Genomic DNA, 69,771 nt, shown 5'->3' on the forward strand with positions numbered 1-69,771 from the left:
GTGCTCATTACACACATTCCCTTTCAAGTAATATGTCCACTGCTAGACATTTGCCCCCCAAAAACCCGTTTACGAGGCCACCCGAGACATTTTTATGAGAGAAGGCAGTGCTGTTTGCAGCAGCGACAGCGTGGGAACAACTTCCACACCCGTCGGCTGGTCAGTGTGAAGCACACCGTAGTACAAGCATTTGGTGGATTTCCACAGCGTTGGAATGAAGGTGTAGATGGACAAGTATGACAGAGAAGGGTGACCGAGTCCGAAAAGGAAGGGGTGTAACCGTGTTGACAGGATGCTTGCATTTGTGGGAAAAAACAAGAGGCAGCACTGTCTCCGAGTTGGATGTAGAAGAAAATAGAGGATTATGGCTCAGACGGTTGATGGTGACTTTCTCAGGGGTCAGGTAGCACCATAAGTAACGTAGTCCTATAACTAACTGGCCAACGTGGGTGCGGAGAGAGGTAAAGGGGTGCACGCCACCTGGAGCACCACCTCGGAGCAGTTCTCCATGACGGAGAGCACTCAGGACTCTCTGTTGCTGGAGACACAATTTAGGTCAAGCCCCCTGGGTTTGTGTTCCCTTCCTGGAGCCAGCCATTCACCGCAGCCGTGATGAAGTCAGGCCTGGATGAGGGAGGTGGGGATCTCTTCTTCCAGAAGCCCGAGGACAAGAGCTAATGTTTGGGGACACAGCCCTGCCCCGTGATCATCTGGGAGGAAAGGACCGTGGGGGCTGGGAAGGTGGAACCAGCAGGCTCCGTGGCAGTCTACATGCCTGTGGGTTGTTGGAAATCCAGCGGTAGATGGAAAAGCCTGGAAGAAAGAGTGCCTTCCGGAAAATCCCCGTGGGGGTTGCTGGAGGCCACTGGACCTCAGCAAAGCAGCTGGTGCTCTCGAGGAGAGCGGGAGGAAGGGAACGCTCGCTGGGTCTGGATCTCGAAAGGGTGCGTGTTTCCTCCCTGGCACTGCGGTGAGGGAGCAGGGCTTTGAGGCGCCGGCAACGCGCAGGCGCGCAAGAGTGTGGTGCTCCAAGAAGGAAAGTTTGTTTTTCCTGATGGGAAGCAGCTGTGGGCCTTGGACTCCGCAGAGAGGCAGAAAGTTTGGTATCTTGCTGGTGTTAGAGGTTCCTCCAGATGATTTCCTGCTGCCCGGGCCCTGCTGAATCGGAACTATTTTTCAACCACTCAGACATCTAAGACTTAGAGAGTTTCTGAGGAGGTCTCGGAGCATCCCTCTAAATCAATCTTGCAGGGTTTTCCCTTGGGAGCGCTCGAACGATCCAATTACTGCACGAGCCCCCAGCGCCCAGGCCGTGCAGAAGCGTTCACTGGCTTCCCCTCAGAGCGAGTCGGGTTGCTCGTGCGTCCAAGCAGAGAAACTACCCCTTCGAGATGCCCTCCCATGATCTAATTCTCAGGAGCTGCGGTATAAACGGGAGCCGAGAGCAGGGTCTGAGAAGTTGTAAGAATGGTGATCAGGTTAGGAGGCGGTGATTCGTAACCGCTCTAGACGATACCTTTGCCCATCCAACTGGGGCGATTAATAGTGCCTACAGTCAAGGGTTAGATTTTTGTAGCCAGTTCTCTAATTTAAGTAACTTTTTAATTTTAAAATTGTTTTAGACTTACAGAAAAGCTGCAGAGGGAGTACAAAAATTCCTGTAAACCTTCCACCCAGTTTCCCCGATTTTTAACATCTTACATTTCCACGACGCACCTAAGACAACACTGCCCATGCTGGTGCGTTACGAGTAACTAAACCACACGGTTCACTCCGCTCTTGGCACTTTTCTCTCAGTGTCCTTTGCAGGTCCCACAACCCAGGATGCCACTGGCCATCTGGTGGCCTTCCTAGGCTCCTCTGGTTCATGCCAGTTGGCTTTGATGAACTTGGCAGCTGGTGGAGGACCGGCCAGGGGTTTTGTGAAGGTTCCTCTGTTTGGGTTCATTCGATGTTTTCCTCGTGATTCGACTGCAGTGGTGGGTTTGAGGGAAGAAGACCACAGAGCTGAAGTGCCCTGCGCACCGTCATGTACCTCGGTCACCCAGGGTCATTCTGAGGATCCGATGATATGCCTGTGGGAAGCTGAGGAGAATCCCAGGCCATGGCAGGTGCACGACGACTAGACACATGGATGAACTGAGCGAGTAGCTATTTTCCCTTTGTCAGGATGTGTGTCTGTCTCACACAAAGGTAAATCAGCCCCTGGGCCCCAAGTCTGGGGTGTGGACAGGGGCCTCCACCTCCAATCCATAATGCTTTGTTCACTTTGGTTTGTTCCATGGCTTCCGAATTAGGGCTGTGGCTGCCGGCAGCTGGGGTCTGTGGGAAACCGGAGTATGAATCAGCACAGCCGTCTCTGGCCCAGGATGAAGAGCCCAACAGACAAAGGGACAGAGGCTCACAGAGCCACAGCTCAGCATGTAGTGGGACAGTGAGCCGTGGCGAGAAGGGGGAGATTCTTTCTGAAGAGCTCCCAGGAGAACCTCGTGGCCAAAAGGAACACTTGTGGTGGCTCTTCTACGAACTTCCCATGTAACCTCAGAATACTCCCTTCAAAGTGGCCCGCTGTTGGCCTCCTTGTACATGACAGGGGAATCGAAGCAGTTGGCTGGCCTTTCTCCTCAGGTTCACCCTGAGTTTAGCCGTTCGGCCTTGGGCACACGAAGATGAGAAAGTTCCAGTCCTCCAAAAGCCCCATCTGAGAACACTGTGAGACTCAAAGATACAAAACACATCACAGGTATTTTTAAATAGGAAATTCAACACAGATGTGAGGGTCTTAAATTATAGGCTGGAAGGACATCATCTGTCACTTTGCCCCACATGCTGGGGACACAGAGGCGGGGGTCATCTCTGGAAAGAAAGAAAACACGGCGCTGTGCAAGTTCCTTGCCTCTGAGCGGTCAGCCACACACAATGAGGGGCAGTCTCCATCTTTCACCAGAAAACAGGCAATTTTAAAAAGAGTTTTTAAGTTTTGGGTTGAGGAAGAAGCAGTGATGGGCTTGGGTGTGATTTGCCTTTTGTTCTTTGCAACTGTCAGAACACTTTAATCATATTAGCCTAATTGTTAAAGAACTCATGGCAATTTTGAGACCATGAGTGAAAAATGGATACTGAGGAAGACAAGTTCTATTGTTTTTTTGTTTTTTTCTGAGGGCGAGGGGGAGATCCTAGCTTAGCTCAAGCCTCAGCTTTGTCCCTTAGGATTTACAAATGCCCCAGAACTCACCAGATGCCCTCAGTATCTGTGCAGACAGACAAGGCTGCACAGAAAACATCTCGAGGGGGCGTTATGTTGCACAAGGCATGCGTGTAAGCTCCAGCTATGTGTAAATTACATTGATTTTTACCATTCTTTTCTAGGAAAGAGTCCAGACCCCCAGAGAGATGTCAACTAGTTCTATGGGAAGTCTGGAAGACAGCAGAAAATCAAAGGTCTGCGGGCTCCCTTCTCCTCCACCTCCACTGACGAGAAACAGAAGCTCCACCTGCGTCAGGCAGGTGCTTCGGAAGGATAAAGCAGGAGCAGAGACTGTGCCCCGATGTGTGGTTTGCAGGCGTGCTGGTCTGTCTGATCAGAGTTCGCACGAAGGCACCCGCTGCGCTCAGTCCAGGAAAGGTTCCAGCCGGAGACCGGAGTCACCAGAGCCTGTTCTGCCTGTTCTGTGTCTGAGCTGGGTTTTGCCTCTTACAATCTAAAGAGTCCTTAGATTTCTAAAGGCAGAACCTGGTGCGCAAAGGAATGCTCAGTGAGGGTCTGTCGTCCAACCCACCGAGAGCTTTCAAATGTGCGGTCTGCTGGGTCAAGGTTTCCCAGCCCTGGCGTGTTGGCTTCTTGGTAGGGGCTGCTCTGTGCCCTGGAGGATATCCCTGGGCTTCACTGACCCCATGCCGGTAGCCAACGTCCCTCCCCCACAAACCTGTGGCAATCAAAAGTCCGGACGCTGCCAGGTGTCCCCCAGGGAGGCAAATCTCTCCCAACTGAGAACCACCATGGCCGGCACACCTGGAATACCTCGTTCTGAAGAATTCTAGAAAAAGTACTCCATGGATCGAGCGAGAACACCAAGCGGTAAAATAAGATTAGGTGAAATGAAACGAAAAAACACGTTACTTAAGTGTTCAAAGAGGCTCGGAGTCTCCAAAGGCAGGTGCTGAAGCCCATCCAAGCCATTTACATTCCGGAAGGTTCTGGGAGATAAATCGGTGTCTCTCGCCCGAGGCAGCTTGTCACCACTGCTCACCCACTGGTCTGTTGGGGACTCATTTAATTTCTTGCTGAACACTCCCTGTCTTGCTCAAATTTACACCCTGTCTCTGTCTTTCTCTCTCTCCATAATGAAGGGGTTTCAAGTGGGTAGAAGTTTGCTTATCATCCTAATCACGATTATTTATTTACAATGTCAGATTCCCCTCGAGATGACAAATTTGCTTTCTGTCAAAGTTACACAGCTGAATGTTTATAGCGGAGCCTGTAATTAATCGGGTTCTGTCACTAGAATGGATGTTTCTTTTTCCTTTGGTTTGCAGGTGTGAAAAGTCTCCAGAATGGTCTTGTAAGGTGAGGCTTTGGCGCGCATCAGCCTGAGGGGACCGGGCCTGTGGGCAGGCCCCATGGCCTCCCAGCTGCTAACTTTGGGCTCCCTGATGATGCTGTCTTCTCCTCTGTTGAATCTGGACCGCTTTGAACATCTATTATACCACAGAATTGGTCCCAGCTTATTTCAGAATTATTCTTTTCCAAAGCTTATTTAGACAACCTCTGGCCTCCCGTTTGGTTTATGTAAAAGTATTTTCTCCAGAGACCCATCCATGGTCTGCTTCCTTGGGTGACTTGGGCTCCTTCTAATGGGCTCTTTCTAACCATGAAATCTCATTCACGACTCTATTGTGATGCAGAACAAAGGCCCAGAGTCTAGGAGACCTCATCAGAGGTAAGAGGCTGCCATCAGTGGGCCTCTCCCCGCAGTGTTTCCCAGAAAAAGTGTCAAACTTCCTAACTCTGTTGTGGAAATGCACCTACGGCAAAAACCAATTTAAGGAATCTTTTAAAAAGATTTTTTATTTATTCATTTGACAGACATCACAAGTAGGCAGAGAGGCAGGCAGAGAGAGGGGGTCGGGGGAGGGAAGCAGGCTCCCTGCTGAGCAGAGAGCCCAGGACCCTGAGATCATGAGCTGAGCAGAAGGCAGAGGCTTTAACCCACTGAACCACCTAGGCGCCCCCAGTTCAAGGAATCTTATAGCGGATGGCGATCTGCCTCGGTGTTGCCTTTAATTTCAGGACCCCTGCTTTGCTGATTGATTTTTTTCCCCCTTAATCCCCTGAAACAAGTTTCCAGGGATCCTCCCACTGCTCTCCGTCCCCAAACACACGGACTTTGGGGCAGGAGGGCAGCGGTGGTCTAGGTGGTCACTGTGTCAGGCAGTAAGAGGAGACAATTGTATAGTCCTCACTGACACAGAAGAAGGTTGAATTCAAATCAATTTAATTAGCCAATGCAGGAAAACAAAAAACCAAGCAAGACCAATTGTCCAATAAAATATGCTAGGTTTTTAAACTGATTTGATCAAATTGATGGATGATTCCGAGGTCCTGCCTGGATGAAGCCGTGTAAACACGGATCTGAAGACCGATTTTTTAAAGAAAATCTAAGAGACTGATACAGAATAAATATTGAAGGCAAACAAACAAACAAAAAAACCTTCGCAAGCAAATAATCTTGTTTCCTGTCACTGACAACCCTTGTAGGGCAATTTACTCTTTATTCTGTCTGAACATCACAGGAATCCTTTAATTTGAAATATTTTCCAAAATGTCATTAAATAATGCATTTCTTTCCAAACAAAGCCCAGGCTAAATGGAAGCCTTCATTTTTCTGACTATTGGGATCTGACATCAAAACTCCCCTCAGCAGGGAAACTGGTCCAAAACAGCCTGATCCTCTTCAAAGGCCAGGCGAGATCGCAGCTGTAGCTCGCGTGACCCCAGACACGAAGGGGAGAGTCTCCATCCCAAACTGGCGCAGACGCTTCTCTTCTCAAGGCTGGGGGGCAACGGAAGCGCTCCCTCGTCCCAGTGCGGAGAGACCCCCTCCTCCCAGGGAAGCAGCCTCCGAGCTTCACCCAGCCGTGATCCAGGCTTTCCATGCTCCGCCCAGAGGAAGGAAGAGTTTACGGAAAAACTGTGTCGTCCAGACTGTCTGGGCCTCCGACCCATTTCTGGAGCCCCGGTGCTAGCTGTCTGGTCCTGGATCCGAACGCAGCCTGTGCCTCCCTGGGGCTCAGGCCTGCCTATGACATTGTCGCCTGATGCCCTTCCCGGTTCTTTCTCCCGGGATTTGTTGTAAGGGATTCAGAGCATCTCTTTCCTGCAGAGCCTCCATTCTCTCGAAGCCCCTAACGCTGACCTCCATGAAGGGGCCTTGGAAGAACCTGCCGCCAGCCAGGCCCATCCATCATACAAGGGTTACGGTCCCCTTCCAAGTGTCGCACCCTGCGCTGGGCGCCTTGTGGCCAGATCACAGTGGCGGCGGGCCGTGGATCGCGTTTCGGAGCCCTCCCGGTCCCACACTGGGCTTCACTGCCCTTTCAGGGTGGGTGGGAGCAGGACTTTGAGTAGGTCACTGCAGACCGGCTAAGCTTTGTAGAGGGACTGGGAGAAGAGGAAATGATGGGCCTTAACTCCTTTGTTCAAAGACTCCCAGGAGTTCCTGCTTGGCCCTTCTGGTCTAGACTACAGGGTTCCCACACCGTACTCGGGCACTACTGACAGCAGACACTTGTTTTGGGGAAGGAAGGGAGCTTTTTTCCCCTCCTCTGTTAAAAAAAACAAAACAAAACAAAACAAAAACAAAAACAAAACCCTATTTCTTTAAACTGGTGAACGCGGCAGAACATAAACTCTATCATTTTTAAACATCCCGGTCGGTGGTATTAAGTACACGGACATCGCTGCGTGAGCATCCCAACCAGCCGTCTCTGGAACTGCTTCCTCCTGCAAAACTGAAGCTCTGTCCCTTTTAAACCCTAACTCGCCTCACCCCGGCATCCCGGGCCCCAACCCCCCCCCCCCACCAAGCACCCACCATTCCACTCTTGTCTCCAGGAGTTTGACGACTCCAAGGTATTCAGGAGAAGAGAATCGTATGGTGTTTGCTCTTATGTGAGCAGCTCGTTTCCCTCAGAGCAGTGTCCTCAGAGTTCATCCTGTTGCAAAGAGCTGAGGACCCCCGCCCCTGCTTCAGGATGAGAAATCTTCCTTTGTCTGTGTAGACCACATTTCGTTGATCCGTTCAGCCGTCCGTGAACGCTAGAGCTGCCTCCGTCGCTTGGCTCTCCTCTGGTGAAGAGTGTCGCGGTGAACGTGGGCGTGCAAATACCCGTGTGCTCCCGGCTTCCAATCCTCCTCCTCCTGGTTTTTCTGACAGTGACCATCCTGATGGGCGCGAGTCGATACTCCGTGAGTTTGGTTTGCGTTTCCCTAACGATTCATGACGCTGAGCGTCTCGGCACGCGCCCGTGGGCCGCGTCTAGGTTTTCTTTGCAGAAACGTCTCTCTGAGTCCTTTGCCTCTTTTTGACTCTGTGTGCCTTTTTGTTGTCAGGTTGAGGATTCTCTGCACAGTTTGGATATTTGTCTCGTATCAGAGACGCGAGACGTGTGGGTCCCTCCTCCCTTTTTTCTGTGTTGTGTGTTCTGTGTGTCGCCTTTGCACTCTGTTGGTGGTGTCTTCTGATGCACAAATGTTTTTTTTATTGTGATGAAGTCCAAATTGTCTGCTTTTTCTTTGTTGCCTGAGCCTTTGGTGTCATATCCAAGAGATCATTGCCAAACCCAATGCTATGGAGCTTTTCCCTCATATTTTCTTCTAAGAATTTTACGGTTTTAGCTCTTCCCTGTTTGGGTCTTCGGGCCATCTTGAGTTCGTTTTTGTATGTGGTGTTACATAAACATTCCAATTGTACTCCCTTGCATCCAGTTTTTCCAGCATTGTTGAAAACACTCTTTTTTGCCCATTATATGGTCTTTGCACCCTTGCCAAAAATCACTTGAGTATATGGTGGAGGTTATTTCCCCTGGGCTTGTCGTTAGTAACTTTTACCATATTTATGTATGACCTGAATTTGCCTTGTTTTCACAGCTTCTAAGTGATTTTGGTTCTTATTTAGCTTTTCCACTAGATTAGAAACTTCTCCAGAACAGTGCCCAGATCTTCTCACTGTTTTGTGTCTTGGTGTTGCCTGGTGGCCTCTTGTTTTGTTTATTAGGATTCTCCGACCTGTGTAGTCAGGTGTGGATATACCTGAGTGACGTGGTGGGTGGATCTACTTGATCCCTATTGAAACCAGCTGCTCTCGGTCATGTTGAAGGCCGGCTATGCAGTACCCTAATGGCCTGGTACAGCCAGCCTCCTTCTCCAGCCCGTAGGCTCCTTGGCGGTGCCCTGCCCACCGCTTGTGAGTGGTGCAGAGAATCCAAATGTTGAGCAGACAGGTGAGCCAGGGGATAAATGGTGTTGGGAATATGGGAGCGACCACTGGTCTCTGGACCCTCTCCCCCATTATCAGTGGGGGCTCTGTGGCCTGGTGGGGAATCACAGCTGGGCTCTGTTTTCAGTCCCTTCTTCTGAATCTCCTTCCTCTTTCCAGCTCTAAGCTCTGGATCACCTCACATCTCAGTCTCTAGGTGCCTTCTTGATCCACATTCATTTCCAAGGTGAGCTTATCCCCAAAGCTATAAATGCAGCTCCTCTGCGGACAGCTCCCAGGTTCAAATCCCCAGAACCAACCATCCCTCTTGCAAGACTGTGGTTAAGTCTCTGAGCCTTTTTGAGCCTCAGTTTGCTTATCTGTAAAATGGTGATAAAGTGACATTCTGTACTGCTATGAATTATAGATTCTGCATGTCAGTATTTGGCACCCAGTAGGTGTCCAAGAAGTGGGAAGTTTATCTTATGAAGGTTCTGCTTTTGGACACTCCTGAGATCACTTATACTATCAGACATCCCTAATAAGGAACCCTGGGGATGAGCATGGGGGAATGAAAGCGAGAACGAAACTGTGGCAGATCCCAGCATCTCCTGGCTGTTCTGCGTGCAGGGAAGGCAGCTCAGAGCCTCCCCTGGCCGCCTGGAAGTGTGAAGGATGGGTACTGTTTGTATTTTTTCTTGTTAATCTATTTTCCCAAAGGTTTTCTTCTGTCATTTTCATTTATCGTCAACCAGTTCAGAGCTGGGATGTGTTTTTGTTTTTACAGATTTTTATTTATTTATTTGACAGAGAGAGAGAGATCACAAGCAGGCAGAGAGGCAGGTAGAGAGAGAGGGGGCAGCAGGCTCTTTGCTGAGCAGAGAGCCCGACGCAGGGCTCGATCCCAGGACCCTGAGGTCATGACCTGAGCGGAAGGCAGAGGCTTAACCCACTGAGCCACGCAGGCGCCCCCAAAGCTGGGATGTTAACAGACTCCAGGATTGTTCTGAGCTGTTAACGACTGAGGTGTTGTTGAGAGACGGTGCTGGTGAGAACGAGGGGTCATGGAGGCAATGGCTGGGACCTGTGGGTGCGGGGCTTTCCGGAGGCGGCCTAGCGGACCAGCCATTGCAGCGCCTCCCCCCGAGGGTAGGAGCGGGCAGAGCTGGAGGGCGGCCCTCCCAGGACTTGGGGTGACCTCAGGCCTTCAAGAAGAACTTTTCTCTCTCTCATCCCCAGGACTCTTGTCTGGGAAACCTGAGTTTGAAGCCGAGTTGATGGGTGGAATGAGAGAGGACGTGGTTGAGCCACAAGAAAAGGCCTCCAGTCTGAGAGTCCGGGGCGGCCCACCCTCCAGGCCCCGCTGCAGACTGGGCGTGCGACGTCCCCTTCATTCAGACCAACCGCCCTGCGCCCCCAGCCCTCCCACCCCGTCCCCTCGGACTGAGCTTCAAGCCCCAATCCTGAAAGGTGTTTTGTGATCTCTCCACCGTGCTTCTGCCTCCCTCTCCAGTCCAGAGCGGCAGATTCCGTGTCCGAGGTCTCGCTTGTCATGGGGCCGATGACCCGTGGGCGACCCCCCATGTGGGGACAGGCTTGTGCTGTGTCACAGGCTCATCATGGAGGCAGGTCCTCCTCTCACATCCTCATAAGAAGAGGGGAAACAGCACAGGATCATGATGATGATGATGATGAGAAAGAGAGAGAGAGAGAGACGGAGGTCACACGTCCCTAACTGCCGTTCCCGTGTGGTGGTGTTATTGGTCCATTTCCTTACTGACGCCGTTCGTTTGTCTCTTACCATGCCTGGTTTATAAGCTACACTTCATCGGAGGTAAGTATGTATGGGGAAAAGCGTGGGTGGGATTCGGTGGCATCTGAGGTTTCAGGCATCCAGCAGGGGTGCTGGAACACATCCTCCACAGATGGGGAGGGTGTTCCCGTATCACAAAATCCAGTTGGCTCTGCCCCCAAAACATTTTCTGGATCTGATCGCCATTCTTTATTCCTGCACCATGATCCCCATTAAAGATCCGCATCCAAACGAGCCCCCCAACTGATCTGCCTGCTTGATCTTGTCCCTACATTCTCCACATGCTGCTAGAGGGCCCGGGGTTGGGGGTCAGAGCCCAGATCCCCAGAGGGTAACTTTTAGGCCTTGAAATCTAATGGTGTTGGCACTGCTGGGTTTCTGACCTGCACGGAGTCAGCAACCCCATCCTCCTCACCATCTCTCTCCCTTGTGAAGAGGCGATGTCCACGTCATTCCTGTCCCGCCATTATATTCAGGGAGTGGGTAGCCGGTTTCCTGGGGCGCCATCCACAGGAGGAAAGTAATTTTGCCCCAGGATGGATCACACCCAGTGGCTCACCCATCCCTGATTTAGATGATGTAGATCGTGAGATCGGGGACTTAATTTATGGGGTTTGAACATAGCGTTGATGCTGTCATGGGCTGAGACTTTGGGGGATTTGGGTTGGGGTGAGTGTGCTTTGCGTGTAGGGTGGATGTGCTTTTGGGGAGCCGGGGGTCAGACTGCAGTCGGTTCCATGGTGACCTTCCCCTAAACATAGGTCCACCTCAAACCTGTGGATGTGACCTTATCTGGAAAAAGGATCTTTGCAGATATAGTTGGGAAGGGAGGAGATCATTCTGGATTAGGATGGGCCCTAAATCCCCCACCGCGCGTCCCCCCGAGAGAAGGGCAGAGCGAGGGCCCAGCCAGTGGGAGCCGCACTGCCCCTCCCTGGAGCTGCCGGAATCTGGGGGGCAGCAGAAGGAGCCTCCCTCAGAGCCTTCCAGGCTCCGTGTCAGACTCCTGTGAGAGACTAGATTCCTGTTGTTTGATGCCACTAATTGTGTGGTAATTGGGTAGAGCAGCTCCGGAAAGCTAGTGTGCTCGCCTGCCTCCTGCTGTCCCTCCTTCTGCCAGCCAAACGCCAAGCTCAAGTCCACCCCTCTGGGAGCTTTGCGCTGGCTCCTTTCTTTCCTGGATCACCCTTCCCCCAGATCTGTAAATATCTGCCTCCCCCCGGCCCCCATCTCGGGGTCCACTCCAAAATCTGCTAGCTACCACGAGTGGCCTTTGCCAGCACCGATGTGAATGATCTCCCTAGCTACTCAGCATCGCCTTCCAGGCCCCCCCAGATTATTCCACGGTCCAGCTATGTTCTTCCGGCTGCTGGTCCCTTTGTTCCCTGTCTTCCCCCAACAGAACTGTAAGTGTCTTGAGGGCTGGGACTTTGTACCTTAGCACCAAAGACGGTCCCCATGTCCTGCATGGTCTGTAGTAGGTTTGTTGGATGGATGGATGGATGGATGGATGGATGGATAAAAGGCAGAGAAGGCCCCGGTCTTGTAGATATGATGTCATATTTTCTCACCTTGTGAAAAGAGGAGAAAATGGGGGGTCCAGGCCCCCAGCAAGCCTACGATAGTGCTCATAGTGCACCCCGTGAGACTCTGGGCCCTGGCAAGACCTCTGCCTTTCACTTTTCTGTTCTTTCTTCTTCTGCAAGAGACTCTTTTTCAGGGCTCTGGGGTTTCCGTCTTGCTTGGTCTCTGGCTGTCCCGTGCCTCCGTCACCCACTAGTGCCCGGATGCCAGTGGCTGGGCCCGGTGAGCTCACGCTCCTTCGGTCTGCTCCTTGCCCCATCCTGGCCTCTGCCCTTCCCTTTGCTGGTTTCCCTTCCTTCCAGGCCAGAGCATCGTGCTTCATAAGCCCACAGTGATCAGGGCGCATTCTCTCCCAGGCAGTGTAGCTCCAAAGTGCGTTTGCCACTGTTAGGCACCTGTGTTGAACAACACACATGAGTGTTAGATGAACCAACAGGCCCACTGTCCCCGGCAGAGACTAACATAGCTGTTTGCAAGGCACATGTGCATGCCTTTTCAGTTATCTGACGTTGTGACTCACGCACCTTCTATCTCCTGGAGAGACCCCAGTCCGGGGAAGTGGTTGAGGGACCCTCGGGCTTACCTAGAAACCAGGGGCATCTCAGTTTTCCCCCTTGGCTCCCGGCCTCGCAGCTGCCCCTGGACGGCCTCCCTCGCTTCTGAGCAAGTAAGGCAATTGAGGAAGACGTGGCAGGTGGAAACCCCGCAGCAGGTCTGGTGGCCTCGCCAGAGCGCCCTGTGGAACCCACCTGGCATGTTCCCAGCCTCTGCCCCTAAGACGGTGAACATGGCAAGTCAGCTCCTGACCTGCACGGGCACACAGGTCCCCACGGCCAGGGCATTGCTGCCTTCTCCTCTAGAGAGGGGGCTGGGTCCACTTCCCTTGAACATAAGCCCTCACTGTTAGAGCGCGTTCCCAAACTAGCCACCCCTGGCCCCCATGTCAGTGGGTGTCAGCTCAGTACAGCAATCTCATTTGAAGAGTTTTTGCCGGATGCCAGCACCAGCCAGGTGGTGAGAGAGGCTCGGGATATGAAGGTGATGATGACATGGACCCCACGGTCTCATCTTCAAGGCCCCCTCCCGTAGCAAGGACGTGCTACCACAGACAAGGAAGCATGGGAATGATGGGGAGCCTGGACGTGGTGTCAGACCTCAGTTCTGGCCCAGGACTTCCGTTCGTTTTGAGCTTTAGGCCCTAAGGCCGGTTACTTTATCTCTCTGTGCCTCAGTTTCCCAGATGGATCATAGGATATCTGCTCCATGGTTGACAGGACGATGAATGAGATGCGGAGGGAGCTCAGTGTGGTGCCTGCACACAGCAGACACAAGAAATGATAGCTTTTAATCGTAACAAATGATCTCTATAGAACTCTGTAGACACCATGCACCTGGGTTCGTATCTGGCCTGGTGGAGGTGAACTGTATCCCTCCCGTGTCTGCATCACAGGTGCTTTTGTGGTGGGGTGGAACGCTGCCCCAAATTGCATTGGGGGACCCAAAGTAGAAGTCTTGGTTTTGAGCTAGACTGTCTTCCCGAGTTGTCTCCAGACTGTCTCCTGCAGTGGCCCCAAGTGTCCTTGAAGCAGACACGATACATCAAAGTTTTTACATTATCAGTGATTCCTATACTTGGCAAAAGGAGTGACTCGGGGCTCATTTTATGGTCCGTGTCTGGGAGTCCCTGACCTCAGGTTCTGTTGCTTTGCGGCAGTGAGGAGCCCGTGTAGGGGAAGCAAGTTTTGCTGGGTGAACGGAACGGAAGGTGGAGGGAGCACCTCTCCCCGGCAGCCGCAGGGTGACACCCACGCAGCCCTTTGGAATGAACAGGCTGCAGACGGTCCGCCACACCCTCACCGATGACCCGCCTGCGCTGGGAGGCCCCCCGGCCTTTGCCCAGAGGGCGGCTGAATGGAAATCCCCAGAATTGAGGGCGGGACCTGGCTGGCAGGTGCCGCCGCTGCTCCCGCATGGGCTGCTCGGACCTGCTCATTTGCACGCATTCCCTCCTCCCTGCTCTCCCTCACCGGCACCAGGGACCTTCTCCGATTCCCAGGCATGGGTGGACAGCCCCGTCCCAACACCTTGAGCTCAGCCGTGCCGCCATTGTCACAGCGTCACCTTACTTTCATTGGGGCTCATGCTGTGTCCCCTGCTAAAGGATAAGCAAGCTGGGCCCCCTCCACTCGAGGGGCTCCAAGGTCACTGTTGTCATCGGCAACACTGTAGCAAAAATACCATCGGGGTAGAGCTGTGGAGTTAAGATGTGCGTATCACTGTGTATGTGGCTCACTTAGAATCCTCCCAGCAGCACTGTGAGCCAGCGGGGCGTCCCTGCTGTCACCGTTTTTCCAAGAAGGACAGAGGTTTGGAGAGCTGAGTGGGTGCCCACGACCAGTGCGCAAGCGGCACCTGAACCTGAGCTGGGAGGCGGGTAGCTTTGCGCACAGCTCCCCCGCGGGCGCACTCCAGGGCGGCACGGGAGACCATCCAGGTGGCACAGGGCCAGGAGCTGGGGCTGGGTCACTGACACTAATCCCATCAGGATAAGGCCATGCCCCAGTCCTGCCCGGATCCCGCTTGCCTCCAGGACAGTCTCTCTGCAGACCACATACCTTGAGCGCCTCCTTAATGATGACTCACTTTTTTTTTTTCTTTTGCATAAAGAGAGGGAAAGCCAAGAGCTGTGAGAGGCTTTGGCACACAATCTTTTCTGGTTAGATGTTTGATGAAGGTGTTTTGCACTTTCCTGTACTTAAATTTATAGTGACTTTCTCTTTACAGCATGTGAAACTGGTTTCCATTTGTGGAACTGACAGCATCTCTTTCTAAAGTAAGGATTTTGAGAAGTGGTATGGGGTAAAAGATACTAAGGGAGTAGTGGTGGAGGAGTGCAGGGCTCTGGCTGGAGGATGTGTGTGATGCGTCTGCTGCAGGGTCCGTGGGCCGCGCGCAGACATGGCCTCGCCCCTTGTGAATGCCCATTGCCCTATAGACCACAGGACAGCCCCAGCCCTTCATCGCTCCTCCCTGGCTTTGTGCTCCGGCGGTTCCCCGCCTCTTCCTTCGTCTCCTCGGCAAGTGTCAGGCTTCTAAAGGGCAAAGACTGTTGTTGTATTTCTGCATATCCCCGGGCACCCAGCACATGGCTCCCTGGTTGCTGGTGATGGATGGTCTCGATCTGTGGGCTTCACTACTCTAGCAGGACAGTACCTGGTTTGAGCATTTGGCATGAATTGAGCACTTCTCATACATTTGAGATAAAGGCCAACAAGGCCAACACAACTCAGAATTTTCCTATTATAAGCGTCTCTTGGCATCTCATTCCTTCTGGGGCTGTGGTGGCCACAGCAGGGAGTGAGTACAGCTGCTCTACCCTGGGGCACTTTGGGCTGCTAAGGTTCGGGAATATGGCACGGGATACAAGCAGTAGTGACCTTTCTAGAAAAAATGAAGCATAACCAGCTCTGGCCAAATGTGTACATATCTATGTCTTGGTTTCTTCTGTGAAACAATGACCCAGGAGTGATAGTGATGACCAATTAGAAAATGTTGATGTTGTTAGTGAAAGACACACTCTGGTGCTGCTTTGGAACATAAAGACTTGGCTGTCCACATGCAAGTCTCATTCAGGTGGGGCTTGATCCAGCACCTCAGATGATGTCACTGTGGACCCGATTCTCTCAGTCTCTCTCCATTCTGTCTTCCATGGCTTTGCCTTCAACCTTAGCCTCCACAGTGGGGAACGATGGCTTTTCTTTCCAGAAGCCAAGGCAAATGTTGCCAGGCACATCACTGGTTCCTTCCTGAACAAATGAGAGTCCAACAGGCTAGAATTAAAGTTCTGAACTTCCCCATCCCAGCTTTGTGACCTTTGGCAAGTCATTTCCCCTCCCTGGGTCTCACCTGTGCGATGGAGATAATGACGTAACCCGCTGGGTAGGGGTGTGGTGAGATTTAAATGAGGGAACGGAGGGAAGGCATGAGTATGCCCGTGGAGCGTCTACTAATTGTCAGGTACTGGGGCACAGCAGCAGGCAGGGAGACCTGGTCAGTGCCGTCCAGCAACGTCATGGTCGTGGGGGTCAGGCACTCACTGGATCATCCCAGATATAGGCATTTTGTCACAATTCTGAAGAACACCGTAAAGGATCAGTCCTCAGTCTTCCCAGCCCGAGAGGCCGGGTCTGGGGCCTAAGGGAGGTCAGAGGACTCTGGGAAGAGTAACCGATAGGCTGGCCTTGTCGCTATCCCGGGGCCGAGCCACCTTTATCCCGCTCGCGGTTCCCTCTGTCGGGGACACTCCATCATCTTTGCGGGGTTCGGCTTCCTCCAGCTCCCGGGGCCTCGGCTAGCCTCCCTCTGCACCCTGTTCAAAATGGGGCCCCTGCCCTGCCCTGTCACTCTCTAGCTCTCCCTGTGCGCTCTTCCTCATGGCGCTTGTCCCAACCCCCAGTCACACGAGTTAATTATTTGTGTCTTTCCTGCTTATTGTCTTGCCCGCCCGTGGTGTGTGGGCATCGCAGAGGCACGCCCCTTGCTCACGGTGCCAGCAGCAGCGTCTGGGGCGAGAGTCTGGTTCCTCCTGATGGGGCTCACCAGAAAGTGGTTGAGCCAATAAAGGAACAAGCCGAGAACCCTTTGAAACGGGCTCTCTCTGTGCTACCAGCTGACCTCCGAAACGAAGAGTTGAATCCTAAGGTTTACAAAAAGTGCCCTGACTTCCTCCTCCCCCGTCCATCGCGCACTGGGGCCGGGAGCGGGCTGCTCTCTAGCTCCGGGAAGGTCTCGGGTCAGACCCCGCCCTCCGTGCGTTCCTGAACTTGAGTTATGAATTCCAGACCCTCACAGCATCGCTCTTTTGTTTAACTGGTGTCCTGCGGAGGGGCTCCTCTTGTCTTTCAGAAAGAACTCTTGCCTCCACGGGAAAATGTGGAGCTCATTAAAAACCCGGATTATGAAATGTCTTTCAGAGGGAAATGCATCAGAGTTACAACCCAGGAGGCTTTTGAGGAATCCCTTTCTTGTTCTAACTTCTGGAAAGTTCTGGAATCGGGGAATCCCACACAGGATCCTGTCCTGCCCTTCCCTAGTCCCCGACCGTCACCCCTACTTCCCAACATGGGCTTTCACTTCTCTCGCGCCCTTGGTGTCGAGACCGGATGGTCCTCGGGTGTGAGGGAGACCAAGATGCGGAGGAAGGGGGAGGGGCGCGCCCCGGAAGGTGGGCAAAGCCCACAGACATTTTTTCTCCGACCCTGGGAACGAAAACTTAAGTATGTCCATGTAAGGGAACGAAGTGAGCTGCGTGAGGAAAACCCGTGCAAACCTCAGTGAGAATGGACCGCCTACACCCTGCAAATTCCCGTTTCCGAGGGCTGCGGATTCTGACATTTTGCCACTTAACTTTGGGGCCCCAGTTCCTGTTCAAGTCAGCCAAGGGTCATAGAATCTTCAGGGTCAAGGCGCCATTTCACGCATGTTGTAGGATTTCAACCCTGGCCCGGGGCGGGTTTTGACGGGCTCGGTTCTTTACCGCTCCCTGACATGCCCTCGGCGCTGTCACTTTGCTGCCCCCGCCCCCGCCCCCGCCCCACCAAGGCCCAAGAGCTTGACTGCTGGAGTTGCTTTGGCCAAGAGGGATGTTCTCAGATGCGGTGTGGACAGAGGCCTGAGAGCCGTCTGCGTGCTGGGTGCTCTCACCCCACTGGGCTGACCTGCTGCAGGACGAGAAACGGAGCAAAGCTGAGTCATTTCTTGGTCCCCAAAGTCAGCCTGGACGGCCAGCAAGCCCAGCCAGATCTCAGAGCCGCTCAGCCAGCCAATGGCCTCGTTCACTGTTGCTGTGCCTTGGGGAGAGTTTGTGCCGCATGCTATTTTGGCAGTAGATAAGAAACACCCCTTCCTTCCCCCGCCCCCCAAGACTTCTGATCAGGAGAGAAAAGTATGTGTACAATTATAACCACAACCACTACTATAGCTGGGTAACATTATTCAATGCTTATTCAATTAATTCAATGCTCACTGACTGTGTCAGGCCCTACAGTCAATATATGCCTGTGTTTTCTCATTTAATCATACAGCAACCCTACTAGGTAGTAACTCCCATTATCCCCATTTAAGATGTATTTTAAATTTAAAAAATTTAAAATACATTTTAAAATGTAAGGCTCAGAGAGGCGACATGACTTGGCCAAGGTCACACAGCTAGCAAGGGTGGGGTGGTCACACTTTCCATCCGGGTCTGTTAGGCTTTACTCCAAGTCTGTAGGGGCTATAAGCGGCCATGAGAGGGCCAGAAGATATTTCCTTTAAAAAGCAAATCGGGTAGAACTTTATGGCAGGGGCCGCATTTGGGTTTTTAAGTGGCTTTGGATAGGATTCATGCAGCGGGGGAGGGAATGGAGAAGTGCCTTTGTGAATATTCTGCAAACAGATCAAACTAAAATTCGGTAGCTGCTGGAACCAAGTGTCCCAAACCCAGCGACTGGTCGCATCTGGTCGACACAGGAACTCACTGTGTCAGGAGCTCTGGAAGGACATCGCTCGTGAAAAATTCCTCTGATAAGAGTCAAGGCTACTTCACGGTAGGTAAAACAGGCAGGTGTGTTGTGGCGTGTTGACTTAACTTGCTCAAAAGCATCTCTCCCATGAATCTGCTAGGATGCCTGACATTCCCATCTCAGGGAGGCGTGGAAGGAGCTCGCCGAGAGCACACGTGTTGGAGATAAGTGGAAAGGGTGTAGATGTGTGAGTGGTCTGGCCGGGGACTCCTGGGGGCGCTGGGAAAGGACTGAGCTGGAGGCATCACCGAAGAAAATCCTGAAAGCGAGGACCTGAAGCGTAGGACAGAGGTTCCCGAGCTCAGTCTGCTTCCGCCAAGGGCTGATGCTGCTGAAGACAGAGCCTCTGTGCCCTTCCCTGGGGAACTGGTCATTGCTGTGCCAGGCAGCCGCGAGGCTCCGGGCTGGTGCCCCATCTTATGGCCAACTAACACGCTACATCAGGGGCAGCCTTCGCCACCCCACCCCGCCCTGCGCCCCCCATGCTGCGTCCTTTCTGTGCCACCAAAAATGGTGGTGAACGCTACTCATGTCTTGCCTGCGACAAGTGTGGAACCTCAGATTTTCTGGGCACGGATTAAACATTTACTGTGGCAGCCCTGCCGTCCCCTGAGCGGGTCCCCAGCGCGCCCCTCCTGCTCCTGCTCTTGAGACAACCACCAGCAGGTTGGCTCTCTCACCTGCCGCTGCCGTGACACTGACCTCCGCACCAGTGGTTGAGCTGAAACGTCATGACGCTTTTGACCGCAGGTGGCGGGAGCGTCATCTGAACAGTCTCAGATGGGACTGTGCCTGCCGGTGGGTGCAGGCGAAAAGTCCAAGGTGAAAGGTCCAGGGGCTCAACGCTTAGTCGCAGCACTAAGCACCCTGCGGCTGCTTTCAACTTCTGGTCTTTCTATGTGGGACAGACTTTTCCCTCATAGTGACAAGATGGCTGCCAGCACCTTTGCGCTGCCCTCTGGTCCTCTCAGCAGCCCCATAGGAAAACATCCAGAGTCCCAGAACCGAATCTCATTGCTCTGAAGGGGCCAGGCTTGGCTCTCAGCGCTGCCCTCCAACAAACCACTGTATTCAAGGTTGTGTTAATTTCCTTTAGCGGCTGTCATTAACTACCACCAACTCAAGGGCTTAAAACCTCGCAGATTTATTACGGTTCTGGAGGTCTGCCTGTTTTAAAGGTGATGCGATGCTCTGGCTACTCCACAGACATAAGCCCGCCCCTGGAGCCCTACACAAGCTGTGGGGAGATGTAGTTTCTGTGGGGAGTTCTAGTCCAGACCTAGAGGGATAGGATACTGAAGGGGGTAGCAACAGCAAACACAGGAGAAACTCTGGAGCTCTTGTGCACAGTTTTTGCTAGACTCACTGCCAGATTCTTTTTTTGGGATCAACCCAATTTCTTTTAGCCTTTCAATGCGTGTAATTGGCAGGGCTGAAGTTTGGAATGCATTGTGGTGATTTTATTTCATTGGGAATTTTATATACAATTTATGTCACTCTTAAATCAAGGAATTTGAAGCCTCATACCCCCTGCCGCACATCTTACAAAGAGCCGCATGCTGACAAGGAGGTACACAGCTAGGACTTGGATCACACAGAAACACACTTAATTATCTGGTTTTCTGAGTAAGTCCGGAGTTCCGCTGGCGTAGGTTGGGTGGGAGGAAGAAACTCCAGGATAATGGAAAAGTACATAATGTATTATGTTACTCTTACTTAAATCCTCTAAATTTGAAAGAAAACAACCTTCAAAAGAGTCACAAAGCACATGAAGAGGCAACTTGAGGCGATGCTTATCTAGATAAATCACAATATTCCTAACGGCTGGATTTTGAATCAAAATTTAAGTGAGAGGTACAAAGATAGAGCCGCACATCTGCCAGCTTAGAAGAAGCAACTGGAATATAAACAGAATGAGCCTGCCATGCACTTGGCCAAGGCCCCCAAGTGTCCCGATACGTGTCTCCTCAGCCAGGTGCGTTTGATGGCAGGGACAGTGAAGGGTGGTCAAGGAGGAGTAGCAAGGCCACTTACTGTCCGCTGCAGAGGGGACACGGTCTTTCAAGTGACCTGGCATCAGTGATTACGGGAAGAGGGAAGCTAGGCAGATGGAGAGGTGCGCACTCGTCAATGATACACAGAAGAAAACGAGTGTCATCATAGACCCAAGGTACGGGTTGGAGAAGCACCTGCCCAGTGGTTATGAATGGAACTGGGTGATTCTGAATTTAAATCCTGGCCTTGTCACTTGAATGAGACCACGAACCGGTCACTGTAACCTTTTTGAGCCTCTATAACTGTGAACCTTTCTTCGTCTAGGAAATAGGGATAATGATAGCACAGACTTTTTGAGTTGTCACAAGGGCAAAACAAAGATTAAAACGCTCGCCATCAGCTCACATCAAATCATGTGAACTGTCTGTTTCCTTTACACATTGCATAGACGGAAGCCCAGCAGGACTGGTAGTGTTCCAGACAGAATTTTATCCCATTGAAAGGAATAGCATTCCCAAAAAGCTTAAATCAAAAAGAAATTATGAGCTATTACAAATGAAAAGCGTAGAGATAGTACGGATTTCAGGCCCAGTTGGATCCAGGGCTCAAAACAGAACACCAACCTAGTCTTTCTAGCTCTTGACTCCACTTTCCCCCATGCTGGGTCCATCCTCAGGGTCTTTCTTCATGATGGCAAGGCGGTTACCGGTAGCTTCAGGTACGTTCCCTTTCTTCTTTACAATCCCAGTGAGTAGAGACTTCTTTCTCAAGTGTTTTAACAGAAGTCCTGAGATTGACTGATTTGTCCAACTTTGCCCAGTCCTGAACTGATCCGGGGCCAAGCAGACAGGCTCTTTGGATTGGCCAGATCTTAATCACATGCCTACCTTGGAGTCCCAGACCCACTGACTACATAGACAAAGGAAGGGTCGGTCCTCAAGGAAAAACCAAAGTGCTGTGACCAAAAGGCAGGGAGGAGATGTTGGGTGAGCAAAAGTAAGCAGTGCTTCCCACAGCGTCCTTCAGAAGTCATGGCTAAGGAATCAATCAGTGCGTCCTGAAGTGGACAAACAATCCAACAGGAATAGGAGGAGGGCGCTGAGAGCACTCCTGATCTTCTCAAGTTCTCCTTCCTCCCTCTGCACACCCAACCAGTTGGATCAAACCACGAGAGCACAGGGAGCAAGACCTGGGACTTCCCGAGGCAGCGCCGTGACGGGGAGAGGTGCACACTCCTTGTCTGTTGGCCCTTTTCCCTGTTACAAGAAAAGCGATTTTGAGTTTCAAAGTTCCTCTGTACCTTCGAGTCGTCAAAATAGGTATCATATGTGTTTTATTTATTTCCACAGATTCTTTTAAGAGCTACTTTCCAGAATGATGAGATTTCCCCTTCCCAAAGCAAGGAACAGCTCTCTCTGCTCGTGCCCACTGTCCTCCCTCCGAGCGATTTTCCCTCAAACCACTCTGCTCTTCCTCCTCCTTCTTCCCCTCCCCCCCCCCTTGCCCATGAGATCCTTCTAGACTTCAGTTATGGGCAAACCAGCTTTGTGATTTTTGCCAAGTCTCCAAACTACCTTCACAATGACTACTTCATATTTTAATTCAGGTTACTCTTTAAAACATTTTAATAAAAAAGTTATTAAGTTAATTTAGAGAGGAATTCTATTCACCACCGCACACACAAAACTGGTACCATTTTCATAAATAAAAGATAAATATAAAATTAGACGCAATGAAACAATCTTACGAAATCCCAACTACAACAAGAACAATGAGATTCAATACCAGGCAAAGAACTTGAATAGACATTTCTCCAAGGAAGACATACAAAAGGCCAATAAACACATGAAAAGATGCTCAACATCATTTACTATGTGGGAAGCCTAAATCAAAACTACAATGAATACCATCTCACCTCACACTCATCAGTATGACTACTATCAAAAAATTGAAAAAATAAATGTTGGCGAAAATGTGGCGAAAAAGGAACATTTGTTGGCGGGAATGGAAAACGGCGGCTCTGGTGAACGGTATGGAGGTTCCTCAAAAAAACCAAACAGAATTACCCTGTCATCCAACAACTCCCCTTCTGGGTGGATGTAAACCCAAAAGGATCGAAAGAAGGCTCTGGAAGAGATAGCCACACAGCCGTGTTCACAGCCGCATTCTTCGAAACAGCTACAACATGGAAGCAGTGCAGCGTCCGTGAATGGAGGATAAGCCAAACGCGGTCCATACCTACAAGGGAATAGTATGCGGCTCTCCAGCGGGGGACGTTGTGACACCTGCTACAACAGGAATGAAGCTTGAGGACATCATGCGAAGTGAAATAAGTCAGACACAAAAGTCTTGTCCCGCTGTGGGGAGGGGAAACGGGGAGTCAGTGTTTAATAGGGACAGAGTTTCAATCGTATAGGATGACAGGGCTGTCTGCGGAGAGGGGTCGTCATGGTGGTTGCTGACCGGGTGGATCTATTTAACATTCCTGACCTGGGCACTGACGATGGCTAAGAGGGTAAATGTGATGTTATACATATTTTACCACTATGTAAAAAAAAAGGGAGAGAGAGATCGAGAGCAAGAAAGAAATCCCATTTGGATTCTGTGGCTGGCCCGAGGTCTCCAAGCCTGCGGCCTTGTCTCTCAGCGCGAAAAGGAAGGTTGTATGAGAATTCTTACAGATGTTCCTGACCCAGGAGCAATCCTGGGAGCGGTCAGGACTGCGGAAGAGCAGAAAAGGGGAGAAGTTTCTCGCTGGAGAGCGGGTGTTGTTGAACGCCCTGGCTAGCACCCGCTCCAGTCATGGGGCTCAGCTTGCTGAACCAGGTGAAGACCAGGTAAGATTCTGCCCCCACTGACCATCCAGCGGGCTGTGGCCTCTTTTCTCAGCCCTGCTCTCAGCACCCTGTCTCCTGGGTTCTCTGTCCCAGACTTCCTGCTGTTGACTCGATTAGGAGACTCTAAGGAGAGGGCACTCTAAGGGGAGGGCCAGAGCCAGGCTGGTCTCCTGCAGTATGGTGGGCCTCCCGATGAGCCCACCCAGGTGTGCTGCGTTTGGTCCAAGTTGTGGGGGGCAAGGGACTCAGTGAGTGGTCTGAGCAGCTCTGATGCCTCCTGTCTGGGAGCACCCCAAAACCACTGTCTAACCCCCTTCTCGCATTAGCACGCCAGCGGACTTTCTCTTTCTGCAGCCATACCCCAGTTCCAAACATCTTATTTTGTAGGTGATGGGCATTTTAATTCTAAGGGAAGGGATAATGATAAAGTCATCCAAGTTCCAGCCCAGCAGGAGCAGAAGATAATCCTAGTCCTGGCGCTTTTTCTAATTTTCAAGGCACGGAGCACAAAAAAATGAAGCAGCGCCCCCTTACAGAGCTTACATCCTGCTTGGTGACAGTCGCCCTAAGGGATAATGTCGTCCACATCCTGCACCTTGACCTGGACTCAAGGACTGGGCAGGGTGGAAGGGGTTGGGGGCGGGCTGGAGAAACTTCCCCATCAGCCCTGTTCTGGGGGCTTGCCTGGTTTTTGCCTCGCATGGCGTTGGAACAAATTGCTCAGCACTGACTGGGGCAAACCTCCCATCGGTGGCCCTCGTGGTTTCTGTGGGTCAGCCTAGGGGGCCACCCAGTCCTCAGCGGCAAGTCTGGGAGGCTGGGGCTCCAGTCACCCCCCGGGCCCCTGCATTTATGTGTCAGCAGTGGGCTCTGGCCGGTGCTGGGAGCTGTTGGATTCTCTCTGTGTGGGTGGCTCTGTGCGGGCTCACCCGCGCTTCCTCCCAGTGTGGTGGCTGGGCTCAGAGGACCAGCGTCCCCACGGAGGGAGCCAGGTGGATGTTGTGGCCCTTTTATGACTTCTGCTGCTTTTTCTGGGAGAAGTCTACGGATTTGGGGACATGTGTGAAGTCAACCTCCAGGGCTCTGGGAGTGGAGCAGCTCCCAGTGCAGGCCTGTCTGCTGCCCCACGACCTGGCGGTGCCCGTGGTTCCCTGGAGAAGCCAGTTCCCACCCGGCACAGGCTGGGCCCTCCAACCAGCCCTGCGGGAACTGCCCAGTGCCGTCTGGGGCACCACCTCTGTGTATTTGTCTGTCCCTCTGATCTGAGGACTCTGGTAAGCCCTCTGGGGGGCTTCCAGGGGTTCTCAGAGGTCAGCAGCTCAGGGCCAGGTCCCCAGGTTCATTCATCCACTCAACTCATGAATCTTTCCAAAGTGCTTCCTCGGGGCCCAGCACAGACCATCTTGGTAACAACCAAATAAGACAGTCCTTGTCTTCTATGTTGCTTGGGGCAGCAGACAAGACTCAGGTGAGCCGGGGGAGCCCTCCACCCATGGCGCCTGGACCACCTTGAAGGCCATGGAGGGGATGCCAGGAGGCCTCTCAAGGCCGCCCCCACCCTGTGCAGGGGGCTGTGAGCGAGTGCGGGTGGCCCAGGCCGCTCACCTCTTTCTGCATTGACTTTGCTCCCCTGCCACGGGCCCACACCCACTGGCTCTGAGCTCCTGGGAGAGGCAGGGAGCCACTGCCCGTGCCCCTGAGTCACGAGTGTAAAGTACGCCCAGGGCCTTGGCAGGACCATCTGTGCAAGGGTAAGGTGTCATTAGGTGAACATTGAGAAATGTTGCTTTCCCACAGCCGCTGAGATAAAAGGTAACAGCTTCCCAGTTCAGCCTTTTGTCGCTGGCAGGGGTGGGAGCTGCAGGTCCAGGGGGCTGCAAGGCAGTGGGGTGTGTGTGAGCGCGCGTGTGCGTGTGCACATGTGTGTATGTGTGTGTGCGCGCGCGCGCGCGCGTGGCCTCCCAGCAGCTGTGCCCCCCACCGCACCCACCGCACCCACCGCACCCACCGCCTCTGGCGCGCTGCCCCCGCCCCTGGCCAGCTGAGTGCGCCCCCGGGCCGCCGAGCTGCCTCCCCGCTCCCCAGCGCAAGCGCCGGGAGGCGACCCCTGGCGCGCCCCGGGTTCAAAGGCCCCGCGCGGCGGCCCCAGCCCCTCCGGGGGGCGGGGAGGCGAGGGGGTGGTGCGGGCGCCAGAAAAGCCCGAGCCCACAGCCGGCCCTGCGCAGAGATGGGCAGCGCGCTCTCAAGTGTGTGACCGCCGCCGCCAACTCCCGGCCGGGCCGGGGACGCAGCGAGCGAGCGCCGGCCTCGGACCCCGCAGCTGGAGGGCGAGGCCGCTGTGCCGGGCCCAGCGCCCTTTCTCGGCCGCCGGCGTCCGTGCTCCCGGCCCGGTGCCCGATCGGGGTTCATGGAGCCGGGGCTGTGGCTCCTCTTCGGGCTCACAGTGACCTCCGCTGCAGGTAAGCGGGCGGGGCGGCGCGCCACTCCCGGCGGGAGCGCACACAAAAGGACCCTGGGATGGGGGCGCGGGGAAGGGTGCATTGTGGGGAGCAACCTCTTGCCTGGGCTCGCCACCCCTGGAGGCGCCTAGGGGTGGGCTGGTGGCGGGCGGAGGGTGGGGGCGGACCGAAACGGAGCGCCAGCTACCCCGGGGGGCTCTGGGGGTTGCAGTCCACCGTCAAGCCGGAGATGGGGCTGGCCGGGTGGACTTGGTGAATTTTTCCTGAAGTTGGGAACTTTTCAAAAAAGTTTGCAAACTCTTCAGAAACTGTGCAAAAATGATTGCAGAGCTCTCAACGGGTGCAAATACCTTGCAGACTTTGCAGAAAGTGAAAATAGCTTGCAAGCATTTCACGAAGTATGCACACAACTTGCAGTCTTTTCTGAAACTGTGCACATAGCTTTGCAAACTTTTCAGAACACATGGCAGAGTTTGGAGACTTTACAGAAAGTGCAACTAGCTTGCGATCTTTGCAGAAAGTTTCCTTGTCCCTTTTCCCCAGGTTTTTGGGAATGGTAGGTGTATGTGTGGGGGGGATTTCTGCACACTCAGGAGCTTAGGAGTCCTTCAATCTGCCTTTTGCAGGACTGGTGCCTCGCCCCCAGCCTGGGGACGCTGGCAGGAGCGGCATGCCCGGGCCCCCCACTGCAGCCAGATCTGAGGGGGACATCGAGGAGATTGTGGCCACTACTGCAGTGCAGGGTTTGATTCCCAGACGCCCTGGGCAGGAGCAGAAACCAGGTCGGTTTGGGGAGCAGGCATCCAAGGGGGGTCCGGCGCACCGCCGCGCGAGGCGCTGTACGTGCTTCACCTACAAGGACAAGGAGTGTGTCTACTACTGCCACCTGGACATCATCTGGATCAACACTCCTGAGTGAGTCAGCCCAGCCCTGGGTGGCGGGAGTGACTGGGAGGGCTGGCCTGCGTCTCTCCTCCCAGAGGACCTCATCCTATCCCTGCCGGGTCCGCCTGGAACCCACCCTCGCACAGCCTGGAGCTCTTGCTGGGGCCTCCTGCCAGCGCAGGCCTGGTCTGCCGGTCAGGGCTGTGCCTCCCTTCCCCTCTGAGGGCCTGGCCTGGGAGAAACCCAATCTCAGAGTTTCGGATCCAGTGGAAGGGGGAGCCCTCCCGCCAAGAGAACTGAGCTGGCCAGAGGGATTAGACACCTGAGAAGTCCTTCTTCGATGGAGGAAAGTTATCTCCTGCCTCAGGGGATGAGTGCCCCCCCCCCCCAACTCGACCCTGCCAGGCTCCAAGGAGTTTCACATTCCTTGAAAGCAGCCTGCTGTCCAGGCAGTGCAGGGGTGAGCTCGGTAGAGCCTGGTGGAACCTTCCCAGGAAGGGGGGAGTTCCACAGGGCCCAGGCTCCTTTCCTCCCGGGGCTGGAGTGCCACTGGTCCTGCCACAGGCTGACCATCACCCGCTGCCGCCCACTGCCGCCTTCTCCCCCAGATGACCTCGTCTCCTCTCTTCCAGCCCCGAAGAGCTCTTACTCCTACTACGGGGCCGAGGCCAGTGCCACGGGAGTCCGGGGGTCGGCCTTGCTGTCAAGCCAGCCTTCTTCCAAGGCCACTGGGTGGAGAGTGCTCTGCCCTGGGAGGGTGTGACAGTGTCTTCCATTCACTTCCGCCGTCTGGGACCCTCCCTCTGTGCACCCATCCCTCAGCCACCTCCCTGATCGTAAAGAGGGTCTGACCTTGCTCTGGTTTCCCGCCTTCTGGGCTTTGCCATACCGAGCTCTAAACTCTGGGGCTTGGACCCGATGTCTCCGCCGTCCATTCCTCAGGGTGTTCGTGGGACCTGGCGGGACTCCTGCTGGTGCCCTCCTTGGGAGTCTCTTGGAGGAGCTGGTGGTGCAGGAGAGCCTTTCGCTGGGAGGGGCAACTTGGCTGCTGTGTTTGGAGCCACCTTGATTCAGGTCCCCTTGTCTTCCTTCACCGCCAAACCTCGGAGCACACTGGGTGACAGCTTGGGTGGGCTCACTTACCCACCTTGTTTCAGGAGCACCTGCAGAGTGAGGGGCCGAGGAGGGTGTCCCCGAGGGGTCGAGCAGCTTTCAAATCAGGTGACAGGATCTAAGTGCATCTGGGGCAGGTCTGGAAAGTGACCCCGTGATGCCAGAATGGCAGGCGGCACTGGCTCCACGAAACCACCTTGACCCTTGCTCAGGGTCCCAGGCTCGGAAGGAGCCACGCTCCGTTTAACACGGTCTTGAAATTCTTAACACTTGTTGCACCAGACGCTGTGCGTTGGCATTTTATCGTGGGCTCCCCACATTGTGTAGCCGGTGCGGATGGTGGAGTTCGCTCTCCAGGCTGTGTCCACTCGGGCTCCAGTCAGCACAGTCAGCCCACAGCCGGGAGGACGCAGCCTCGTCCTCGCCGGGAAGAAGAAAGTGCTGTGCGGTGGGCGAGGTGCCACTGATCGGCTTCTCTTCTCAGACAACAATCAGGGTCACCTCTTCTCGTAGCCCGCGTCCCCCGGACACTTGTCCTTTCTGATTCCTACCCTCCTGGTGTTGTGATCTGGCCAGTGTATCCAGAATCCGGGGCAGTCAGCACAGGGTTGAGTCTTGCCTTGGCTCGAGTCCCAGGCTGTGGCTATAGAAGAAGAAAGGAAAGCCGACTGCGTTAGGGCCGGGGTCCTGGGACAGAGGAGTGGCGGACCGGAGGGAGGACAGGGTTTGGAGATTACCTCCGCTCTCTGCTTGTGGTCAGGCTTCTGGCACCGGCTGGAGGACCGAGGGCTTGAAATGCACCCAGGGGGCTCCACGTACGCCCTCTGATCTGTGTGGAGCCCCCGCGCGTAATTCCAAGTCGTCCTGTGTGAAGCCGTGGACCGCCGACTTCTCCCGGGGCCGCCGACGAGCTGACGCCCCCCCGCCCCGACAGCTTGATTGACCTCTTTCCTGACCCGGATTCATTTTAAACACTAGGAAAGAAGGATTAAGGATGGCGTGGAGGGCTCTGCGTACAGCAGAGATGACAGCAGCCCGACGAGCAGTGTGAAGTCAGACAAGCAGAACAGTTTTCCCGAGACAGATTCTTCCAGACGCTCTTTCTCGTTTCTTCCTCCCTTGCCCCGTGCCTCGCTTGCCTCTCTCCTTCCCTTCCTTCCCAAACTGGATAGACCTGTAGCCGGGTCCCGTTTGCTGTCTTTAAACATCTTGGACAAGATTGCGATGGGAGAAACTGGGCTCTCGGGGAAGGGAACGCGGGCCTCTGGAGACACGGAAGAGGGAAACGGCCGAACTGAGCGGCCGGGACAACCGTGGGGAGTGACCGGGTCTCCTCGGCTCCTGGCTGTTCCCATACCCGCCTCCTGCTGCGGACCCTCCTGGTCTGTGGAAACTTCTCCAGTGTGTAATGTGCATTCAGGGTCTGCCGCTGGCCACGCCGGGAAGCGCAGGGCTCTTGAACCTCATGCCTATGTTGAGAGGCTTGACTTTGGGTGATTTTTCAGCTCTTCGTGTCTCTCGTGTGACGACAGACCCCACAGCCCTACTCTACCCCGAGAGGACATTTGCAGGGCTGCGGGCAGTCCCGGGAGTGTGGTCACGCACTCTGCGTGTAAGGACCCGAAGACTGCAGGTGGGACACAAGGTACTGCCCAGAGCCTTCGTGCATCTTAGTGCAAAGTCATTGTCTGGCGAGGGCCCGGGAGACCAGGCGGTCCTGAAGTATCTTCTGGGTGTGAGAGCTGAGACTCTCTGGCTCCCTCACATCACAAGTCAGTGAGCCCATCTTCCAGACCTGAGGCTGCCCAGTTCCGTCTGCTGGCCCCCAGTGCGTACTGGGCGTTCAGGAACGCCGGCTGGCTCTCGGTGACGTTGTACTGCTTGGAGGTTGTTCCTTGTCTCACTGAGGTTCTGGTCTGCAGAGCTTTCTCCCAGAAATGAGGCTTCTTGTTTCAGGGTGAATGGATGTTCTGCAGAGGCTCGAAGAGCCCAGGAGACCCATGTGGGAATGTGGGTTTCTTCAGAGAAGTTGCCCATGATTTCCACTGTGGCCTTGAGAAAGGGGAACCAAATGTGTGCTGGGCCTCTGACTTTCTTTGGCCGTGTTAGGGAGCACCCACCCCTCCTCCCCAGTAACCCCCCTCTTGCCAACAGAAACAAAAACAAACAAACTCCCAATCAGAGAAAAAACACATGCGCTCTTAGGGTCATGGAAAGTGCGCCAAGAATAAGATGACAAGGAAGACGTCATGGACAAGTAGTTCACGTGCTTACACACTTGTACGCCTGGGACCATTCTCCACGAGTCCTTGAAAACCAGGAGTCACACAATTAGTTGGAGTCTCTGGAGAGACGGAACTCACAGGACATTGTGTGTGTGCAGACACGTGTGTGAATACACACACGTACGCATGTGCACGGCCCATGATGTTGCAGTCAGCCCCGCAGGCAGAATTCCTCCCTCTTCAGGCGCCACAGGTTTTTCCCACGAGAGCCTTTGACGGATTAGACGAGGCCCACCCACATCATGGAGGGTAATCTGCTTTCCTCAAAGTCTTCTGATTTAAATCTGAATGCCATCTAAAAACATATCTTCTCGGCAACATCTAGACTGGCACTGGACCAAACACGTGGCTGGGGTGGCCCAGCTACACTGACACATAAAATGAATCCCTCTCTTCCGGCCACCATACACTGGTGGGAGGATGAACCCCCCATCGAGGGAATGATGGAGCTGCAGGGCACCCAGCAAGCAGCTCCTCTGTGTTCCTCCCACTCCGCTCCCGAGACCCGAGAGAACCTGTCAGCTTCGAATCCCTCAGAATGAGGGAGAGGCACTGAGGGATGGGATGGGGACCGTGTTTTCCACACAAAACTCGGAGCTGTGTGAGCTGACCAGGAGGAATGCATTTTTGAAAAGAGTGATGGGGATGTTTGCCGTCTCCACTGTGGTGGAAACTCCAGGGTCTACAGCCCCCAGCGCGCCAGAGCCAGGCACTGTGCTGCATCCTGGCTGACAGGCTGAGTGGCCCCGGTGTGCTGCCCCCGCTCTCAGCGTGCCCCGGTGAGGCGTTAATGCCAGTCTGGCTGAGATGGTGACCGCACAAGATGACCAACCTGCCCGCCACACTGGCTTCTTCAAAGCGTGCCTCTCGGATTCAGTCCAGCAAGAATGACATTTGTTTGGGGTTCTTTTCCTCCCCAAAGAAGTAGAGTTAAAAAAAAAAAAAAAAAAAACCAAAACGGTAATTAAAAAAACATTGAAACTTGCATTTTAATGTATTTTGCCACAAAAAGGCAACAATACCAAAGATTCATCTTTGCCCCTGTTTGTTCAAGAAAGTAACACTCACATTTCCAGGAATGGGTGTTCCAAACGTAACAATGTTCCAGTGAAGTGGATGGATCCGGAACCCCTGCCTCCTGCCGATACAAGGCCAGCTGTCCCCCCGGCCCATAAGTCAGGACCGGGAGCCCCGTTGCCAGAGATGCAGTTGCTCCAGCAGAGGGACCGAGTCTTTCCGGCCATCGGGAGACCCCGAGTGCTGTGAATGATGATGGTGATGGTGGGCGGTGTGGACGCCGAGTGAAGACGTGTGACCTGGTGAGCACTCGGCATCGCGAAGACAGGACCATCCCGATAACTGTGCGGCCTCGGGGCGGAGTAAACCCACTGGGGCCGAGGCCCGGCCTGCTGCACCCCGTTCTGTGGTTGGAGGGTGCAGGCGAGGAGGTAGTGCTTTCCGCAGGACTGCTGAGGCCTCCTCCTGGGACCATCCACCCGGGATCGCATCTGGATCCTGGAGGGGCGCGGAGCCAGCTCGGCAGACGGTCTGTTAGATGCCATTAGCTTACGGGGCACAGAGCTGGGGTAAAGGTATGCCCGCCACCGACCGCTGATAAGTAGATTGATAAGGACGGGCTGGCCAAAGGTCCATCCAGGCTTGAAGAGACTTGGCCCCGCCCTTTCTGCCCCTCCTGTTTCCTATTACCTTGCTCTCCCCTTAGTAAATCATTGCAATGCTTGGGCCTCGGTGTTCTCTGTGGCACCTGGCCTGGGGCTCCCTCCTGTAGCGGGGCAGTGCGGCAGCGTCCGCGTAGTGGACGATCAGCGTGGACCCTGTTTGTAGAGGGGTCTGTCTGCGTTCTCGTGGGGTCCCCTGCATGAACACTGAGCCTTGGGGTTTGTGGACGGAGGACCCCGTCCCGGGGCCTGGAGGAGACACTGGGCACACTGGTTCACATGCGCTTGTGGGAAGGACCCAGGAGAGAGGCCGCTGTTGGCCAGACGGGACAGGAGTTTGGACATGGGGTTCTGACCAAAGGTGGTTTTGCTGGACTTGGTGTGAGTTTTCTCCCTGCACAACCATTCTGTGTCCTTCAAAATCGGGTAAATGTTTAGATCCCGGCTTTGAGGTCAGGTAGTGTGTCTCCGAAGACCCTTCACGGCAAGATAGGGCTTTAAAAGCCGAGGGCCTTGAGGCTAAATTTCAGTTTGTTGGAGAGGTCGGCGCACACCAGGTGACCCCACTTTGGGGGTCACAGGGACCAAGAGTCCCCTTCTGTGTCCCGGGGTGGGTGTGAGGAGGCCGGGGGTGGAGACGAGGCGGGCCGAAACGCAGCAGCCGGTCCCCACAACGAGGCACAGTGACTCGAGGCGAGGGGCCGTTTGCTTTGTAGCAAGAAGGCTTGGAACGAAGGGCTTGACCCGGTGTGACCCCAGGGGGAGAATTTGGGTTTCTGCTAGATGAAAGGGACCTCACAGCTGGGAACTTGGCCTTAAATCTGAAGGCAGGTGAAAATCTCTGACATCTCTGGTGTGGTTTATTCCTGCAAGAATTTAAAACAAAGGAAGCTGGGAGCAAGCAGCGCTTTCCTCCAGGAGGCCCCGCGGCTGCGTTGGAGCCGGGCCCGCTCTCTGCTCCAGCGCCTCAGCCGGCGGGACCCCAGCACCTTCCATCCCTCTCGCAAAAGCACGGCTCGGCCTCCGGCATGGGGAGGCGACCTGCTCTCATTGTGCGTCATGTTTCCGATGACGAAATAGTTCCTTCAACTGGAACACACACACACACACACACACACACACACACACACACACACACACACACTTTTCCCCTTACTTGGACAGGAGCCCGTCTTACCCTGAGGGAGGAGCCGCTTGTCTGGGGCGCGTTGGAACTCCCGTGTCACTGGCAAGTGTTGCTTGAGTGGACTGACAGACAGCAGGACGGGGTATCCGCTGCCCTCCTCAGCTGTGCCAGCTGGGAGCCTGGGGGAGCCCAGCAGTTTCGGAGAATGCGTCTGAAGGCCGGGAGGCACAGATCTTCTCTTCTCTGGTGGCCTGCTCGGGACTGACTCGAACAGGACGCTTTGGAACAGGTCAGCCAGGGAGCCCTGTGCTTTGGCCCAGGAACTCAAAAAAATGAAACAGACTCATTTTGGGAATCCACGAGGGGCACGGAGGCCAACCTGACAATGGCACGAGTGGCCCCGGCGGGGGGGGGTGTGACAGCCCCACCTATGACTCAGGGAGTGTAACAGCTCTGCCGAAAGTCAGAAGCAGGCCAGCGAGAAAGCAGAGAGGTGTGTGTGTCTTTCTCAGACTGTTTTCCTTGGGTTTCTTTGTAGGGTCGAGGCTGGGGTGAGGCCCGGTAAACACACTACCCCAGGTCCGGTCTTCAGGGATTTGCCCAAGAGTCTGTAGTCAAGATAAATGAATATTAATGCAATATTTTTTTAGTGCCCCCTTTTTTTTTTAAAATTTAAAGCAGAAAATTCATCATCAACAAAACGTCAACATTAGTAATGAGGCAGGGTCCCACACCGTGCGTGTCTGCCCGGGTCCCAGCATCGGGTTCTTGTGTGGGGCTAAAGCCTGTACCGACGGGGACTCAGGTATTCTTACTTTGAGGTGAGTGATCAGTACATCAGGGCTATCGCAAGGACAGGACCCAAGGATGCCAACAGCTGGATTTGGCAGAGAAGGAGTCTTTGTTCGAGTCGTGCAGGTGGGCGCGTCTTTGTTCGATAGCATTTGGCAAAAGCTCTGAACAGTTAGCAGGACTGTCTTCTCTTACTGCGGATTATTTCAAGGATGTAGGATGGTGTCTGTATTTTCTTTTTCTTATCCCTCTGCAAATTCCCCCCATCTTTTAAAAAAGTACCTGCTCCTTACTTATGGTCACTCTTTCCACGGCTGGGAACTATTTTGAGCCATGTCTGTCTGCAGCTTTGCATAAACTTCTAATGAGGCCAAGCCAGACAGACGTGGGATTGCCTACATTCGACCTGGAATCCATTAGGGTCAAGGTGGGGGGAGCTGGGGAGAGAAACTCCAGCCTCGCTCCCTCCCGGGCACCCGCGGGGGCCGCGCCACATGGAGGGGAAACCAGCTGATCTGTGGGATTCTACGGACAGTTTCATTCCCCACGTAGTGTTGGAGCCTGTTCCCCCAACTTCTTGTTTGAGCCGTAACTCATAGCGATCACAGACCACCCCACAAACGTGGAGCATTTTGTTCTGTTCCCCTTTCTTGGACCCCTGGTGCCTCCGAATCTCCTTGAGTGAGCGTGGGCCCCTGTTCGGGAGGGATACGCCTGTGTTCTAGAGGGAGCTGGCGCGCACGAGAAAGTCTGTGGCTAGGGTGTTATTTTTAAGCTTGTTTATATGGTGATAGGACACAGCAGTCTAGGCGGAAGTGTTACGAGTACAGGTGGTGGTCCCTGGCGCCTTGGCCTGGGGGGCAGGGGTCCTGCGTTTCATTGCGTTTTTATTGCCCGAGTGAAGGGTCGCGCCTGCCCCAGCAGCCCTGCAGTTTGGAGACCTGGGGACGCGGGGCTTTGAGAATCTCTAGGTGGAATATGGAGCTGGACAGACCGTTTCCGAGACCCAGCCAGCCTTCTCCTTCCCCAGGCCCGAGGGCGGCTGCTTCCTGGGGACTCTCACTGAGCTAGTCTTCCATTAGGACCAGAAACCTGGGTCCGTCTCGTGAAGCTTGTCTCCCCTCCAAGGACTTGGCCACCTGTGCAACCTGGTTCCTCCCTCGTGCCCCGGGGGTGGCCGCCAGGAGCTCTGGTTCTTCCCCCTCCGTCCCAGGACATCTTCTCTCCAGGAAAACCCCTCTGAGATGGGCCAGCTGAGGGCAGCAGTAGAAGCCCACGACATCAGTACATATGGGAGATGGGGTGTGGACCAGAAGTAATGGCTAACTCAGACCTCACTCCTTCCTCCCCTCATTCATACGACACACAGTTACTGCTAAAATCCCGAGGCTTTCCTGAGCACCCCTACGTCAGCTGCCCTTGGAGTCCTGGCTTGTGCTTGGAAAGGTCCAATGTTGCCGACCCCGGGGCCACACTCGCTGTACACATGCAGAATTGACGCTCATTCTTGGCTCTGCTTGGTGGGGCTCAGGGCTCAAACACACTCGCAACATGCCTTTGATTACTGTCATATTCCCAAACAGCCAAGTCCTGGATAAATCCAAACTTTTAAAAAATTTTTTTCCCTTTGGTGGGGGAGTAGCCCCCCCCCCCAAATTAACCACCAACACACAGCCCATTGCTCACTTTCACGTTTCCAAATACCGTAGGCTCATTGGCTATTTTGGGGGGCTGCGGGAAGGGCACTTTTCACCTGGCTGGGTGGTAGGGTGAGCAGTCTCTGCCTTGGGGTCTTCCAACTTTAAGACGCATGGATTTTCTGCAGTGGAAGCAAAGCTGCAAATTCCCAGTTCACTTTACATTGTTTGTGAGCGTAAGGTTTGCGGAATCGGCCTTAGAACTGGAGAGCGTGTGTGTGTATTTTCTGCTTGTATAACAAGGTCGCTGAGGAGCTGTATTTCCTGGCCTGTTTTCTTTCCTGGAGGCTGTAAGGGCCCCCTGTGGGTTGTCTGGCGCGAGGCCTGGCTCGCAGCAGACTTGCACAAGCATCTGAGGAGTGGACGAGGAATAGTTCACAGGACGGTATGACGTCTGAGCCGGGGAGCCGGCCTGGGGCTGGGCTCCGAGCATCTTCAGACGGAGGACAGTGCGTGGGATGCTCGCTTCACCTGCCCAAAGGACAGGATGATCCAAAGCAAACATTTCACAGGGGCACACCGGGGAAGGAAGGACTGCAGCCGGCTTCCTTTGCTGAGTTTTGTCCTGATTCTGAACCCCGTCTTTTGTGTTTGGTTGCAATGAAGAAAATCTCCACTCATCCCCAGTAGCTGGAGACACTCTGGGTCTTGCTATTCAATCCGAGAGGTTACAGTCACTTTGGTTTCAGGGAAGGGAGTTCCGGAGCAGCTAGCCATCACGGCCACAAACCCCAGACGACCTGGTCAGCTCACATGGTATCGGACGCGTTTATGGGGAGGACGCGGACTGAGAGGGAGAAGCTGTCCCAGCAGCTGGAGAGGAGCCGAGACTGGGGGCCCAGACGGACGGGGACGGGGCAGCGGGGGGTACCGGGCAAAGAGCAGCCCCAGAGTATTTCTGGATGTTGAGTTGCCTTGCTCAGGCGTCTCGGGAGAGAGTCTTGGGAGAGACGGGGTCTCACTTGCCCAACTGGGGTCACTGGTGAGTCCTCAGACAGGAGCCGGTGCGGCACATGGACAGAGGGAGGATCGTTCCCCAAGGGAAAGGCAGCGCTTAGGTTCCTGGAGACAAAAGCGACCAACGGTGGCCTCAGGCTCTAGAGAATTCTATTGGTCTTGGGCACTAGAAAATTCTGGGCTTTCGAGTCCTTGGAGAGGGGTGCTCCCCTCTCTGAGCTGGTGCCTCTGGCCTCCTGGCCTTTGTGCTTAGCAGGTACAAGTGACACACATGCCTGTGGGGAGGGACCCCCTCCTGTCATAGCAGTCAGAGCAGAGCTCTCGCCTGACGCTTCTTTCCCATTAAGGGGACAAAGGCTGTGAGTGGAGGTGAGCCACACTCTCTTCCTTGCCCAAGAGGCTGTTTCTCCGCTCGGGAGAGCAGGTCAGTGATGCCTGCCACAGAAGGAATTTAATAAAGTCTGAAACGGAGCCGTCACTGGAAAGTGTGCAGGGCTTGAGAGGGAGCTTGTCAGCGGAGTGGTCACAGGTATCGATGGCCGCTGGTGGCTGTCTGCCTGCGGGACGGTCCTTTCTGTCCCTTTCTGCTGTAGGGTCGGTCAGCACTGAGAGGGACAGGGGCTGGGGCTGGGGCAAAGGGGAGTGTTCATGCCGCAACTGTGACTTCAGTGCTCCCTCCGGACGATCGTTGGCGTGTTGGAGAGCGGGGCTGGTGTGCGCATAGGCCCTACTCACTCCGGAGAAGCTGCAAGTTGGGATGTTTGTGTGGAGTTTTCAGATTAAACAACAACAACTCTCTGTTGATTGGGTGAAACCCATAAAATGCGAATTTGCTCACCCCTACAGTAGCTTAAAACTGTGTGTGTGGAGGCCCACCTGTCTTGTTCCTGGGCGTTCCCCCAGAGTCTGGTCCAGCACCTGCACATCGAAAAGCACGGGGCAGAGACTGTAGCGTGCCTCTCATTAAGGGGCACGGCGGGAGGGGGTGCGGTAAAAACTGGGTTTTCAATGACAGTTTGCTAAACTCTCTGGAGAAACGAGCCTTTGACTAGTGAGTCTCCTTTGGCTGCGTCTGGCCGGCCTTGGTGGACGTCTGCATCTCTCCTTTAAACTTCAGGGATAGAGGCCGGTTGCCTGATCAGAAAGATGGAGGTAATTAATTCATTTATGAACAGGCAACCCTGAACTTGAAAACAAAAACTTAAAAAAAAAAGAAGCCAACTTTCCTTATTTAAAAACTTGTTGCAGCGAGAAATCGAGTGCTGTCAGTGTGACATGCAGATGAAGAAAGCACACGGGGGACCTGTGGGAAAAGCGGTAAATGAGGAACACTGTGATAAATAAGACGGTGGCATCGCCGTCTCCCATCAATAATGAACGTACGTAGGTTGAGGGACGATTTCTTACACAGACACACAACGCTAGACGCCGCATATGTAGGTATCTGGAAGGCAGTGTTGTTTTGTCTGAGAGCGTTTGGACTGATCTTCTCATCCGCTTCTCTTTTCTGCCGAGCTCCGTGTTGTAGCTGGAACATGAGCAGACGCGAGAGCTGCCTACTTTTTACCAAGAATCGCGTCCTCCAAGCCCTGCTGTGCAACAGTAGCCACACCGACTGGCCGGAGAGCATGCTGGTCCCAGGCTCTCCGCGATGTGACTTCATTTTCATTGTTCCACTGCTTAGGTCACTTCCAGTTCTCATTAAAACAGGAGAAAGGGCACCAAGATAAACCAAGGGCAAGTGCTTCTCAGGGGGGCCGTGCAGCTAGAGCAGCCTGGAGGAAGCGCGGCAGAGAACGGAAAGGCCTTTCTTGCTCTTGCATCTGAAATGCAGGCCGCTGGCCAGTGGATGGCGCTTTCCTGCCTGATCACATCCCTTGAATTCCCAGACCAATTACACAACAAAGAGCTATCTCTAATTTACTGCCAGCCCCTCCCTAACCATTTACAAGCAGTCTGTCATAGATCGGGACGCTGTCCAGAGGGGAGTGATCATCGTGTAAAGGGCTTTACAGCCTAACAGTGGGATCATTGGCTCACCTTTCTCTGTGCACCTTGCACATACCTGTGTGCATTGGCTTGTAATGTTTCCTTTACCTGATTTCATAGCCCAGTATTACACGAACTCCTGAACACCATTCTGTCTCCCCATCACACTTAGAATAGTGCTGGAGACATACACATATGTACGTACGTGTGGGATGCTTGGCAGACGTTGGGGATTCTTTATAATGCTTTTCGTGATGCTTGAACGTCTCAGGTTGGAAAGAATCTAGTCTTAACAGTCCAGATTATCTCACGATTACTACCCGTTCCTCAGTCAGCAGCCTTCACCTGCTCAGTCTTGCGCGGGGTCCATGGCACTTACAAAAGATGCAGACCAGCCTTCTGCTCTTGAGGAGGGGTGACCCACACTGACTTCCAGACAGTGGAGTCCCCTGCCCTGGGCCCCGTGTGTTCGAGGGCTGCCTCTGATCATCCTCTGGCCATGTCTCCCACTCTGTGGGACTCAAAGTATACCCCTTCCAGACTGAGTCTCCGGCGTCCAGGATCCTGCAGTCCTTTACCCAAATGTCACTGAGCTCACTCCCAGGGCCTTTGCAGGTCGGTGTCTTCCAGAATCTGACACCAAGGAACAGAACAGAGCTCCAGACAGATCCCAAAGACCACAGGGTGGCCAAGGGGTGGTTGAGGTCCCCTTGATGTAGGACAGAGTCGGACAGAGTCGGACGGAAGGGTGCTCAGCCTCCTTGGGCAGCCCATGTTCCAACACCGAACTCTGTGGAGCCCCAGGAATCTAAATTCACACCTGGTCCTCCAGGGTGTTTGGAAGCCATATTTGTTCAGGTAGGCGGCTGGACCTGTCTTATTTAAGAGGTTATTTAAAACCTTTGAACTGTTGAGCCATGGGTGGTGGGCCTCACTGGACTGGAGCCCTGTTAGAGGTAGGCTCTTCCGTAGTCTGGGCCACCTCTCAGCCCGCCAGCTGCCGGCTTCCATCCTCGACCACCCCCTCCGGGGGCCAGTCCCCTGAAAGCACGCTTGGCCCTCAGCGCTTGGAGCAGGGGTTCTCAGCCTGCCTGTGGGGAAGGGGAGCTCTCTGTAAACGCTCTGAAAATTGCAAGGGCTCATTTGCGTATGAGCTTTTTGCATTGGGCTGTGAGAAAGCCTTTGCATTTCTCTATTAACGAACACCTCGTCGCCTCATTTCCTCACGTGAAGCACGCCGGGGTGTTTTCGCTGGAGTCGAGCAGCTCTGCTCGCGTAAACGCACAATCGGCGACGGCGAATTCAGAACTGCAGGACTTGCTGTTGATGGAGAAATAGGAGCGTGGCTATTCCTGGGTGTAGTCTTCACCACGAAAACGGGGATTGGGTTTAATGTCGACCCTTGGAGATCTGATGTGGCCCTGTTACTGGAAAAACACACCTTTAGCCAAATTCTGGCTCATAGCGGGGTCTGTATTTGGGCTGCCCCTCTGCCCCCCTGCTCCTGAGAAGAAATGGGGTTTTAGCACAGGTTCAGCTCAGACCGGGACGGCACACTGCTTGGTTTCTCCATTTTGGGGGCACAGACTGCTCAACTCCGAGTCTTCCTCGAGGCGGGAGGAGCCCTCCTTCTACTGTTCAGGAAGGAACCCAGCACAGGACAGAACACGAGAAAGGAAACGGGGTGGCAGCACCCTTCACTGGCCTCCAACCCAGCAGGGGAAAGTCACAGAGGGTTGCCACTGACCCCCCGAAATGCTCCATGGTGTGTGTTTCAAATTAAAGTAATTTGATTTTATTTTGAAAACGCAGAGATGATGTCAGAACTCCCTTTGAGGCCCATGATTGGTGATGCCCCAGGGGCGTCACAGAAACCAAGGTGGTTCCTCTTGGAAAACCCGGCCCTGCTGGAATAGTAACTTGGCCACAGAAGTTTCCTCTGGTAATTAGCAATTTGTCCCCCAGTCCTATTCAATAGTGCTAATGAATTAAACATATGCTTTTAACTTTTCTCACCACACTGCCTCCAGGCAGTCTTCTTCCTTCTCTGGAGTGATGTCTTGGATGAACACGAACATAAGAAACAGACAAATGTTACTGGTCCCAGATGACCGCATTCCCCGCCTCCCAGCTCCGACCGTGAATAAGACTGGCAAACAGCTCCAGACTTAAAGATTTTTTTTTTTTTAAGATTTATTTATTCATTCATTTGACAGACCGAGACCACAAGTAGGCAAAGAGGCAGCAGAGACAGAGGAGGAAGCAGGCTCCCCGCCGAGTAGAGAGTCCGATGCGGGGCTCGATCCCAGGACCCTGAGATCATGACCCGAGCCGAAGGCAGAGGCTTTAACCCACTGAGCCCCCCAGGCGCCCCCAGACTTAAAGACTTTTTAAATAAGCCTTTTCCCAAGGCCAGTTCTGGCTTGGCTGTCTTCAGAGTGCCTGGGGGCCCTCCTGATGTGTGTGTCTTGGAGGACACGGCATTGGGGCCAGGGTGAGCCTGGAATTCCGTTTGCGTATTCTGGTTGGTGCGGACAGCGCGGGGACGTGTGCACAGAAGACACCGGGCATGAGGCCTGCAGAGCACGGCCGGCTGGCCTTGGGCTTGGGGCTGGGCAGGCCTCTTACTGGTAGGGAGGACGTGCTCTGGCCTGCCTGTGTTTCCGCCGCAATGTCCTTGTGCCAGGCCGGGGACAGGAAGACAACCCATAACTGCCCTCCAAGGGCTCCCAACTGGGGGCACACTGGAAGTGTGAAAGGATGGACCCTGGGGAGTGCCGACCTTTCCTCCCCCAGGGCACACCACCTCCCTGTCCCCTGGCCGTTGTGGAGAGCTTGGGGAAAACGGAGGTAGAGATTGCCTGCAGAGTCTTCCTAATTCCCCCAGGGTGGGGAAGTCTGTGGACACCAGATCAGAGGTGTGGCTGTGCCCCATCACTCTGGCCATGTCCACGGCCTCCCAGAGGCAGCCAGTCACACGAGGATTCCCCGCTGAGTGGGGAGGCCTGGCCTGTGTGTCCATGCAGGGCCCTGACGCTGCTCTGTCCTTTGCAGACGGACCGTGCCCTATGGACTGTCCAACTACAGAGGAAGCTTCCGGGGAAGGAGGTCCACAGGGCCATTCCCGCAGAGCTCGCAGCCCTCCGAGTGGAGCCCGCGCTGCTCTTGTGTGCAGAGCCAGGACAGCGCCTGCTTGCACTTCTGCGCCCGCACCCTGGCTGTCAGCAGGTATGACGCCCCCGTCACACTCCCCTGCAGATCTGGAGTTCTGGGCAAGTGAGAGGAGGCGGGAAGAGTCTGCGCAGGGGCGTGGGGCGGGGCCTGGGGCGGGGCTCAGGGCGGGGCCTGGGAGGGCGTGGCTGTGCCCTGGCGGGGGTGGTCTGGAGCATGACCTTGGCTTCAGAGGTGGGTCCAGCCCTCTTGGTCCCTTTCAGAACAGAGCCTGCAGGGCGGCTGCAGCAGTGTCTGGTCTCCAGACACACTTCTGGACTGCCCAGCGCTTTGCCAAAATCTGCATAAGTCGCCAACATTTAAAGATTGAAGAATTACCCATCCCTGCCACTGTGTATTTTTAGCTTCTTGCAAAACAGCAGATGGGACCATCTGGCCCCAAGGGGCCCCACCTCCCCTCCTGGCCTGTAGAGGCTGGAACCTCGTGGGAGCCACTCCCATCCAGGGAGACGTGCGTCCCGCATCTGCCTGCGTCGCCCCTCACCTTACTTCGGGGACCTCAGGAGCCGACTCTGGCAGCTAAGAAGTTTGTGAATCTGTGTGGACCTGAGTAGATGAGCAGACCCCAGGTTTGGCCCCGGGTGGCATTTGCTCAAGTGCACGGGTGCCATTGAGGTCAGGGACCCCGGATTCTCTGTCCGAAGCCCCAGGGCCAACCTTATTTTCTTTGGCTTCGTAACATCCAGTGAATAACTGAGGAGCGAGTGGACTGTGCTCGGGTCAGAGTCTGCCCGCATGTGCTCAACCTTGGATGCCGCGCCCGAGATGCCATCCCTGGGGAGTGCGCTAATGTCCCCCTGGGAAGAGGAAGTCCTAATTTGGCACCAAAAAACCAGCCGCATGGAAATGCGGGTCGATTCATTAACACCAGCTCTCTCCCCACAGGAACTCAAGGACGGCAACAAATCCTGACAAAGAAGAGCCAGCCAGCGGTGCCAACGGGGGCCTGCGTCCAAGGAGGTGAAACTGCTTTCTGAGGCGTCACACCCTTGGGGACAAGGAGGATGTGAGGGTGGCATGTGGTCGTGAGGACAGCTGGTGGGAGCCCCAGCACGCACGGGGTGCGGCATCCACAGGGGACGGGGCCTTCGGTACATTATCTCTGGGGGCAGAGCAGGCTGGAGCTGTGGACAGTCACTGTCACTGCCCGGCCCCTGGGCAGCCACTCTCCGTCACAGAATTGACGCCTTGCATCCCTTGCAGCTTCGGAGCGGCGACAGCTGGCTCTGGACTTCACTGGGCCCGGCCCAGACACAGCTAGCTGGCCTGCTGCTCGGACACAACCCTCCCCCGACCCCAACAGCCCCGGCTCAACTACCTGGGCCCAGGTGTCGCCTTTTCCAGAGGCAACATGTGGTCGTTACCAAAAAAAAAAAATCATTTCTTCTCTGCAGCAGCTGATTCTGGCGAGCGGTGACTTATAGCAGCTTGGCTTGGCAGTAAGGCCCCCGTGTCCCCACATTGGTTTTTTGTTTTTTGTTTTTTAGCCTGCTTGTCTTTGGTATGAGAGATTCCGAGGGTTTCTCCAGCCAGACTGGGTTTCTTTGTCATCCTGTCAATCAGGAATTGTTATGAATGGCCCGCACATCTCAATGGGACGGTAATTCATGTCCATAATAGCCTGGAGGTGGCTTGGGTTCCTACAGGGACTGATCAAGGGAAGATTAAACCGTGCTCGGTACACAGGAGGCTTTCCGAATCAGTGCCAGCGGCTTCTCGGCATCCAGGGAGACCCTTCGGCACCCGGAACACGAACGGAGACAGTGGCGGGGCGGGCGAGGCGGCAGAGAGAGGCCCCAGAGAGCACGAGCCAGGCCCCAGCTGGTCCCAGCCTTGCCTTTTCTGTCTCTTTCCTTTCTTGCTCTTCTCGCCCCACACCCATACTCCTCTCGGCGAGGGCGGGGTGGGACTAAAGCCGTCCGTCCTTCCCCTCATTTATTCACCCCTCATGCACCTGTGAATCGCGCACCTGGGACGCACTGGGCACGGTTCTAGAAGTCGGGGACGGCAGGGCGCGAGGCAAAGCGTCTGGCCCTGTGGAACTTAAATAGTGGGGGAGCGGGCAGCAAACAGATACGGTCTCCCTCCTTATCCATGGGGCTACGTGCCCAGGCCCTCCGTGGACGCCTGGAACCACGGCCACTACCGAGCCTCGTCTGTACTGTGCTTTTTCCTCCACGTACACACCTCTGGGAAAGCGTGGTTTATAAATTAGGCACAGGAGAGAGTGACGACAATAGCCCACCCTAGACTAGAAGCAGCAAAACAGTCTGCTGTAATAAAGGTTCTGTGAATGTGCTCTCTCTGGCTCAAAACAGTTCGGTCTGTACTTGGCCTCCTTGCGAGGAGGGAATGACAAGATGCTGTGTGGGGAGGAGAGGGAGCTGGACACGCAGGCCCGTGATGCAGCGCGAGGCTACTGGGGACCCTCTGAGAGTGTCAGAGGCAGGGACGTCTGCTTCTGGGCCGTGGCTGACAGCGGGTGACTGAAACCATGGCTAAGAGGGGACCACTGTACGTGAAATAACAGAGCGAGACAGATGAGGGACAGTAGGAAGGCAGGGTCGGGCCAGGAAGTGCTGGGGCTGGTTGTAGTTTGGGATCTGGTGGACAGCATGGTCTCCCTGAGCAGGTGACGTTGGCTTAGAGACCCTCAGGAAGTCAAGGGGTGAGCCAGGGGGATGAGGAAGGGGAAGAGATTTCAGGCAGGGACCACACTAAGTGCAAAGGTCCTGTGGTAGGAATGTGCCCGGTATGTTCAAGGAAGGTGAGAGAGCTGTGCACAGAGAAAGTACGAGGTTGCTTTAGCTGTTGCTCTGTTACTGTCGTCTTGACGGTCCAGAAGGTGAGGAAGGTAGCACAGGTGCTACCCCCTGGGGCCGGAAAGGTGGTTCTTCCAGGTCTTTGCGATTCATGTAAAGCTCCTGTAGGAAGATTTACTCAGGAAGAAACATCTTTTCTTATAAGCCACGGTCCCTACTTGCCTGCAAGACTCAAGTTAGTAATTTCCAGATTCACATTCTCAGAGTGGAAGCTTGCCACCGTCCCGAGCTTATGATAATCGAAGCCGTGACCAGGCTGCGGGGCAGCTCCCAGAGGCCACGTCTGCTAGTGTGGTTGATTCACACCTTCCTGGGCGGATGGCAGGCTCTGAAATTGCCAAGAAGCACTGGCGAGAAGGTTCAGCAAAGCAGGCAGCGGGGCTAGAGGGAGCGCGGGGGGAAGTCGCCTGTACAGGCAGTGGGAGCTCTGCGGCGCTACATGCCTTTCTGTCTTTCACCTCTTTCTCCGGGACAGGCTGAAGTCAGGGACGGACAAAGTGAGCGGGCCTTAGGCCTCCAGCATCAAATGCTTCCCCGGGCAGGGCTCCTCGTTCAGCCTGTAGCTCTGCAGTTTTAGGAGCCCCCGCCAAAGCAGGCCCGCGGCACCCCGTTTCGGGGGCCTCAGTCCCTGCTCCTGCCCACTTCACATTCCCACCTCTTGGAGGTCAAGGAAGGCGTTTTGCCCCCGGGGAGAAAAACCCATCAAGAGGGTCCTCACTTAACAATATCGCCCTACCCCAAGAAAGCCCCCGTCCAAAGGACCCGGTTTCTCTAATGGGTAAAATGATCCCAGATGTGCCCCAGAGCCTGACGCCCGTGGCTCGGGTTTCATGCAGGAAATTGTTTTTGGAGTGGTAGGGCACGTTGGAAAGCCACTTGCTAGCTTTCTCCTTCTCCTGGAGGAGAGGTGGGCTCTGAGCTGGCTTTGCACACGTGAACGCGCATCCTCTTGTACGCGACGCAGCGGGTGGTGGGAGTATGTGACACTCACGTCCTGACATGGGGCGGCCCCGCGGTGGGAGCAGGGAGGGCGCTGGGCGTCGATTCTGGGTGCAGGTCGTAGCTCTGCGGAGTTGAGGACTGTGAAGCTTATCGGATGTAGACAGATTTTCAGCTGTGTGTGGTGCCCACCGGAAAGAACAGATCTTAAAAAAAAGAAAGAAAAAAGAACAATGTTTGTGATGTTTGCGACCAGCAAAGGAGTCCATGAGTATCTGTGGGCTTTGAACCCCGGGCGGTGGCTGAGTGTCTGCTTTTGGTCGGGCCCTGACTTCCTGTGCCTTTTGCGGGTCGTCAGACCAGGGCACGGCGGGCCTCTTCCCGGGGAGCCACAGTAAAGGCAGCCAGCTGCAGCTCAGGGCCATTTGCGAGAATATTTGCTTTCATGAATAAATGTGGATCTTTGGGGAATGGCTTCAAAATAAGTCACAAATGCAAACCCTTTGTAAATTATGTAAATTCCTATTTATCTATATAATCGGCAAACACTGGGTCACGCCCAGCAGCTCACGACCGGCTCGGGCTGTGCTTTCGGCCAGCCCAGGATTACTGGATCTGACAGAGGGGCGCGGGACGATGTCACCAACAGGGACGGCCCCTCCCTCCGCCCCTCCGCCCCCAAGCTCCAGCCCCCACCAGCAGAGAGAGGAGAACCTCCATTTGAGGCATGCCCAGGTCACCCTGCAGAGAAATTCAAGGTGGTGGGGGACCGAGCCGTGGCCTTGACCAAATGTTGAGTTCTCCCATGAGTATTTCCTAAGTTATTATAGGTATGAAACTGAGTATCTGCCGTGAGGAAGCAGAAGGGACTGGTTTGCCAGCAGGGGTGTGTAGTGTAGAGAAGCAATTATTTATTTCGAGACTGTTCCTTACTTCAATTCCTTTACGTGGATCTGTTAAAAGTAAAGCCACTATATAGAGAGAGAGATTTTAAATTGTGTTCTGAATCCAAACTCCTCGTCCTTAGAGCTTGAATCCGATTTTTAAAACGCATATGAACTGTTTGGCTCTGTGGCAAGATGGTATCTTGGAGAGAAATTCATTCGTTGTGCTAACACTCAGAAAATACTAACTGTCAAATGCATAATAAAAAAATCTTGAAGTTTTCTCTGATTTGTGGGTTTTTCTCACTGGTGTTCTATGCATGGTTACACATCGACTTTTCATGGACCTCTGGAGAGCTCGGAGGGAGTTACAGTCCAGGAAGTGGAATCCATCCAAAGTCAATTATGGAGGGAGGCGAGCGTGGGGCTGCTTGAATTTAAGGAAGGAGCGGGATTTGGGGACCATCTGAGCAAGATAAACAATTCAAGGCAGCCGGGAAGAGGGAAGTTTGGGGAGAGGATTGGCTCCTTTCCCTGGCGCTGTCCTAGTCACTTGGTGGAGCCCCCGAGTGGCCACAGCAGGGCTGGGGCAGGAGTCCGGGGACAGGGCAGTCACGGCCGGCAACCGGCGGCCGACCCGAGCGGTCCCGTATATGGCCGTTTCGTTTTGCTCTGCTGCGTACAGCTCTCGAGAATGAGCAGCCAGAAGTGACCACATTCTGTTTGATTTCCTCCCTCCCTTGCAGTCACTTTAAGCCTTGAGGACGGCGAAAGCGTCTCTCTGGGCTGAAGAGTCAGAACAGGCTTCGGTTTCTTCATTTTCTTCCCTCCAACCTCCTTTCTCTTTCTCTCTTTTGCCTCAAGGATTGGAGGCGCCCCGGGCCGGGAAGTGGACCGAAGCTCACCAAAGAGCAAAGGGGAAACCCGGGATTCTGAGTGGGCTTGATCACATCCAGTCTGAGAAAACCCAAGAGCCTCTCATTTTAGTGAAACTCACTTCGAGAATTGTGGCCTTGATGCACTGGGAGTCCCGACAGGAATTTTCTGCTGCAGGACGTGAGGCCGTGCGGCAGTGGCTGCCAGAGCCCAGGGGAGGCACGAGCGCGATCTGTGCCGGGCACCCACAGAAATGCCACAGACGCAGGGTGGCCGAGGAAGGGAAGGGGAGTCCACGGGGCAGGGAGCAGGAGCCGCTGCGGGATGGGCGGGGCCCAGAGGCGGAAAGCAGATGCGGGGCTCCTGGTTCAAACCTGTCAGAATTTCGGGATGGGGACAGCAGAGCACCTGGCCCGATGAGGGCATCCCCGCCAGTCTGGGGGCCCTGAAGTCCAGCAGGAGGGCCAGTGAGCCAGAAAGCTGGCTTTGCCCCTGAATCACCAAGGGGCCTAGCCTTCAGCCGGGCCTCAGTTTCCTCGTTTATAAAACGGGCATGATAAACAGCGGCCTGCCTACCTCCTTGCTTTGCCCAGAGATCCAATCGAAAGAAAAAAAATCATTTAAAAAATGTTTTTAATCCTGAACTCACAGCAGGCATGAAGCCTCATCTCCACGTGTTCCAGGTTTCTCCGAACTAGTCACTAGCTCCTGTTTTGACTCAAAGTTTCTCACGGAAGCACATCTTTGAAGTTAGACTATCTCTCAAAGTAATAGAATTTGATTTATAGACATTGTCAGGATAGTTGATTCCCCCCTACCCCAGAAGACACATATTCTCTAAATCCCCAAATTCTTTTATAGGAATTCTTAAGTCTCCCAAAGCTCGAGCAAATCAGTTACCTGTTATTCCGGCCGTTATGAACCCACTTGGGTCCTTCAGTCATCGGGTATGTGATTTCTTCTTTCTCTCCTGGCAGGAACGCTCGGAGCCGTTGCGATCTGAGCAGTATTTAGCACGGGGAAATTTAAGAATTAGTCACCATCAGGGCCCGGAGGAATGAATGCAACCAGGCTTCCGCCAGGTGTATGTCATTAATCCTTCCAGCCTTCCAGAATGACGTACTGCGCGTACCTGGCAGCAGGTGAAGGAAGGAACGGAAGAGGCAGAAGTGCTGGGGCCCGGCCCGGCCCGCCACCGAAGGCGCCCGGGGGATGTTTGTAACGCGGCCTGAAGAGGAGGGCTGTCGGGCCCGGGGTTGGTGGTGGAAGGAGGGCTTCCTGGAGGAGGTGAGTGAGGATGAGCCAAGCCAAGCCCTGGGGGGAAGGGCGCCCCAGCTGAGCAGAGGCTTAGAGAAGCCCAGGGGCCGAGGTGGGGGCTTCAGGGAAGGCCAAGGGGCTGTGGCTCTCGGTGGGTCAGACTCGGTGTGGGGGGGGCGCAGACGCGGGCAGGAAGGGAGAGCGGTGGGGGTGACGACCACGGTGACGACGAAGCATCCGGAGCCAGCTCTGTCCCCGAAACCCCCCGTCATTTCCGCACGCCTGAAACGGGCCGGGTCCACCAGCTCCCTGTCTGCAAGCTCTGCGCGTCCGAGGGAAAGACACTTGTCCGTGGGCCGATGGGCTTTTGTCTTGGCTTTAGACACACCCCTGGCCTGGGACTTCCGACACGAGCCCCAGAAAAGAGGGGGGCTGCTCGTCCACTGGGGCGGGAAGGGGACATTTCCCGTGTGCCACGTATTGGGCCTGGCCCGTGCCCAGTGGGGTTCGTGGGGTTCGGGCCAGAGGAGCAAGCGCGCGGGTCCACACGGGGCCCAGAGCACAGGCATCTGCGGACCCAGCGTGCGTGTTTTCGGCTTCGTGGGCCGCCAGCGGCGCTGCCGCGGGGACAGCAGCCACCACGGAAGGGGTGCCCACGCGCCAGGAAAACGCGGGGGGGCGGAAGCCCGCAGGGGGCTGGATTCCCCGGAGCCTGCCCCGGGCCAGCCCCGGAACTGACGGTTCTGGAGTCGTGAACTTTCTGTGTCCTCGTCCGTCTGAAGCCGGCTCCGTGTCGGTGCGCCGGGTGCTCGCTTGGGCAGGGGAGAGGTTTAGGCGGTCAGCTGTGTCCCCCTCACTGTTCGGGGATGTCGTTCTCCCCGGAGGTCAGTACCACGGCCGAGACGTGTCCCTGAGACCGTGGCTGTGCTGCGGCAGCGGGTCCTCCGGTCTCTGTGGTGCCGTCAGGACTTCTCCCTCCGCTTGGTGACTCGCGTCCGCGTGGGCATCTCCGTTCCTCCGGCTTAGACCCGTGGGCGCTCCGCGGCAGGACCTCCCGCCGAGGGTCCTCACCCCCCAAGCCCTCCTTTCACAGCTCTCCGCCCACCACTACCCCGCCCCGCTGCGGTTTCCGGGGGCCCAGGAAGCGCTCGTCTGGAGTCCACGTTTGCTCTGCGTCTCCCACCCCTGCGCACCTGTTTCCTTCCTTCTCTCGTCCCCTCCCTCCCCTCCCAGATTTATTCATTTATTTGAGAAAGAGCAGCGAGAGCGAGAGCGAGCAGGAGTGAGCAGGGAGGGGCAGAGGGAGAGAAAGAATCCCAGGCCGAACCCGCACCCAGGCTCGATCCCACAACCCTTAGATCACGACCGGAGCCGAAACCAAGAGCTGGAGGGCTTCACGACTGAGCCACCCAGGCGCCCCATTTTCTTCCCTTTCTGAGAGTCTGAGTTCAGGGCTGAAAATCCAGACCTCTCGTTAGACCGTATTAAGTCATCCCAGAAGCGAGGCTTCCGTGACGCTGACTACCAGCCAGTCCACAGGTCTTTCTAGGGGTCTCCCCTCGCACACGGAGCCCAAGCGCATGCTTCGTTCTCCTGTTGGTTCAGAGTTAGGTGTCGCCTTTGTAAATCTTCAATATAATTCCAGCCCACAGGTTCTGTCGTTGTTCTCATCTTACAGATGATCCAGAAAACCGAGGCCCAGAGAGGTCACGAGCCCCGGGTCCCGTAGCTGGTCGCTAGCCCTCGGCTCTCCGCAAGGTGCCTACTCACCCTCGTAGACGGTGCATCTGTGACAGGACACAGTGAGGACGTGAGGCTCATGATAACTTGATGAAGATTTTTTAAATTAAAGCATTTAACAAGTGATACTTTTCCGTGATTCAAAAATTAAAACTACTCCCCAAAGTTGCCCTCAGCCCCTGTGCTCCTGCACCCACTGTAGGGAATCAGTTCTCCGACTTTCCAGTCTACCTGCCGCTTTCTGCTTGTGAGGTCAGGGGCGCAGACCAGCACGTGGTTGCTCTTCTCTCCTTCCGCAGAAGTTGGTGTCCAACACTGTGTGATTTTTTTTTTTTCCTGATTCCACTTTTTACACCAAATGATAGATTTTTTTCCCTGACATCAAACACGCATCATTTCGTACCCCTGTTCTCCGACGCTGCGCCTCCTGCCGGGTGTCCAGCGGTCCAGTTCAGCCCCGACGCCACCTTCCCAGAGTGAGCGTCAGATTGTCCCGGTGGCCCCTTTCCAGACCCCAGCACCAGTGGGGGCCCTGGGGACTCATGCTTCTGCCCAGCTGACTACAAATTTGAGGGTTCACACAACCCTTGCCCCCCATCAGGTCGATAATTCACTAGAGTGACTCCTAGAACTCTGAAAAGCTCTTCTGTCCCTGTCGTAGCTTTATCACGAAGGACACGACTCAGGAAGAGCCAAGTGGACGGGTTGTGGAGGGTGCAGTGTAGGGGAAGCGGGCGGCAGAGCCACAGGGAGCGTCCGGGAGCTTTCGAAGCCCAACATGTTCCCGACACATCCAAGTATTCCCGGCCCAGGAGCTTTTAGGGTTTGTTGCTGGTTCATTACATAGACACGATTGATTACATCAGTGGCCACAGGCGACTGAACCCCGTCTCCAGGCCCTCGCCCCTTGGAGGTCATGGGGTGCACTGAAAGTTCCGGGCCCTTCACCCTGGCTTGGTCTTTCTGGCTCTTGGGCCCAATCCTGAAGGAGCCCACCCCTCCCCGATGAGCCACCTCATGGACATACAAAAGACTGTCAACTCTGTGCCAGACACTGGGGACAGGGGCCCAGTATTTATTTTCTATTATACCATAAGCCCGTACTTATTTTGACCTTGCTTTTTGGCTTCATATAACTGGAAGATGACTATCCCATGGCCTGTTCAGTGGGTACCCGTTGACAGACAAAACTGTCAATACTGTATTATGACAAGTAAAGCCCCAGCGACTAAGGCCGAAGCTCCCATGTGGGCATCTGCTGGGCGGGGGTGGGGGTGTGTGCGGGTAGACGCATCTGCTGGGCAGGGGTGTGGGTAGACGCCCGGAAGGCAGCCCGCCGTGTGAGAAGGTAAACGCTTCTGGGGTTTTGGTGGATATGCTCGTATTTGAGGAATGTTCATTATCATCCCCACTTCCGGACGAGCCGCCGACCTGAGGCTCAAAAAGGAGAAATCGTTTCCCCAAAGCGACACCGCGAATGAGGAGGTAGGAAGGACACCCCTTATCCAGGGGGCCGGACAAGTGGGGAAAACGCTGCTGCGGGGAAGCGAGACGGAGGTGGTTCAGCGGCCGGAGCGCTAGGAGAGCAGCAAGCGGGATGGAGGCAGCAGGAGCCCCTGGAAGTTGTTGAGAACCGTCCCCTTCCTCCCATTCTGCTGGAGGTGATGGATTTCTTGCCGGAATTTTGGTGACATGGGGCAGCACAGTGGGAGCCCTTAACTACACAGAATGTGTCTTCCCTGGTCCTTACTGTTGGTGATACCTCCTTCTGCATGGGCTGGCTGGCTGGTGGTCCAGCCCTTTGCAGAAAGGCCGGTCACCACCCCCCAAAATAGTTTTTGCATCTTTTTACCACGTTGAGAATCTTTCCCTCATTGAGAATGCAAAACCCAAGGTCTGTATCCATACATGCCAAGGATTTTGGGGGTGTCTGTAAAGCCCCTTCGGTAAAAGCTTAACCCCACCCCCAGATTAGACCTCTGGTAGCACAGCTGAGGCCACACCACCCCACTGCTCTGCCACATCTGACCGGACCAGGACTGGGCACTGAACAAGGCCTCCACCAGCTCGGAAGTGTGACAGTCTGAGGGAGCTGGTCAATGTTGGCCGTGAAGGACCTCAGAAAGGGGCTCCCTTTTCTGCCTTTACATAGAGTGCTGAAGAAAGCTGGGCCCTGGAGACAGACAGACGAGCAGGGAAGCCATACTCCTGGGAGAGCGTATCCGCACGGAGCCTGGTTCTTAGTGACGGTCCTGGTCTGAACTTCATACGCGGATTTCATGCAACCAGACATTTTCCTGTCCTTTCATAATCCCTCCAGTTCCTGAAGCTCAGGTAAAGGGGTAAGAATTCGAATGTGGGCATCCTCTTCTAACCTAGCAACCAGAACCCAGGACTCACCAGCTCTTGCTGCCTCAAGTCCGAGGGAAAAGGGAGAGCCCTATCTCCAGTGGCTCCTGTCCCGAGTCCTGGCTCCGTTGTGAGCACGCCGACCTGGGTGACGTGTCTACCCTCCAACCGGCCACTGGGCCAGGACGATATGGCACGAGGATGGGCCCGGGCTCTGAAACTCACAAAGCTCTTGGACCAAAGGAAGTTTGGATGCTTCCCCTAGAAGTAGGGAAAATGGGTGACGGGCAGCAAAGCCCATAAGGGCGTGTTCAGGTACCTGGTTGTCCAAGGCTGTTGATGAAGACATCCTGCCTGTCTTGAACGAAGTGAATTAAGTGCATCTTCCAAGTGAAACCATGGTTTTCATCAATTTCCAGTATGAGATGATCTTGACAGGGTTGTTCAGAGACTTGTTTCTGAGAACGCACGTCCCCAGCATTCGTCACTGGAGAAGACCGGTGAGCTCTTTATTTCCGTCCATGCCCCGTGGCCCAAGCAACAGCCTAGTGTTAAAAGTAGGGGAAAGAGACCATTTGTAAGGGAAAATACGCCTTCTTTTAAAAAATGGTGTTAGAAGAGGCTGTCTCCCGTGTTGCCGTGCAACTCCAAGTTTGAGGCCAGTGAGTGTGGAACTCATTCGGAGATGCCCGAGACAGTTTTGTCCACAGCCATGTCCCCGTTCCGGCCACGGGCAGGGCATCCAGAATTTCAAAGTTGAACCTGCCATATCTTAAGTATTTGTGCACTTAGTTGCTTGGATCAAGAACCAGGGGAAACATTTTCCTACGAATTAATCAACTAGCCTTGGGATCAAGGAGCCGTATTTACAGGAAGAGGTTAGAGCTCAGGAAACACCACCCCAACTTAGAATTGAACTGAATCTTCCTCAGAGTTAATTCGGTAGCTAATGCTGGCTCAGGCATTTTAAATGGGACCCTTGCTTAGGAACGGGGTAGGATGAATTCTAAGGGGGTTTTCCTTTTCTCTTGGTTTATATAAATATGAAGCCAGCATTAAAACCAACCAACCAACCAACCCCCAGTTCCTGAGAGCCAGCTGTTTACAGGCTCCTTCTCTCTCTATGCCTCCCACGAGCCCAGCCTCCTGCAAGGCCCACTCGTCCTCAGCCCCGTCCCCGCTTCTGCCTCCCAGAGGCCAGAGGGAGCTGCCTACGTGGGTTCCTCCTCGTAGTGGGTAGAACAAGAAGCTGGAGGCGGAGGTGGAGGTCAAGGTTGGAGACCTCACAGTTAGCTCTGTTAATTCATAAATAGCTTGTCTTGCACGTAACTTTGTCATTTTTGCTTAGTGCTCGTTCCTCCCTTTGCCTCCCTCGTGAGGGTGGATCTACTGCTGTATTTACCGCTGTAAACTCAGTACGTAGACAAGCACCCAGCCCATGCTGTAAACTCAGTACTTAGTCAAGCACCCAGCCCTTGACATAAACTCAGGACTTAGCCAAGCACCCAGCCCATGCTGTAAACTCAGTACTTAGCCAAGCACTTAGCCCTTGCTATAAACTCAGTACTTAGCCAAGCACCCAGCCCTTGCCATAAACTCAGTACTTAGCCAAGCACCCAGCCCTTGACATAAACTCAGGACTTAGCCAAGCACTCAGCCCTTGCTATAAACTCAGGACTTAGCCAAGCACTTAGCCTTTGCTGTAAATTCAGGACTTAGCCAATCACCCAGCCCATGTTGTAAACTCAGTACTTAGCCAAGCACTCAGCCCTTGCCATAAACTCAGTACTTAGCCAAGCACTCAGCCCTTGCCATAAACTCATTACTTAGCCAAGGACTCAGCCCTTGCTATAAACTCAGTACTTAGCCAAGCACTCAGCCCTTGCTATAAAATCAGTACTTAGCCCAGCACCCAGCCGTTGGTCAAATTCCAAGAACACTTGTCCGGTGAATGGAGACACAAGTATCACAGGCTTCTGACGTTGATGGTCTTGGGGGCTGCTGGAAAAGCACAGACTGTTACTGCCCAGGAGTTTCACCAAGTGAACTTCACGGTGAGGCACTGTGGGAGCAAAGGGGAACAGGGTCCACTTTTCGGGGCGGGACATAGAACAGATGCCTGTCAAGAAAAGGGCTCCTCCACGGTCCAGCAAGTCCCATAGTCACCTGTGCTACCTGTCCCCTTCGGGGAGCCCCCAGCCTTGCCAGTCCTCAGGGTGCCCACCTGAGCAGTGGGGATGCTCTTCCCATTTGCTGACCCCCGCGGGCTGGGCTGCTGTGGTCTTCAGAGGTCCCGGTGACAACACATTGAGTGCAGGCCCAGCCCGGGCCAGACCACTTTGTGGGGCTGAGAGTTTCTGAGAGGCTATTTTTCTTTGGAAATTTATGTGGAATTTGGCTCAAAGTAGAAGAGATAATTTGAATTTTCTTATGATTTTTTAAAAAAATGTTGGACTTTACTAAGAAAAAAATCATTCATTTCCCTTGTTTGGGTTAAATTTTACTTCACTCGTGTGATTATGTATTAACAGAGTAGGGTTCTGGTTGACTAGCGGACATAAGGCCTGTTTTGAAGACATTGAATGAAGTATTTGTCATTTTATTTTGCATGTTTTTGTTTGTATTTCAGAGCCAACAGACAATTTTTTTCAACCCCTTGGAAGGTTCCCAAGCCACAGCCCTGGCTGCCATAGGGTTCCTTACTAACGTGGGTCCAATACCGCCCACGTTCCGACAATCGGTGTGGAGAGAGAGAGTGGAATGCTGGACGTTTTTGTTAGTCCTTGGGTCCAAGAGCGGTTGCTTTGTAGCAGACCATCTCAGAACTTGACGGCTCAGGAAAGATGGCCATTTGTCCTTTCCCACAAGCCCGCGGCTCATCTGTAAGACTTTGCTGCCCTGGACCAGGTGCGGCTGATGTCAGCGGGCTGGCGGGAATGTCTGTGGTCAGCTGGGGGTTTGCTGGGGACTGGCCAGTCTGGCGTAGCCTCGGCGGGGGGTACTGGGCTCTGCTGCTTGTGATGCTTTGTCTCCCAGCAGGCCAGCCTGGCAGAGCCAGAAATTGTGGGGTGGGGGGCTCCAAATCCTACTGTTCCAAGAGAGGCAGAGGCAGAGGTGCCCCCCAGAACTGAGGGGAGCACAGCGACAAGCTTTGTGCCTTGAGCAGTGACTGCAAAGGGCATGGTTGTTGAGGAGGTGGGGACTGGAGTCGCCGGTCGACATTTATCACAGCCGAACAGTCGTTTGCGTTTCTCATTTCAAGGAAATGTTCAGTCTTAGCAAGAACCGTGGCTTCGTGAGGCCCGCCTGAATTCTGTCAGCGCTCTCCGGTGCCAGTCTATGTCCCCGCAACCTTCTGCCCAAGGCCGAAGTTGCAAAAGGCAGGCTTGCCAAGACGCTACCTCCCGGCCTCAGGCCGTGGGGCATCCACAGGCGCCTGGTGGTCCCAGGGCTTCTCGGAGGTGGCAGCTGTGCGGGCCAGAGCTCTGCTCTTTTCTGCTGGCCTTGGGCAGGTGCATTAGCCCCAGCGTCCGGCACTTCGTGGGCTGGACAGGGCAGCACGGGTTGCGCACAGGGTCCTGAGGATCCGGGAGATGGTACTTGTCAAGGGCTTGGGGAGCTGGAGACGCGTTGAACGAGCGCCGTAAGCATTAGCGGCCTTCATTCTTCCTTCCACGGCTCAGCTCCCAGTCCGCACGCGGGGACGTCTGGGGACTGCACGAGTTAGCCACGTGAGCCCCCCTTTTCTGAGAGCAGAGACATGGAGAGCACGTGCGGGAGAGGAGACAAGGACATAGGGCCCGGCTCTTGGGGTCTTGCTAGGATCAAAACAGCTCCCTGATCCCCTGTGCCAAGTCCCAGGCTTGGGCTATTACACGACCAACAGGAGACCAGCGGGAGATGACTGAAGGATTTTTCTAAGAACTTCAAACTCTCCCTTTTCTCTAGTAGAATGATAAAACAACAATGACCGTGAAGGGCAAAAGAATGTTATGGGGGGGGGGGTCCCAAGCGCCTTGAGCTGGGTGTGGAGTAGGGGCCGGGGGGAAGCCTTCTTCTGAGGGACAGACTCGGCTGGAAGCCAGATGGCTGCTGGAGATGGGGGCACCGGTGGGAGAGGGTTAGAATGTTCTCAGGGAAAAGGACTGTGAATGGATCCTCTCACATTTGAAATGGGACACTTTGGCTCAGGAGGAACCTTCCGGGCATGGGAACTCCTGAGCCCAGATGGTGGGAAAATCCTCCGAAAACTTCGGGATTTGGGTCTGTGCAGCTGGGCGGCAGCTGCGGGCCTGGAACCGGAGCTGACCCCAGGTGGGACCACCTGCTTCGGTCAACATGTTTTCCCGCCCTGGTCAGGGAGGCCCGGCCTTTCTCACTGCGGCGCTGCAGGGAACCAGGAGAAAGCGGAGAGCTGCTGTTTGTTGAAAGGATCAAGGTGATGGGCGTGCAGCCCGGAAGGCTCACGGAGGCTCGGGGCTGATTACCAAGAAGGCCCAGAGCAGCCGAATCTGTGCGGTTTTCCCTGAGGCTGCCAGTAAGTCAGCCTCTGATGTCACATTCTTTGTACCCACAGAGCAATTGTGGTCACCACTGGGCCATGTGGACTCCATAAATTTGGAGTTTTTAATTGTTCCGACAGGCTAGGGAATGGATCTTCTCTTCCAATTATCTATGAAATAGTAAATTAAGAGCATAATCCTGATTACACGGGGCATGCCTACCCCACCAGCAGGGACAAACCCCGTGATCTTTTGGAGCAGCTGCTCTTGTGTCATGAATTACTAGGGTGACAGCCAGTGGCTGTCTCAGGCCCCTTGGAATGCCGGTGGGCGACATGCTTTGGGTCTTGTTGTGCTTGAAGTCACCCACAGAAACATTACAAGTAGCTAATTACTACTGTTTCCTTTAGGAAGTCCCTGGAATTCCCTTCTGGAAAGCTCCGAGAAGGAGCTAAGGGCCTAGGTCTGGGGTCCGGGGGCCTGGGGCCCAACCCTAGCTCTGCCGCTGCTTTCCTGGTCAGTTCCTCAATCTCTCTGAGCCTCAGTTTTTGCAGCTGCAAAATGGCGATGATAAATGGGTTCTGAGTCCATGCGCCGGGTATAGGAGCGGACCACCATGGGGGTAGGTCCTCCAGCCCCAAGGAGGGCAGCCCGGGGTCTGCACCTGGACGGCGGCTCTGAAAGTGCTAGAACCACCCAGCTCTACCTGGCTGTGTTCCTGACCCACAGACGCTCTCAAGATAAACGCTTCTTGTTGTGAGTCGGAGCAGCCTGGTAATTGATGGTCCTGACCTCTGCCGTTCTTCTGACAGGGGAACGAGTCCGTGTGGGAGCAGGCAGAACCTCAGGGTCCAGTGGGTGCTCCCCAATGGCCAAGACGGCGACGCCCGTGCTGGGTTGCCGTATTCAGGATGTAAAAATATAGGCAACCCCGTTCTGTTTGAATTTCAGATAAACAGTAAATAAAATTTTAGCGGAACCGAGAACCCGGCAACGACTGGGACACACTGTGTTGAAAATGACTTGTTGTTTATGTGAAATTCAAATTGAGCTGCGTGTCCTCTAGTTTATCTGGTAATCCTAGATCGAGGGGATTTACTTCCTCAGACTCCAGCAGATGTCTGTCTCTGGTGTGGTTGATCCTTTTATTCCCCAGCTGAAAAAAAAATATATAGCAGTTCCTGAGTACTAGAACTTATTTTGGCAATTACCAAACCTGGCAACAATACAGAAGGTTGTCATTCTCTTTGCATCCTTGGAAGAGTGTAAGCCGGAGTGATGTCTTGTGTAAACAGTTTGTCAAAATGATTGAAGAACTCGCAGATGTGCCTACCCCAAACTTCGATTACAGAAGTGTTCATCACAGTCTTACCCAAAATAGCAAAATAGCTGGGGGGAAAAAAAAACCCATTGCTCAAGTAATACTAATAACATGAAAATTTCCCCTAAGTTTTCCAGCAAGAACCGAGACATTCTCTGATGCCTGTCAGTAAAGGTTTCGGGGGAGAGACAAACAAATAAGGAACAGCCTCCTGGTTTGGCTACGCTCAGCTTGGGAGCAGAGGCTTTAGAAATGACTGTTCACGTGCAGGGACGTGTAGGTCCCTACACGAACGCGGTGGCTCACAGCTCAGCCCCGGACCGGCACCTCTGCTTCCTTGACCAAAGGCCCAAAGCTCAATGAAGCTGGAAATCAGAGGGTTCGGTTCAAGTCTCAGGGAACACATGGAATTCAGACACAATCCTTGTCATAATGGGACGTGTTGGGAACACTTTCTTGGCCAAAGGGATGTGTTCCTGATGATGACTGGGGTGGCGTATAAGGGTCCAAAAATGCTTGGGATCAGCCTGGTGACCAGGAGGGGTCTGGTGTGCTCCTTCTGGCTCCTTCTCTGTCTGCAAAGGTCATCTCGTGGATTGGCTGGAGTGTTGCGGGGGCGGGGGGGCGCGGCAGCCAGGCCCAGCACCCGCTGGACTCCACCTCCCGATACTGGGGAACGTGTGGGTTGTTGATTTCCTACGACATCTGGGAGCATGAACCCGACCTTGGGCTGATGGCTGAGTGTCTGGCGAGGCTTCCTGGAGGACATGGTGGGTTGGTGGGTTGGCGGGGTCCCCTCCCCTACCTTCCCCTCGCAGTGTGGACTCCGCCCCTGGGGCAAGAGGCAAGTACCGGAAGGAGCTGCCTTCGCACAAGATGGCAGAGAGTGCGCTCAAGACACATGGCCCTGGGGCCCCAGAGGTGCCTTCCCTTCCCTGTAGCGAATATCTAATAAGGTCTAATAACAAGCCCAGCCTCAGCAACATTCATCTTTGTACGAGCACTGCTGTAAAATAACCCCATAAAGCTCACGGAGGAAGGGACTGGGAAGGCGAGGGTGCCTGGGGCCCACGGCCACCTCGTCAGCTACGGCTTTCTCTGAAGACCCATTTCCTCGTGGAGTTTGGGAGGACGGGGGGCCAGCCCAGAAACTCTGTGTGCGGGTGGGGGTGAGAGGGGTGAGGTGGCGGTAAGCCGCTGGCATCAGAAGCTGGGGGACGGGGTGCAGCCCCAGGGGCCTCTGGGAGGCCCGAGTGCGATGGGCTTGCTTCGCAAGGTGACTGCGGCAAGTTCTTTGATGCTCTGTGCCTCAGTATCCCCGCCTCCTGTGAAGTAGGGCTTCTCATGGGACAGCTGGGAGTCCTGGTCAGTGCTCCGAGGAGTGCACGTTGGGCATGTGTCATCCGTAAGTCACAAGCAGGGCATCTCAGGAAGGGGGAGGAAGGGTGTCTGTCTGCCATCTCTGTGTGTCGCTAAGAGACAAGGCCAAACGCCTTCGCCCTACAGCGGCCCCGCCCCGGGCAGCAGAAATTCCCTAGGGGCCCTTCTTGGCCTTGGCCAGGAGGTGATTCCGGTCTGGAGAAGGACGCGGGGCTGCTGGAATGTGCTCCGGGCCAGCGCGGGCGTCCCGAGGGCTGCCCTTTGCAGAGAACCATGTTGAAGGCGAAGGCGGAAGGGCCGAGGGTGCGCTTGTGGGGCCTGTGTCGGCAGGACATCTGCAGCCGGCCCTGTGAGGCCGGGGTGCCTGTGGGGACGCCTGGGGAGACAGGTGCTGGGGACCTGAAAGTCTTCAGCTGGCCCATCTCACGGCTGGGAAGGACACCCGAGCCGGGAGTGGACGTACCTGCTCAGAACCTCCCGGGGTCAGGGCTCCAGGCTCAGCTCCGGGCTGGCCCTGCCTTCTGGAGTCTGGTCCTATGGGTATAGGCCTCTGGGGGGCCATCCACGGGGTGGTCAGAACTCCCAGAGACAGGGCTCGGGGTGCCATTCCAGAGGCCACAGTACGGGGTGGCCGCTAAGTCTGAAGGCCCAGAGCAGGACGGCTGGGCTGCCAGTCCGGGTGTCCCGCTTCCTGGCTCCGTGACGCAGGTGACCCCTCTGTGCCCCGGCTTCCTCATCTCTGGTTTTTGTGGGGGTGAAATGAGATCCTAACGTCTGAGTGTTTTGAAAACTGGCCCGAACTCCCTGTTGCTATACTGTTCCGCCCCGTGCTGGGAGAAGTCACCAGGAGGGCTTCCTGGAGAAGGCAGGCTTTAAGTGAGGCCTCAAAGAATAAAAAGGTGCGCCCAGAAGGTGTGCTTCTCTGGGGGAGGGACTTTCAGATCGAGGGAGAGACGGGGCTGTGAGAGCAGATGGTGGGCTGTGGACCAGCGCGTAGGCCCCCAGGCCGGGATGTGTCTGAGTGCGGGTGAGTGGACGTGTGTGAGTACACGCACTTGTGCGTGGGTGAGAGTGTGTGTCTGTGCATGTGGGAGGTTTGTGGGGTGGAGTGGGGTCCTGGGCCCTGGGAGTAGCTGGGAAGAGAAGGAGGAGGCCCCGTGGCCGTGCGGGGTCACGGGGGAGGGGCTTTCCCTGTAGACCCAGGGAAACGTGACTGCGTCTGAAGCACTGGGGGGGATGAGGGTCGCACTTTAGAAAGGGCACTTGGTGGTGGGGAGGGCCAGACAGGGCCTGGAGACCATGAGCACCGGAACAGGAGCCCGGACAGACAGACAAGAGGCAGTGGCGGCTGGAGGGAGCTGCTGGCCCCGGTGGGTCATCCCCGTGCCACCGGCGTGCTCCCAGGACGAATGTCCCACATGAGATTTAAGGCAGGTGACGGTTCCCACCCCATCCTGTGCCTCGTCGAGGGAGCTTGGCCGCCCCTGAACTTGGGTCCATGCGGAATAAAGTTCTGTCCCAGAAAGCTCAGGGGCCTCCGGGCTGGGTTGAGTGGCTGGGTAGCCCTGAGTTCCCTTGTCAAAGAAAGCACCGCCCTGGGCAGCTGGGGGACAGCCCTGTGACAGGTTGGCTGTGGTCTGGGGAGGTCCCTGGAGCCCTGGCATGTGGCGTCCTCTCGTCTGGCCCAGTCATGCCCCACAGGATGGACGCTCTGGCAGAAAGATCATGAGAACAGGGTGCCCTCGGGGAGGCAGCTGCGAGTGGCAGCGACATCTGCTCGGCTCTGGCAGGGCCAGGGTGGCGGCTTGGTGACACAGACTTGTGGATGGAGGCCGGCGTCCGCGGACGGCCCTGTCCCAGCTGGGGTCTTCCTGAATTCTCACTGCATTCCAGGGAATGTTCTTACTCCCACCTATGGGAAAGACAGGGAAGGGGTCCAAGAGGAACTTGAACTTCGGACCTGGGAGCCCATGGTCTTAGCCTTCCCGCCACTTCCAGCCCAGGGGTTCCCATCCTCAGCACGGACATCTTGTGCGACATCCTTCTCCCTCGTGGGGGCTGTCCTGGGCCTCATCAGGTATTGGCTACCCGCCGTGGTGATGACTATGGATGTGTGCAGACATCCCCGCAAGGGCAAAATGGATCCCCGGGGATCCAGCACCTCACTTTAGGGAGGGGGCAAAGAGAAACTCAAGACCCCTGTGGGTGTCCCTGACCCTCCAAGCCAACCACGGGGCCAACCCTGTCTGGGGTCTGAGCCTCGCTGCTCGCTGGGCGGCCATGCAGCTTGGTCAGGGGCCGGCCAAGCTCTCCCAGAAATCACCCCTTCCGCACGCCTTTCTGAGCTGTATCTTGCTTCACCGGTGTGACCCCAAACGCAGCCCGCCTTAGCCGTGGGGTGTTCACACCAGCCTTCGGCACTTCTGACCCACTTTATCCAGCCACAGGCCACCTTCAGGTCAGACTGGCTAAGGTCAGGTCCACGGCAAAATCCCAGGGCTCCCGGGTCCCCTGCACGGTGTAGGCCGGAGTGTGAGGAGGGTGGACCGGGCCCCCGGGCGGAGGTCAGAATGACAGCCGCCCTCCCGGAGGGGCACCGGAGCTGAGGCTGAGATGGGGCGTTCACGGCCTCGTGGGTCGTGGGAAGCATCTCCTGGGAGCGCAGCTGCACCTGCTGAGGGCTGTTCCTCCCAGGGGCTGCGGAGACGAGAAACCCCAGGCCACAGCGAACGCCCTGCAGCAGCCTGGGGGACAAAACCTCAAGGCCGCCCCGGCCCCATTAGGACCAAGATGCGCGGGGGTTTCGGGGATGTGGTTTCCTCAGGCGAATGGAGGAGGCAGACACGCCCCGACAAGACGGGGGCAGAGACCCAGGGACGTGGCTCTGAGCCAAGGGTCACTAAGGGTCATCAGCAGCTGGGGGGTGGGGGGTGGGAGGGTGGGGGATGGGGAGGGGCTAGAGGTCGAGGGAGAGGACCCGGAGCTCCAGGCGAGCAGGGGCTGCTGGCGGGCTGAGCGCAGGGACCGACCTCACGGGAGCCGTTTCAGGAAGACTGTGTGGGCTGGAGGCTGGGGGCCCGAGTATGGGGCGGGGGGCGGCGAGGAGGTCCATTAAGGAATCGAGGCCCCCAGACTTGACAAGGAAGCAGGAGAGCCAGGCCTGTAATCAGCCCGGATGCAGAGGCACCCTGGAAGGGGTGGAGGATGCAGGGGCGGCTCCGGGTGGGGACCGCTGGGTCCGAATCGCCGCTGGAATGAGTGAACCCAGCCGTTTCCAGCCTCTGCAACCCTCTGCTTGGGGTCCGTCCGCCAGGGAGGGAGCGTGGGTCTGCTTAGCCAGCTTGCTGGCTGACCTGCTTCTTGGCCAGGGAACTCAGGACCCTGCATTCGCAGTCCGACCTGATGGCGTGCGAGGGTGGGACATGAGGACTTTCCCGACGGGAGGACGTGGGGAGCGGCTGACGGCGGCTGAGCGCAAAGATACAGAGAAGCCGAGCCAGTGGCCGCTACGCAGATGATGAAGGTCTGATTGCACAAAGCTCTGTGATTCTTAGACCTCGCTGTGTCTGTAGGTTTAGGAACACGACTTGTGGCTTGTCCCACAGAGACATTAGCTCCCCTGCCTTGTGAATATGGGCTTGCCTGTGGTTGGCTTTGGGCAGCTGAATGGGCCCAAACAGTGGGGTACCAGCCGGGAGGCCCACGTGTCCAGAGGCCTTGTGTGGTTTTTGCTCTCCCTCAGAGCCTGCCCAGCTGCCATTCGAGGATGCCTGGAGTAGCCCATGGGGGATGAGAAACCCCACATACAAGGGACCGGTTACCCAGCCAAGAACACACCAGGCCCGCTGACAGCCTGCCAAGCCCACACACGTGAGAGAGCCCAGCAAGATCAGCAGAGCTGTCCCCCTGGCCTGCAGCCGACCGTGGACGGAGAGATCTGTGGAGTCCAGAAGAGCTACTGGTTGATCCACGGGCCCCGAAACAGTGAGAAGCATATATTATCGTGAACCACTGGCTTTGGGGCTTGCTATGCAGCAAAAACTGACACACAGTGGACGGAGCAAGACAGAAGATTGACTTGCCCCAAATCACACAAAGGTGCGTGTCGGATCCAACGTAGACCCTGCCGCCAGGGGAACCAGTCCTCCAGGAACACAACCAGAGTCAGTGGTGGCGGGCCTTGATTCAGTGACCTTGAAACCCTTTCCAGGAGAAATAAGCTTCATGCCACGACCACACAGGGCCTGGGAAGCCTGCAGGGGCCCTCACGTGACAGACAGAGCCACACGAGAACACTCGGGCAGATTCGTAGCTCGGACTCTGTTTCTTAGCGCCTCACGGGGCTCCTGGCTGGTGGCACGGAACATACCGGGCCGTAGTGAGGTGAGAGGAACACAGTAGAGACCATGATCCCCAAAACAGCCCTCACTCACTTTGTGGAACACGTGGCTGGGGGTCCTCATGGTTCTGGAAAGGTACGACTTAGCGGGCTGGATACCAGCGCTCGTCCCGAACGCTGTTCTGCCACAGGAATGAGGGCTCTACTTAGCCAAGGGAGGCCAGGGAGACTGGGGGGACCTGCGTTCTCTTCAGGCCTTCCCTGAGCATTAGCTTTCCCATCATGACGCAGGCTGACATCCATGACCCCGTGAAGAGTCTGGAGATCGGTGTTGCGGGAAGACGGGAAGGCGAGCTGGGAAAGCTGTGGCGCGGCGGTCAAGACCACGGACTTGAGGTCAGGTAGGGACCTGCCCCTCACCCCCAGCAGCTGCCATGGGACTTTTCCAGACCTCGTGTCCTCCTCCTCATGGAAGGAAGACAGTGACACTGACAGGAGAGGGGACCGGAGGCCACACCGGGCCTTTTCAACCCCAAACCGTCCTCCTCCCCGCATGGAGAGGACTGACTGTTCCGTGACAGGCTCTTGATGAATACTGGCTGAGCCACTAGAAAAAATGGAGGTGCGATTCACTCAACATCTACTATGTGCCTTGTGCACTGCCTGCTGTATCCACCAGGGTTCCCCAGAGCAACAGCCCGTATGTGGATCTGCGGTCTATAATTTTATCTGGGTGTGTTAGAGACAGAAGGAGAGAGAGATTTTAAGGAATTGGCTCACGCGGGTGTGGGGGCTGGCAAGTCAGAAACGTGTAGGGCAGGTGGGAAAATTAGGTCGGAGTTCTATGTTAGTCTTGAGGCAGAATCCCTTCCCCAAAATCTGTTTTTTCCTTCAGTCCGTCAACTGATGGGGTGAGGCCCACCCACACAGTTGAGGGTTATCTCGACTTAAAGCCAACTGATCGTTAGTGTTAATCACATCTGTAAGATGCCTTCTCGGTAACACCCAGTAGTAGCCACCTAACAGCAGGGTTGTGTGGCCTGGCCAAGGTGACCCGTAGAATGAGGGATGCGTTATCCTACGTCTTCAGAGCCTGGCTGATAGGTTAGTGTTTGTGGGCCTGCGCTAGGCAGAATTCTAGCCTGGCCCCAAGGACGCCCCTCTCTGTCGTGGTGCCCTGGGCAGTCCCTTCCCTGGGGACAGAATGGGATCTTGCCCCACGTTGCGTTTCCGTTGCCGGCACAGATGCGGTGCGCAGGGGATGAAGCCTGTCCACCTGCGGACTGGGAGCTGGTTGAAAGGGAGAGCATCTGGTGGGCTGGTAAGTCGTGTCCGGAGGTCCGAGACAGAAACGAGGGGGGTTCAACGCCAGAGAAGGTCTGGACGTGAGAGGGTGTCTGGTGCCGGCTTCAGGAGTGGAAGGGCTGTGCGGTCCCCATGGGAGGCCTCTGGAGCGGGGAGAGGCCTCGGGCCGGGAGTCCACAGAGAAATGGCTCAGTTAGTCAGGCACCTGCCTTCGGCTCAGGTCGTGGTCTCAGGGTCCTGGGATCGAGTCCCACGTCGGGCTCTCTGCTTGGCCCAGAGCCTGCTTCCCCTCTCTTCCCCTCTCCTGTTCTCTCTCTCTGTCTCTCTCAAATAAATAAAATCTTAAAAAAAATTAACTTCCAAGTAAAACCATCCTGGAGGGGAATGGTGTTGCTTCCTTCCCCTTCAAGACTGATGGGGATCCATGTGTGGGGTCAGGGCTGGAGGGCAACAGGTTCATGTGTGGTTTTAGGGGTGAGCCATGCTACTGGTGCCCAAGGTCAAAGGCAAAACCACAGCTCCACAGCGAAGGCTCTGTGCCGTCGCCTCCCCCTTTAGCAAACCAAGTCCAAGGCCCTGGGGCTCAGGGAGGGGCCCCATCCTCCTTCACTCGAGGGCCAGGGAGGTGACCACTGAGGCCTGCACTCTGACCTCGCCAGGCTTGCTTCCTGGTTCTCTGCCTCTCTCGGCCTGGCCGTCCACATCCGAGCCACCCGACCTTGGGGCTGAGCTATCACACGGGGCTGGGCTTTACTGGCAGTGACCGTCGGGGGTTGGGGCAGCCCGCGGGCCGGACCAGGCCCACCACCCCCCTTATTCATAAGGCCCGTGAGCTCGAAAGGGTTCATTAACAGCAACAGTAACCAAAAGCAAATTTCATGACATGGAAAATGGCATAAAATCCATGACCCGGGGGGCACCTGGGTGGCTCCGTGGGTTAAAGCCTCTGCCTTTGGCTCAGGTCATGATCCCAGAGTCCTGGGATCGAGCCCCACATCGGGCTCTCTGCCCGGCAGGGAGCCTGCTTCCTCCTCTCTGTCTGCCTGCCTCTCTGCCTACATATGATCTCTATCTGTCCAATAAATAAATAAAATCTTTAAAAAAAAATCCATGACCCGGTGTCCAGAGGTGACATGTCACCGGACACTGCTGCGCCCGGCTGCTTCCAGGTCGCCCCCCAGGCTTCTGCTGTGATGGCAGAGCCGAGTGACTGCTCACAAAGGGCGGCCTTTGGCAGAAAAGGGTGGCGGTGTCTGCCGGAATTCTGGAATCTCTCCCTGCTGGTGGTGACGTGACTGACGCGTCCCTCTCCGGAGTCCCTGTCACCTCTCCCACCCCGTCACCCGAGGGCTGACAGCTGAAGTCCGGGGCCTCCGAACCCGAGACAGCCTGCCCCAGTTGAAACCCCACCCCTGGCTCTCCTGAGCTCCTTCCACAGGCTGCCCTTCCTCTCACCTCGGGGTCTTAGCTCACACTGTTCCTGCGCGTGGCTCCTCCCCGTATCCCCACCGCTCCGCACAGTCTCGGCCAGTGCCCTCTCCTCCTCACATGCGGGCCAGAGGGTCAGCCGAGCCTCCCGGCCCCGGTGAGGTGAGCGCCCCATGTCACGCTGCGGGGCTCCTATTCCTCTTGCCTGGGGCGGCACGTCGCGATTCTGTAAACTCTGGTTAAACTGCTGTCCGCTCCGTCTGCTGTCGCGGTCAGGGCTGAAGGGCAGGGACTGCTGCGGGCTCCTGGCAGAGCCCCAGGACGAGGTAGCCGGCTGCATCAGTGTGTGGCAGCTGCTGGATCAGAGGACTGTGACCTGGGGGGCCTAGAGCAGAAGGACGTCATTCTGTCCCCGTTCTGGAGGCTGACGTTTAACATCGAGGTGGCAGCCAGATGTGCTCCCTGCAGAGGCTCTGAGGGGGGAGCCTTCCTGCCTCGTGGGGCTTCTGGGGGGCCCTGGGTAGCCTGTAGCTCGTGTCCCTCCGGCCTCTGCCTCGGGGACCCCCAGCCCCTCTCTGTCAGGGTCTGGCGCTCACCATGGATTGAGGATCCGTCCGGATAATCTAGGATAATGTCACCTCGCGCTCCTTAATTCTGCAAAGACCTTTTATCCAAACGGATCACATTGACAGTTTCCAGGGATGAGGGTCTGAGGTCTTTGGGGGCCATTATTGAGCATACTGTGGTTTCCTGGCTCAAAAGGTGTGGAGTGAGGGGTGCTCTGAAAAAAAAAAATGACCTTCCTACTTTAGAACAGCTGTAGATTTACACGGTTACGGTGAAGAAAGCACAGAGCGTCCCGTGCGCCCCAAGGCCCGTCTCCCCTGTTAGCATCATACCCCGCGAAGCGCTCACGTCCGCACCTTGTTCAGATTTTCTCAGCTGTCCCCTAGTGTCCTCTTCTGCCCTGGGCTCCCACCCAGGACTCCATGGGACATAGGGTGGTCACACCTCCTTAGGCTCCTCTGGTCTGCGGCACTTTCTCAGACTTTCTTTGTCAGCTGTTTTCTGGAACGTTCTTCAACTTGGGCTGTTCTGATGTTCTTCTTGGGGCTGGACTGAGGTGATGGGGGGAGGGAAAAGGGGCCCTTCTTGTCTCATCACATCAAAGGTCCACACCTTTCACCCTGACAGACGCTGTTGATCTTGACTTTGATCCCCGGGGTGAGGCCCTGTGCTTGTCAGGTTTTTCTACTGGGAAGTGTCTCCTGGTGGTTTTTCTCTCCCTTTCTCTGCTGTCCACTCGGGAAGGAGGCCACCACTCACACCACACTTCAGGAGAGGGGACGTGCCCTGCCCCCCGGAGGCTGGAGACCCATAAACCTCTGGGGATTCTTCTTCATGGGCGATCTGTCTCTTCTCCCCAGTTTATTTATTTGTTCAATCATCTCTGTAATCGGTGTGGTCTCACGGATATTTATTCCAACCGTGGGTTATAGCCTGATAATACTTTATTTGTTTAATCACTCGGATCGTTCCAGCGTGGACCATCTCCTGGGTCGCTGGGACGCGGCCCCGTCACTGTGGCTGCCCGCCATTGCTGCTGCTTTTGTCATTGCCTTGCCGTGTGGCACGTGAGATGCCCCGAGTTCACCTGGTGCATTCCAGGGCAGAATAAACCACTTCTGCAAGGAGCCCTGGGCCCTTCGATTGGAGAGCGGCAATGCAGGCCGAGCTCCGGGCTGGGCACACGTCTTGCTGCAGGAGGTGGCTGCCTCGAGGCCGTGCCAGCCGACACCCAGGGATCGGTGTGTGTGGACCTATGCGTACACACGCATGTACGAGCATTCTTGCACTCCACCACCTGTGCCTGTATAAAGCTCAGTGTGCATGCTGCCATCTCCCACTGAGTCACGTTGACCAAGACCATTCCAGCCTCCTCTGCTGTGCGTCCAGCTCTCACAGCGAGAAAGCTGCTCTGGAGGCGGCGGGGGGAGGTGGGGGGCTCAGCTTCCCCGTCAGTAAAACTCGGGGCTTAGGAGAAAAGACCGTCCACCAGGGCGGATACCCGAGGACACCAAGTTCAAGCAAACATAGATAAGCGGTCGACTAAACCAGGTCTTACTATTTGTTTATTTATTTATTTTTTTTCATTGGAACGCTGCAGATTTTTCTTAGGCGTCTCCAAATGCACTCTGGGAGAATCTTTTACCTTTCCCGGGGATTATGTTGTCACGAAACAAATCTGTAAGGAGACCAAACCAGGACTGATGGCATGAAAATCTAAGGCGGCGTGCCTGGGGGCCAGGGCAGGTGGTCACTGACTGTGTGGACTACACAGCTCCCTCCTCGTCCCCCAAGGGTCTTTGCCTAAACAGGCCCTTTGTCAGGGGAGCCAGCGAAGCTTAGGGCCTGTGCTCCGGTGGACCACCCAGGACGCAACTCAACCCGGCAGACGTCCATGAACCTAGGGAGACTCAGAGGCAGCGTCAGTGCTGTCCATGGATCTTTTCCAGAAATTCCTTGTACAGGCTGCCCTTTCAACGGATGACCGCGCTGACCAAGTCACTGGGCTCGGTCACGGTTTCGCAGCTATTGGAGTCACGCCGAGCCAATCAAAGCAAATAGTCACCACAAGAGCGGAATCCAGCGGTCCTGCCCTCTCCCGCCATCTCCACCTTGGTCCTGGCGCCGCGAGCCCCCTGTTCACCCTTACCTAGTGGCATTAGCGGACAGGTTCATCACGCGCTCAGATCCTCGGGGCCCACCTCTGTCCCTGTTGGGACCCGAGCACCCCAGGACAGAGTGTCTTTCTCGCTCACCGTGTGGGTGGCTGCGGTTGTGGGCTCTGTCACCAGGAGACTGTGGGGACTGTGGTCATGTTATTTCACTTCCCTAAGCTTCTGCTTTCCCATCTACCCAGCGGAGCTAACAACAGGCCCAAGGGATTCCTGTTTCACCTCCAAGATGAGGAACCCCGCGCTCGGGTTTTGCCACGCATGGCTGCACTTGCGGGCTCGCCCCCATCCTTCCTCCCGTCCATCTGTCCTACCATCCCGGAGCACCCCTGAGGTATGGGTCTCTGCCCAAAGCCCTTCAGAATAAGACTGATGGTTCTGGAAGGGCTTAGTTAATCATGGTAGGAAA

The 69,771-nt window shown here is 55.2% G+C and overlaps 1 protein-coding gene across 2 annotated transcripts; it reads left to right on the top strand.

Moving 5' to 3' along the window:
- The first annotated feature begins 24,982 nt into the window (after window positions 1-24,982).
- EDN3 (endothelin 3) lies at window positions 24,983-46,416 on the top strand. Of its 2 annotated transcripts, XM_045070530.1 has the most exons (5): window positions 24,983-25,728; window positions 26,355-26,643; window positions 41,306-41,479; window positions 42,368-42,404; window positions 44,771-46,416. In XM_045070530.1, the coding sequence occupies exons 1-5, from the start codon at window positions 25,677-25,679 to the stop codon at window positions 44,879-44,881; spliced, it is 663 nt and encodes a 220-aa protein (XP_044926465.1). In that variant the 5' UTR covers window positions 24,983-25,676; the 3' UTR covers window positions 44,882-46,416. The 2 variants fall into 2 exon arrangements, with proteins under 2 accessions (XP_044926465.1, XP_012915630.1); XM_013060176.2 differs by having other exon boundaries at window positions 25,000-25,728; window positions 42,368-46,416.
- Window positions 46,417-69,771: the final 23,355 nt, after the last annotated feature.

The sequence above is a fragment of the Mustela putorius genome, unplaced genomic scaffold (assembly GCF_011764305.1).
Source record: "Mustela putorius furo isolate JIRA1106 unplaced genomic scaffold, ASM1176430v1.1 tig00003972_pilon_pilon_pilon, whole genome shotgun sequence".
NCBI classification, from domain to species: Eukaryota; Metazoa; Chordata; class Mammalia; order Carnivora; family Mustelidae; genus Mustela; species Mustela putorius.

Excerpts from the sequence above, each read along its gene's own strand:
- EDN3 (XM_045070530.1), top strand. The coding sequence starts at position 25,677 with ATGGAGCCGGGGCTGTGGCTCCTCTTCGGGCTCACAGTGACCTCCGCT. Across the intron at positions 26,644-41,305 it reads ATCTGGATCAACACTCCTGA|ACGGACCGTGCCCTATGGAC; the intron begins GTGAGTCAGCCC and ends TGTCCTTTGCAG. Across the intron at positions 42,405-44,770 it reads CAAATCCTGACAAAGAAGAG|CCGGGACAGGCTGAAGTCAG; the intron begins CCAGCCAGCGGT and ends TCACCTCTTTCT.